This window comes from Canis lupus, chromosome 7 (assembly GCF_003254725.2).
Source record: "Canis lupus dingo isolate Sandy chromosome 7, ASM325472v2, whole genome shotgun sequence".
NCBI lineage: Eukaryota > Metazoa > Chordata > Mammalia > Carnivora > Canidae > Canis > Canis lupus.
The window spans coordinates 58,640,861-58,712,949 of record NC_064249.1 but is presented as its reverse complement, the minus strand read 5'-3'; positions in this window follow the sequence as shown (position 1 = coordinate 58,712,949).

The window sequence follows — 72,089 nt, the reverse complement described above, 5'->3', positions numbered from 1 at the left end:
CAATGAAACACTGGGACACCTGCACCCCAAGGTTTATAGCAGCAATGTCCACAATAGCCAAACTGTGGAAGGAGCCTCGGTGTCCATTGAAAGATGAATGGATAAAGAAGATGTGGTTTATGTATACAATGGAATATTACTCAGCCATTAGAAACGACAAATACCCACCATTTGCTTCAACGTGGATGGAACTGGAAGGCATTATGCTGAGTGAAGTAAGTCAATTGGAGAAGGACAAACATTATATGTTCTCATTCATTTGAGGAATATAAATAATAGTGAAAGGGAATATAAGGGAAGGGACAAGAAATGTGTGGGAAATAAAAGAAAGGGAGACAGAACATAAGGACTCCTAACTCTGGGAAACGAACTAGGGATGGTGGAAGGGGAGGAGGGCGGTGGGTGGGGGTGAATGTGTGATGGGCGCTGAGGCAGGCACTTGACGGGATGAGCACTGGGTGTTATTCTGTATGTTGGCAAATTGAACACCAATAAAAAATAAATTTATTAAAAAATAAAATAAAAATTACATTTCCTTTAAAAAAATAAAAATAAATAAATTTTTAATCAAAAAAATAGATCATTAATCACATCAACAAAGGCTCTTTTTTCATCTGAGGTAACATTTTCACAGTTCTCCGGGATTAACACATAGACAACAGGCCAACCAAAAGAAAGAAGAAGAGGAGGAAGAAGACGAAGACGAAGACGAAGACGAAGACGAAGACGAAGAAGAAGAAGAAGGAGAAGAAGTTTTGAGAAATGTTAAAATAGCTTGTTTAAAAATAAAGTAAATGAAATGAGACTGATTCCCTTTATTACTTATAATTTCCCTCAGTTTGACTATGTAGAGACCCAGGAGTGCAATTACATTTGTATTTGTAATGAAAATTTTATACTGAGAGATTAATAGTAGATTTTTGTAATTAATAATAACAAATAAGCAAGCAAATTAAACACAAAATATAACATAAACCTTTTTCATATAGCTAAAATATAAAAATACAATAAAAGAAGTGAAGACAAATTTGTCTCTAAAGGAGTTTCAATGGAAAAAAATTGAAAATACTTGTGAAGATGTTCTGATTAATACAATGAAACCCAATTTAAATGTTATAAAATTGACTTGGTATAAAATCTTAAAACATTTTGGATTCAAGTTCATTGGGGAATTTGCTCTTCATATGATATCTCAACAAACAGAAAAGTGTGTGGTAAAAGGATTATAACAGTGTGTTTTTTACACCTGTTGTATGGTCAGAAATATTGTGTGAAAAGGATAGATCTGGAGAAAGAAAAATGTATTTGAGTATAATCTGAGCTTTGTGAATGATGAGTTTATGCTTAAGCACTGTGTTCTTGGCAATTGTTTTTGAATACCCTCCTCAGTTTAGGTCTAAAAATAAGGTAACCTTAGGTGTGACTACCTTTACTTCTTTCAAAGCTTGAATTGAAACACTCTCACTCTGCCTGATTTTACTTTTTTCTCTCCTCAACATCCTTATTCTATTTAAAATGATTTTTCTTGGACTGCCTATATGCATACTAAGCCTCAGTTCACCTGGTAGCCAAACATTATGTGGACATAAATTGATATATAATAAATATAGCAGAAGAAGAACATGTAACTGAGGAAGTTTGATGGTTTATAAAATGTATCATATAAAAGAAAGAAAGTGTTACTTATTCTGCTTATATAAGAAATTAAGGAGAGCTTGATAGAGATGGTTGCACAGCCTTGAGAAAGCAGAGAGGGATAGCAAAGAAGGAGGAGGATATTTCAGGGAAGAAAAGGAAATCCAATGTTAAGGGGACAAGAAAGAACATGGTACCAGGACAAGAAGCAATTTGGTAGGTCTAGAGCAGAGGGTCAAGAGAGCAACAGATGGGAAATTTTTATAAAGGCAAATAAGGGAAACATTGGAGGAACGTGTCTGAAATGCTATGGAGCTTGGGTGTAGTCTGTAGAGGACAGAAATAATAACAGCAGAAGTAGTCTGGAGGATCAATTAGAAGAAGAAATTTGCAGGCTTGGACTGAAGCTAATCACTTGAGGGACTCTTGGTATTGCAGTGGGGATATGAAGTAGGAAATAAGAAGATAATGTTTTTACAATATAATCATAAATTTAATTTAATTTGGGAGGCTACTAACAGAAAGAATGGCATTCGGGATAATGGCCAGATTCCTATCTTCCGCGAGTGGTGATTACACTTACTGTATAAGCAAATACTAAAAGAAATAGATTTTGGGGGTGGGTTAATGTTAGGCTGTATTTGAGATTTATTGAAAATGAGATACTTTGAGAACTTCCAACTGAAAATGCTGAATTCCCCAAGTATTAGAAGTCTAAACTGGTCATAATTAGGATTTATCAATGTACGTTAAAATAATGTACATGCATAACATGGTCTAGGAAAAAGTGTGCAAGGATAATATTAAGAATACAATTTCAAAGACATCACTATGGAAAAGAAGTCATTGGCAACACAGTAATTATAGTTGCAGCAAAACTATAGTCCAAGAAATACTATATTTTTTTGCTTCTTTTTTGTAATCTGTTTTAGAACTCCATTGTACAATTTAATAACCAACCTTCTAGAATTAAGCAAACCAAAATTGTAAAGCACTTTGAAATCTCTGTAAGTGCAAATGTGAACATATGCAGTTATACAAATATTGAATATAACCATAAAACATCTACCAAAAGTATACAAAATTTTTATGCTTTCAACAACATCCTTGCTTGGCGCAATTCAAGACTAACTCTATTTTCTTTGCAAAGAAGCATTATCTGTGTTCACAGTAAGTATCTAATATTTTTCACAAAATAAAAAACCTGAAGTGGTTAATTTCTCCCTCAGTAATTTCTTCCTTTACAGCTGATGTTTGTGTATCACCTGAAATGCCGCTGACGGGTATGAATTAGGAACATTTTGTTCTTTTCTTCTAGGTTATATTTTCCAGGAATTTATTTTTGTCCAATTTTGGCTTAAGAAATACAGCCTTACATGTGGCAATGGCTTGTCTATTCCTATTAATGTATTATTATTTTTTAAATTATACTCTTCTTTATCCATTAGAACATGCTTATAGCTCTCTTTCTAAGTCCTATCTTGAAATATCTGACTATTGACACTAGTAATGAAAACTTTAGAGATGATGAGTTAGCCACTGCCCTCAAAGCTGTTGTTGTTAAGATCTATTTATTTATTTATTTGAGACAGAGAGAGAGAGAGAGAAAGAGTGCAAGAATGAGCAGGGGGCAGAGGAGAGCATCGTTAAGCAGACTCCATGCTGAGCATTGAGCACAGAGACAGAGACCAATGGCAGCTTGATCTCATAACCCAAGAGCACCATCAGAGCCAAACCAAAAGTCAGACAATCCACCCACTGAGACACCTAGACACCCCACCCATAAGTTTTAATCTACATTATTCAGAGTTTATTTTAAAAGTTATTATTACTTGTGGTTTCACTATGTTATCAAGAAATATTCTTTTTTTAATGCAAATAGTCTATTGTGCTGAATAGAAAGTTCATTTTGAAAAATGGTGTTACTATTTTGACTTACAAATTTTAAAAAATTTTCAAGTTTTTAAAAAATTCATTGAGAATATCATTCTGGCCAAGTATTTTAAAGAAATATTAAGTAAATAGTCCAGTGAACATATAAAGGGAGATGTACAATGTGAGTAAAGGGTAAGGATTTCTGTATCAGTTAGTTTCATTATGTTGATTGGATTGACCAGACCCTCTATGTTTTAAAATTTATGTATTCTTATATGGAGTGAAATGATGATGTGTTAAAATATGCCAGTAAAATTGGAAATCTCATCTTTAAATGGCTAAGAGTTGTTTTTAATTTCATGTCTATTCTTTGGTGCATAAAAGATCAAAATTTTGTTTTAAGATTTATTTATTTATTCATTCATAGAGAGAGAGAGAGAGAGAGAGAGAGAGAGAGCAGAGACACAGGTAGAGGGAGAAGCGGGCTCCACGCAGGGAGCCCGACGCGGGACTCGATACCCAGTCTCCAGGATCATGCCCTGGGCTGCAGGTGGCGCTAAACCGCTGCGCCACCGGGGCTGCCCTCAAATTTGTTTTGTGTTCATCATGATGGTGCTTCTCTTCTATTTTTTTCTGACTGGTGTAGTCATCTTTTCATTAATGGAGTACAGATTTCCATAATATAGCTCTTTGGCTTTAAGCTCTTTAACATCATTTTGTTTTAGTCTAATTCTTTAGAATTAGATAACCATATATTTTCCCATTTTTGTGTTTTGATATAATTCCAAATGTTTGTTTTCTATAAACAGAATGTAAACCATAACATTTTGTCATATCTAGTTTTTTAAACTTTTTTGCTGTAAAAGTAATTCTGAAATAATTTGGAATATGTGTATCCTTGTTTTTAATCTGAAGTAAATCTAGCTAAAAAACAGTTTTCCAAATTGTTTTTTAGGCATACATTTATCTAATTATAAATCCTGAAACAATAACTTTTGACTTTTCAAAAGTTACTTGCTTAATTTGCTTTGTTTTCTAGTTATCTTTTTATTTTTTAAAAAAGTCTATTTACCTTTCATTTTCTCATTAAAAGAATATCTTCTCTTTAAATTTCTTGTGTCTTTATTTCTTCTATATATTTTCCTGTTTCTACCTTCTTCAGTTGGTTTAATTATTCATGACCACTTTTTACTATGACTTTTGCAATTATAATATTTCTATATTAATTTCTCATAGATTTAGGTGCATTTTTTAGTGAGTTTTTAAATGTCTGGGTAATATGTTTTCTCAAAATTTGAAAATTTGAGAATAACTTTTGATTATCTTAAGCAGTGAAATACACCTGACTCTGACACTCTTGAATGACAACCTTGATGTTACTCTAGGATTTTCTCCCTTTATTTTCTGCTTTTGTTGTTTTGCTATTGTTTTGATGTTTTTTTCCATATTTTATCTTGCCTAATTTTTTAATCTAGACATTGGTTATTAATATTTCTGAACTATGCTTTGAAGGTAAGGTATTTGTCCAGCTTAGGGCAGTTTCTCATAGATTCGATGTTTGCTTCTGCCATTTTTTTCTAGTTTCAGGAATAAATAACTTCTACATATTGGATATTCTAATTTCTTCTATACATTTTTTGTCTTCTCATAATTTTCCACACTTTATACAATTTTGCTATATTGTCACATTTATCTTCATCACAAGTTTATTTCTGTAGTGCCAAGATTTTAGTTATTTATGTATTTATTTATCTGAGAGAGAGAGAGAGCATAAGCATGGAGTGGGGAAGGGAGAAGCAGCTCCCCACTGATCAGGGAGCCCGATGCAGAGCTTGATCCCAGAACCCTGGAATCATATCCAGATGCTTAACCAACTGAGCCACCAAGGCACCCCTTAAAATGTTTTTAAAACATAATATATATGCAGAAAAATGAAGTTATCAAATGCATAATTTAAAGAATTTTCACAGTGAACACAAGCCTCTCAATGCAGATTTTAATTTTATTATTTACTTTTAATCATTTGTAGTATTTTTTATACTGGTATATATATATATATATATATAAAGGTAGAGAAAACATATATAAGATATAGATATACCATATTATATATAATATACAATATCTCTTGATGCAAATTGTTAGTGGCTCATGTTATATCATGAGGTATAGTTTTCTGAGTAGGCAGCCAAAAATGAGTTGATAGGCTTTGCCACGTACTCTCAGGGCACTGTGTACTTTCATAATTTATCATACTTCTCACACTTACTCAAATTTTTAATGTACTGCTCGACCAGACATTAAGCTTCATAATGGTAAGTAGGAAGACTTTATTATTTATTGCTATATTCCTGGTGTTCTTCAGACTGCCTTGAACATAGTAGGCACTTGATGAATATTTCATGAACACAAGGATGATTGAATAAGGGGGGGGGGAATGAATGAAAAAAATAAAGAGAATTTTCCTGCTGAAAGTGGGCATTAATTTACTATTTTTCTGGATGTATCAGGCTTGGAACTACCAGTGCCAAGGCACAGTATAGTGTGAATAAACTCACAACTAACCTTCTTTCTTGCCAAACATGCTAATTCATTTCAAAACATACAGCAAGTTGTATTTCTAGCCATGCTTCATTCTTATGGCATGAAGCAGAGAAATTTGCCAAACGTTTGCATATTTTTAATCATTATCATCATGGTCTGTTATCTTTGTTTATTTTACCCAAGCATCTTCATAGGTTTTCACAAAGGAAATGGGGGGAAAAAGTTTAGGTATTTATAGTCTGCAACCATATTAACAAAGAAAACAACTTATATCTCCTAAGGAATAGATATTTTTTTTGCAAGTTGTTTTGGTTGCACAAAGTAGCTATTTAATGAGAAGAGTTTCCTTCCAATTCCTTAGAAGTTTCTTTTTCCTCTACTATGATTTTTTTCATGAGCCCTTAAACCATGAAAAATATATTTCAGTCAAGTGTAGAACAATAAAAAAGATGAATTTTCCCATTTTTTCCCAATGATGTCTGAAGTTAAAAGACACAAAGAGGTATGTGTGAAATGCCTCGCTCAGTTTTCCAGATACAGCCATCAATCAACAATTCAAGATGATGTGACAGTTTACCGCTCATAGTTGGAACTACTCAGATCAATTTTCCTCCACCCTGATTGGAGAAACCTTTCCTGGTCCAACCTGCGCCCTGCTGACATACAAATGAATTTCCCAACTAGTCTTTATTTTTTGAACTCCATTTTTACAGGAACGTATTTTAACTTCTGTTTCCATAATTGAACTCTTAGCCATACCTTGTGCTTTTAGATTAGAATGAAACCAAAAGGGCATAAGTTAGATGCATTTTTCTTTGACAACATGAGTTTACCGACTTTGCTACTGAATAATATAAAAACATTAAAATATGTCTAAAATTGGATGTAAATATTTTGAATGGATTTTATTTCAAATGATTTCAAATCCTTGAGCTATCTAACATACACATCATTTTTCACTCCCAGATTTGCTGCTTTTAAGAAGTCGATTAGTCACAATTGCACTGTGGTGCCCTCACTCAAATTCAAAAGACTAAAACATTATAAAATCACTCTCTCCCCAAATCCACTATTCCTAAAATTAATCACATTCAAGTGTATTTTATTTTATTCTTTTTAAAAGGAGATTGTATTGTATTTACTGTTGTATTGCAACTGTTTTCATTCCAGGATCATGAATATTGTTGCAAATCTCTTTTGTTATTTGTGTAATTTGCTTAGTTTTATACTTCAGAAAAGAGCCATCATAATGTGGTATAGGTTTTTATTCTTCAACAAAATTTAAATCACTAGTTATCCTCTAATACTATAATTGTCAATGATAATGTCTTCTATGTAAACCTGGCAATTTTCACTTAATTGCTTCCGTGTTTATAAAAGACATAACATGATTAATGCCTGGCCTACTGTGGACCAGGCTTTGGAAATTACTTAAATAACTTCAGTTAATACCTTAGGCCATAATCACTAATGGCTCATATAACTTGCAAATGATTCAAATCATTTTTCCTACAAATATTTAGCAAAATAGTAGCAAAAATGTGCCTCAGCTCAAAACTGTCATTTATTTATTGAAGGCACTGCATAACGTTAGCTAATTATGATCGTTAGTTTTAGATAAATGCATTACTAAGTTTCCTTTGACTTAAAATAAACGTTCATCAAATCAACTCACTATAGAAAACTTTAAATGATCCTATTCAAAAACATCAAAATAAAGAATACGCTTTTTAATTCTCAAATGTCATTTCTATTTACTCGTTGATTTACTCTATTTATAGTGAAAAATGGAATGGCATGATGTAACATAGGCATCAATGGTCAATGATATGAAATTTAATTCAAAACCTGTGACTTAATTTTAGAAGCACTTGCTATGAAGATACTGTAACTTTTTTTTTAATTTTTATTTATTTATGATAGTCACAGAGAGAGAGAGAGAGAGGCAGAGACACAGGCAGAGGGAGAAGCAGGCTCCATGCACCGGGAGCCCGACGTGGGACTCGATCCCCGGTCTCCAGGGTCGCGCCCTGGGCCAAAGGCAGGCGCCAAACCACTGCGCCACCCAGGGATCCCAGATACTGTAACTTTTAACACTTAAAACTTGAAGGAATAATTCAAATGAAGGAATAATTAAGCCACTGACTTTGCTATAAACCAAAAACATATGATTAATATCAACTTTTTACCTTGCTAGGTTACATCTAGATGCTCAACTATTAGGTGTCATAGGATTCATGGTGAAGGCTGTTCTGTAATTAAAAAAAAAAAAAAAGGAAAGTAGAGAGATTGAGGATTCTGAAAGTGGTATAAGTAACAGTGTCATGTGCAGATCACATTTGCTTCTCTTGAGTTTTTATTACTTTTCGATACAGGCCAAAGATACCTTCTGTATTTTGCCAGAAAAGTTACATCACCAGTATCAAATGCACAGTCTTGAAAAGATAGGATATATGATTTTTGTTGAACTGACAATACACTTAAAAATTTTAATTACTGAAAGGTAACCTCCTTAGCCTACTCCTACCAGAGAAAACGTAATATGATAAACTAATAAACTAATTTTTATTATATTTACAGAGTTTAAATGATGATGTTAAGGAAATCACCAGGTCTGAATTAGGTGCCTTCCTTAATACTTCTATGTTAAATAGTTCTTTATCATAGTATTATTAAAATGCATTGAATGCACTATCATGTCCTGATTGCATACATGCATCTAATATTAGATGCTGAACTTTGGGAGCTATGTCCTTTATCAATCATGTTAGCTTAGCACCCAAAATAATTATTGCTGCAAAATAATTGCTATAATATACTGTTTTATTGTATCACAAAAATAGTGAGTATAATATAAAACTTTACATTGCTTTTTAAATTAATGGTTTATAATAAATCATTAAACAAAACATAAAATATATGATTGTGTTATAATCTGAAGGACTAAGACTTTAATTTTGTATTATAAGAATGGTTAAAAAATCAGATAGCTCTGGAATGATCCTTTAAAGGATAGGATAACTATAAACTTAAGAAAACATCTTCTAAGCTATAAGATGTAACAATATTATGTTCCTTGTTAATATCACTAAGAAATAGCTAACTTTGAGGACTACCTTATATTGTATTTTTCTCAGTTACATATTGAAATCGATATTTAATGGTAGGAATCGTTACCAATTTGGATTTGGATACATGACCTCCATAATAATAAAATAATATTTGGCTCTTGTTTCATCTAAAAACAACTATACTGCCTAATTATTGCTTGGAAAATAATAATGTTACATTAATTATATTTAAAAATGAGAATAGTTGAATTTTATAGTTATTCTTCAAAATTTAAAATAATAATTTAAAATGAGTCCAACAGGTAAGTTCATTTAAAAATTGAGGTATGGAGCAGCTGGGTGGCTCAGTGATTGAGCGTCTGCCTTCGGCTCAGGTCATGATCCCAGGGTCCTGGGAAGTCCGGGCAGGGAGCCTGCTTTTCCCTCTATGTGTCTGCCTCTCTCTCTGTGTCTCTCATGAATAAATAAATAAAATCTTTAAAAATTTAATTTAATTTAAAAATTAAAACTGAGGTGTGTGTGCATGATGTGGTTACCATCTTAGAAGCCCATAAGTGTTTAAAATTTGCATTTTTCAATGGGTTGTTTGAGACACCTGAGATCTGAGTGAGACAATTTAGTGTGTATGTCAGCTATTGATCAATCTAAATCATTTAAACCACGTATAGAATTAGCAAAAGCAATGTATCTGGACCACAAGAACTTGTTTCTCTAGAGAAATGTCTTTATTAATTTAAAATTTAATGTTATGTCCAATTTTATGTAGAACAGTAAGTTTGAATTTTTAATTCTTTCTAGGCATTAGGACTTTGGATATTTCACTTATTTTTTAATACTTTTTGTTTCTGTAAAATGGAGATGTTAATAATTAAATAGCTTTTATGGCTGCTAAACAGAATCCACTTAATATGTGATAATCACTAATATAATCATAATTTTAATTATCGGTCATAATGTCCATAACAGCAGTATATTCATGTTTGCCACACCCCAATGAAGCAAAGATGAAGTCCATAAAAATCATCTTCATTACAAAGAAAGGTTTGGTTGGAGAACACAGCTAAAGTATATAGGAGCAATGTATTTCCTACCGATGAACCACAGATTTTTCTATAATTAGTTATGGACAATACGGGAATGGGACAGTGCTGCTGTACTCACCCCACACTCCACGCTGAGCAGATTGGGAGTTGGGGGAGCATTTGCTTCCAAAGCTCTTTACTGTCAAGTTAAAAAAAGAGAGAAAAGAATAAGGTGCATCACTTTCTTTTTCTTATTATTACAGAAATTATTCTACCCCCAAAAGAACAAAATGAATAAAAGGGTAGAGAGAAGACAAAAATGATACTTATGAGGCTTCTTTCCTATGGAACTACATGTCAAGGTTGAGGGAGAAGCACGTTAAGTAAAGATATAATCTATTAAATTATCCTGAAAATTTTTTATTAATAGACCCTTTTAATAGATTTATTTTTTTAATTTCTAGATCACATGTATATATATGTATATATGTATATATATGTGTGTGTGTGTTTATAAATATATAAAGAAACAAGAAGGCTGTGTGAAAGAATAACAAGGATGTAAATCCAAGATCAATGTAAATGTTTCTACACTTGTAGCCAAAGGATAACTCAGAATTAGTGTTTATTTTTTTAATTTTATTTAAATTTAATTTGCCAACATATAGTAAATTAGTGCTTATAGTGCTAATGTATGTCACTTAGATGATCTCTTCTATCAGATTTATTTATTTATTTGAGAGAGAGAGAGCGAGCACATGCGGAAGGAGCAGAGGGAGAAAGAAAACATCAAGCAGACTCCACGCTAAGCATAAAGCTCGACAGGGGCTCCATCTCAGGACCCAGAGATCACGACCTGAGACAAAACCAAGAGTCGGGTGTTTACCTGACTGTGCCACCCAGGCGCCCCAGTAACTCAGGTGATCTTAAAAACTATTAAGTTTGCTTGGAAAATGGAGTACTTAGAAATGTCTTTATTAATTTAAAATTTAATGTTATGTCCAATTTTATGTAGAAGAACAGTAAGTTTGAATTTTTAATTCTTTCTAGGCATTAGGACTTTGGATATTTCACTTATTTTTTAATACTTTTTGTTTCTGTAAAATGGAGATGTTAATAATTAAATAGCTTTTATGGCTGCTAAACAGAATCCACTTACTATGTGATAATCATTAATATAATCATAGTTTTAATTATTAGTCATAATTAATGTCCATAACAGCAGTATATTCATTTTTGCATTTTTATTTTGCATTTTTGTATTTATTTATTAAGCTTTATACTATACTCAAAGCACTGCACACACGCACATACATACATTCGCACATGGGAAAGAAATCCAAAATCAGTACTGAAATTTTTAAATCTCATCCTCTTGCCTCAGCCTGGCTTTCCCAGAACACAGATACTGAAGTAAAAATATGTATCATTTAATAAAGAATACAAGCCCTGGGGGATGGATGGAGAAGAAAGGAGAAAGGAAGCATTAGAATGTTGACACTGTTGAGGCTCCTGCTAAGTGCTGGTGATGACTTGGTCATTAGGAACTCTGCTGAGAAAATAAGAAACTACATTTTAAGACAATCAATCCAGTGATGTTAAAACAATTAAAAATAAAAAAGGATTTATTTGCTGGCCTCAGTGCCCCTCAGGGCAAAGGTTCTTCCCATGGAATGTTAAATCCCTTGTCCTCATGGGTGCTGCATACATAGGTACCAAAGTAAATCATGTATTCCCCTGAACCTCCTCATCTGCCGTAGGAACCCTGAATGAGAGACAAGAGCACACGGGCCACTCATGAGGTGAGGTGAAGAGCTGTGAGGCCACACCTGCATGAAGTTACCAAGGCTAGACCCAAATGGTCAGCAGTGGGATCAGAGATTACTTACTTAAACCGGTGCATGAGAAGTGTCCACTACAATCCAGATCAAAGTTGCAGTTTAACAGTTGCTAATTCTTTTAAAAACTGCATTGGAACTGGAGGGTATTATGCTGAGTGAAATAAGTCAATCGGAGAAGGACAAACATTATATGGTCTCATTCATTTGGGGAATATTAAAAAATAGTGAAAGGGAATAAAGGGGAGAGGAGAAAAAATGAGTGGGAAATAACAGAAAGGGAGACAGACCATGAGAGACTCCCAACTCTGAGAAATGAACAAGGGGTGGTGGAAAGGGAGGTGGGCGGGGGATGGGGTGACTGGGTGACGGGCACTGAGGGGGGCACTTGATGGGATGAGCTTTGGGTGTTATGCTATATGTTGGCAAATTGAACTCCAGTTAAAAATATATATGTAAAAAATAAATAAATAAAAAGAAAAATTTTTTTAAAAACTGCATTAGATCCCACTAACTGCAAGGTGTTCTTTAGCTTTATAGAATTTTATAGAGCATACATTAAAATATCATTAATCTATCAACTGAAAAATATGCATTGACAAAGTTCTGTGTGCCTTAGGTTCCCAAGTAGACAGATGTCATTCCCTTTAACAAACCAGGACATAATTGGGAAGACAACACATGCTGTGTTCTTAACTCATATATATTTTTAAAAATTAGTTGTGCTATTTTTTCCGAATAGGAGTTTCAAAATTCTATTCTTTTCTTTAGTTACTCTTAAGATAGTGAAGTTCTTCTTCACTTCTTGTGTCCAGTTGTTAGATGTTGATTGATTTTTTCCTTTTCTAACGCCAGCGCTGAGTGGGATTTTCCCCTCCCAATTCAAGAAGCCAAACCTAACTGCTCATATTATTTAGACTGTGGCAAAAGAAGAAATTAAGTCAAAGATGCCACAGAGTGCACTAAAACCCACTAGAGTTCTACAGAAACCTGAGATCAGAGCCCCCGTCACAACATACCCAGCACAGCCCTTAGGATATTCTTCCTTCTGTTCAGTTTGACTAGTTCCTCAATTCTCCGATTCTCACAACCCTGCCTGAAGTGAGTGAAAATGCTTTTCAGTAGATACATGGCTTCAAGTGTTCAAGTCTTCCCTAGAGAGTCTCTTCACAATTTCACAATAGGCTTTGGAAAACAAGCTCCCAGAAACAGAAACATTTTAGGTTTTTCTCAGCAGTTGTTAACAGCTTCACAAAACTGATGCCACTACTTGACAGACGTGTCTTTGCTTGAATTGATGGTGACCTGATGGTAGTAAATATGAGAGAAAGAGTCATGTCCATATTTATGGATAGCAGCACTGGCAATGTTTCCATTTGTCAGTTGGACAGGTGGGCTTGAGACTGGCACCCACTCTCTTCGTTTATCTAGGAAACAAATGGTTTCTTCTCTTCCACCCACATCATCCCCTCCCTTCTAAACCTTTGTAAAAAATAAATAATAAATAAATAAATAAATAAATAAACCTTTGTAAATTTCCCCCATAATTAGAAAAATTGGTAAGCACCTTCCAGCAGAAGAAGCAGGACAGAAAGATGGAAGGTGTGAGGGAGGAAGAGGTGAGCATGAAAAGGGAAAGGGAAGAAAGGCTGATGGTGATGTGCTGTGTCTGTAAAGTTCTTTGTGTTTCTCCGTACACTTGACCAATTCAAGTCAAGTTAGAATATGCCCATTGTAATGCAGATAGGCACCGGTTTGGGAGAAATTTTATTCTTTGTGGATTTTCAACTCATCCATTTTCTTTGAGAAGATGCATATATATTTCCTGGTATGTTTCATGAGTAAAGTAATGATACAATCTTACCAGGAATTGCTAAAATCTGTTGCATTTTTTAAAAAAGATTTTATTTATTTATCGACTGATTGATTTAGGCAGATGTCTAACCAACTGAGCCACCCAGGAGCCCCAGTATCTATTGCATTTTTGAAAGCTTTAGCATGGGTAACTTCCCAATTACTTTCATCCTTAAAAACAGGTTCTCTACAAGATTTAAAAGTGCCTCACTTGGGGCACCTGGGTGCCTCAGTTAAGTGTATGCCTTGGCTCAGGACATGATCTCAGGGTCCTGAGATCAAGACCAGCATTGGGCTTCCTGTTCAGCAAGGAGTCTTCTTCCCCCTCTCCCTCTGCCCCTTAACCCCTAGCTTGTGCGTCTCTCGTGCGTGCTCAAATAAATAAATTAATAAAAACTTTTAATTAAATAGATGAATAAACAATAATATCCCACTTGAGGCACCTGAGTGGCTTAGTTGGTTAAGAATTTGACTCTTGACTTCAGCTCAGGTCATGATCTCAGTGTCCTGAGATCAAGCCCCACATGGGAATTTAGGCTCAGTGGGGAGTCTGCTTAAGATTCTCCTTCTCCCTCTGCCCCTCCTCTCTCTCTCTCTCTCTCTCTCTCTCTCTCTCTCTCTCAAATAAACAAATGAAATCTTTAAAGAAAATATCCCACTTACCTGAATAAGGAAAAAAGATGTATATTATCGGATCCATTGGACTGGTAGCATATCTGTCAGTCTAGAGTATATATTTAATCTTTGCCCTAGACATATGGATATAATTTTCCTCTGAAACCAGGAAGTGTGAATTAAGATTGAAAAAAATTAAGTACAGTTTTATTCGGAGGGCCTTTCCTACAATCTTGCCTCCATGATCCCTTACAAAACAAAACTATCAGGAAAACAGGAAAATGTTTTCATACAAATATAATATTCAAATTATGTTGAAGATAACAATTTTTAGTTTTATAAATTTAAAATGAGAGAGTCATATTATATTATTAAGGTTTTAAAATAGATAAATATAATTTTATATATATCCTATTGTTAAAGATTTGCTAGTAAAGTTTTTTTATGAGTAGATGACTTTTTGTACATTTGAGGCAAAATTGGAATAAAACCTTTGATGTAGAAGAGGTGTAAGTGTTCAGTACATGCTGTAAACATGTCTGCTGTGGATATTAGAAGACAGGTAGATGAAGTAATAAATGTAGCTAACTATTGACTACCACTTCTCTACTGGAAGATAGTCCATCCAGCCAGGCATTACCAAAGATATTCTTTGAATTAGCTTACTTCTAGGATTATGGAGAATAAGAATACAAAATCCAAATGGTGCAAAATGTCATAAACGAAACTTTGTGGCTGAAATAATGTGTTTATAAGATTCGATTAAAAATATCATCAAGTTGTTACAGAATATCAATTGTTCTTTACAATTCAGAACTTTTGTTATTGAATAGATGTAAAAAAAAGTAAATAAAATCAATTAGTAAAATATTATTTTTAACGAAGTAAAAATAAATATGTATATATTTCTGGGATTTCATCAATAGATTGGGAAACGTTTTCACATTTTAAAAAATATTTTATTTATTTATTTATTTATTTATTTATTTATTTATTTATGAGAGACACAGAGAGAGCTGCAGAGACATAGGCAGAGGGAGAAGAAAGCTCCCTGCAGGGAGTCCGATACAGGACTCAATCACAGGACCCTGGGATCATGACCTGAGCTGAAGGCAGATGTTCAATCATTGAGCTACCCAGGCTTCCCAGGTTTTCACATTTTTAAGAGCACAAAATCTTGGGCAGCCCAGGTGGCTCAGTGGTTCAGCGCCACCTTCAGCCCAGGGTGTGATCCTGGAGTCCTGGGATGGAGTCCTGGGATTGAGTCCCACTTCAGGCTCCCTTCATGGGGCCTGCTTCTCCCTCGGCCTGTGTCTCTGCCTCTCTCTGTCTTTCTCTGTGTCTCTCATAAATAAATAAATAAAATATTAAAAAAATAAAAACACAAAAGCTTTAATCCAAGGAATATGATTTTGTAAAAACTTTGCTAAATAATTTTAAAACAATTGTAAATGCCCAGTGTCTAAGCTATCGATTAAGTAAATAGGTCACCAAAGGGCTCTCAGCAAGCCCCCTACTATTCTTGACCTGTATATTGATAGAGCATCTCCTTTGATAGAGCATCTTTTTTCATTCTGTTTGGAGGGTACAAGTTATGAAGAAGCTAGTATGTGCCCTTTTGCATATGATCATACAAGTATGTCCAAGCCCTTTCCTCCAAATCCACAGTTAATTATGTGACTGTTATAGTTCTTATTTTTATGTTTACATTAATATCAAGGTAAGAATAATAAATGCTCATATAAAAATTTGGATATGCACTTAATAAGTATGTTAATAGAACTTGTTAAATTAAAATAATGACTAGTGAATCTAACAAAAGGCAATTATAGTAGATCTAAATATTCTACAAATGGTCATGCATTAAGAATCTCAAAAGTACCTGGAAATTATTTTTTGGCATAAAGTAAGAAATCTGTGATTTTTTGCTGTTTGTAGTATATATGTATCACTTGCTTTACTTTGCAATTCATATCATTTGTTACAAAATAGATGGAAAAATCATGTAGAATACATAAGGAGATGTCATTTTAACAAAATTTAAATTGTTAAGAACCTAAAATCGCAGAGCTAGGAAATGGTATAGCCAGGTTTAAACCCAGAAAATCAGAGTTCTGAATCTTGCCTCTTAATATACTGGACTGCAGAGGGGGTTATTTTGTGGAGCAAAAAGTGAAGTCTCTTTTCGCCTTCTCACAGCTTCCTCACTTCCAATAGTCGCTTAATTTCAAATCTAGGGAACTAGAGCTCCATGTTACATTCTAAATATCCCCCACCTGCACACATTTTAAACCCAGCGCTGCTTATCAATGCACTTTGCTAAACAAAGACCATGACAAGTCTTAAGAATAGGGATCACGTGAACCCCTTGGAGGTAGAAGAAGAGGCCACCATTTCCCCCTGTCCTCTGATATTTAGAAATACTCTGGCTTCATCAGACATTCAAAATCTCAATTTAATCGGTAGAACTGATCATTATGTAGACAGATCTACTCATATATAAACCTGTGACATTTCTTCTCTGACATCCACTAGAGAGGTGGTGGAGTGCAGCAAATCATGTTTTAGCATTCTGCAGACTAAATTGATGTTAACAGCTACAGAAAAATACTGTAGATGGCATGACTTCAAAAAAATCTGTTTTAAGGTAGAATGCAGATAATATTCCAAATGGTTGCAATTCTTTAGACTTGATGTTAGAGTAAATAATACATTATTAACTGCAGTTAAATACCTTTTGAACACAGTGGGAAATTATATGTTCTAAATTTAGAACAAGAACCTACTAGACCTGAATTTTACTTTTCTCTTTAAACACATGAATTAAGAATAACTCTTTTTTTCCCTGTCATTCTAAATTATATCTGAAATACTAAAAGGTATGATTTTCAAAGGCAGAAGCATGGCAGTTTTATAAAAATGATTTCCATCCAGTTAGAATGGTAACTAGTATGTTTATTTGAAAGTTTAAATGTTGAAGACAAAGTAATTTATGAAACTTAAAATATTTTTTTAATTAAGGACTCCAAGTTTATTGTTAGGAAAGACTTACAGTAGTGATCTGATAAGAAACACACATTATAGCCATTAAAGAAAGGAAGAAAAGGACTTGTATATTATAACATAATGCATGTTTATAATTCTAAGCTTGTGAAATTGTGTTTGTTGGTGCTTCTTTTTATTATTTTCTCCAGTGGTAATTCATAAATTTCCCTAGCTTCAATCTTTGTATTTACTAAATGGTGATGATGACCTTAAATATTGCTTGAGCTCTCTGAGATCTGTTTTCTTCATCTATAAAATCGGAAGTTTATAAGTTCTACTTTTGAGAGTTGGTATGGCATTGGTATTGAAAATATATATGCGAATTTCTCTTGGCATGTGAATAAAACCTTTGTTGAATCATAAATCAGTCCTCTCAAGGAACTATTGCTCCTCCTGAAAGTGAAAACTGATTGAATATCTTTAACCATCTTTTTCCTTCACCACTTATCATTGCTTTCCACTTCCTTGTTTTTACCTTAGAAACAAAGAATTTTTGGGACGCCTGGGTGGCTCCGCAGTTGAGCATATGCCTTCAGCTCACGTCTTGATCCCACGGTCCAGGGATCAAGTCCCACATGGAGCTTCCTGCATGGACCTGCTTCTCCATCTGCCTCTGTCTCTGCCTTACTCTCTCTCTGTCTCTCATGAATAAATAAATAAAATCTTTTTTAAAAAAGAAACAAGAATTATTAGAGGGTAAAGGCTTTATAAATGACTGCGCAGGGTGTACAAATTCTATATCTAATCCTGGTCTGATTTTCCTTAACTCAGGATATTTTTTTTTTCATTAAAAAGCTGCTAACTCAATTAAACTTTCCCCTCCATCTAGATAAGATATTAAAAATAAGGATACTTCATAAATTCTAACTTACTAGAAACATGAAAAAATCAAGCAATTCTTTCTGAGGCCTAGTAGATATTAACAAAATTCACCAGCCGCTGACTAAGCTCTTTATCGTCTATGAAAATAAGATTTATTTTATCTGCATAATATGCCAGGTACTTTTAAAAGTGCTTAAGTACATTTATCCAATTATTAACTCTACTTCTCAGATGAGAAAACTGAAATACAGGTAGGTAAGTTGTACAAGTTCCTAATACTACTAAAAGGTAGAATCAATAACTGAACACAACAATTTGACTTTAAAACCATGCCATTAAGCACCATTCTCTTCTACATATCTAATGATCTGTATTTCCATTTAAGTCACTAGGAAGTACTTAAATATTATTTCAAATAAGACATAATGATAACATATATATTCATATTTGTGTATTATTATTCTCACATATGGAAGACAGAGTTTTTAGGAGTTTTCCAAATAAGAACTCACCAAACACTTGTATCAACTTATGCCATAAACTGCACCTGCTATAGTGGGGAGCTAGAATATATCAGCATTTTTTTTTCTTTTTTACTCATCAGATTTGTCTCCTTACATTCAAAGCCACATACTTTCCAGTTTAATTCTCTGTATAACAGTATTACAGAAATATAATTCATGGAGTTTCCACAGAAACCTCTACACACTGTGTTTAGAATAGCCCAAAAGCCATATTTTCCATCCTCTGTATTTTCTAAGAGAAAAATAGGTTTTAGTGTCACAAAATAAAAATTATTTAATTGTATGTATAATCAATGCATGCATTTATTGTTCTCTATAAATGCACTCATTCTAAATCAAATATGTATGATACAGTTTTCAAACACTCAAAACTGTATTTAAACAATATGTTACTAAAGCTTTTCAACAAATATGTATTAAAAAAAAAAGCACGTTGCCAGAAGCCAGAAGTTACTTTATTCCTGTGGAAAAAAAAATCTCTTTTTATGTGGATGCAAAAAGACATAGGTTTTTCTAGAGTAATTACCATCCACACAAGAAAAGAGAAAAAAAGAGGCCAGTTTAAAATAATGATGTTTAAAATAATGATGAACTGGAGAGCTTTTTAAAAAGAAAAACATATCCACTTATATGTTAAATTCATGCTTAAGTTGCTTTGCATTTTCTAAAGGCCACAGGATATCTTGATTGAAATCTACTTTCCAGAATGTGTTCTGAAAATCCAGGATAATAAAGCTTCAGCATTAAGATTTGTATTTCTTAGAATAATTAAAGCAAAACAAAACAAAATAGCCCCTAAAAGAGCTTCCTGCCAACTTAAAATTATGTTAGGCATTAATTTATTCTAGTACTTGAGAAAGGATGCACCACATAAAATCTTGTTGTCATTACTTCTTATCACTCTTTGTCATTTATCTAGGCATATCTCAGTTGCAATAGCACACTGCAGTTAGTAATCTGTTCTCTCCAATTTTTGCATATTTGTTTTTTTTCCTTTTCTTTCCCTTTTATTCTCTTATATCTAACCAAGTTAAGTTATCTGCAAAATTATGTTTCCTCTTGAAATATTAGAATCTACCTAAGGTGCCATTTGGAAGTTCAGTTACAAATTTTCACTATTCCTAAAGATAAATATAATCATCTTAATAACTGAAATGGTAAAAAAAAAAAAAAAAAACTGAAATGGTAGGAAAAATGGGAAGCTTATGAATATAATTTAATAATTATTTAAAATTATAAACGTACAAGCTTTTGCAACAAAACAGAGCAATGATACTCATAGCTTTAGGTAAAACTCACCTGCTATTATTAGTGATTGAAAATGCTCTTATTTACTACTATAAAAGTTTATTTAGTACACTGTATTTCTGAAATTCTATAGTTTATCTCCTAAAACAATAAAAGTATTTTATTTTGTACTAGTTTCTCCCTTCTATTTCAAGAATTTGGCCTTTTACAGGTGAAATGTTCTGAATTTGATACATAAAGCTGTTACTATTTTTTTGCAATGTACTAATGCAAAAATGTGATATTTGATATATGGAAGACAATACAAAATTAAAAAGTAGTGTTTTTGTTTTGAAACTATCTCATTTTCTGAGTAAAAATACATTGGCTTTTTCTCTAAGTACAATTTTGAATCTGGTTACTTGGAAGATAAAAACAAAAGCAACAATTAATTCATTCAATTTTAAAGTTTCAGGAAGACATATGAGAAATTTCAGCTAGGTGACTTGGTTATATTTGTGTCCTGAAAGGCCACAGTAATAAATATATAAAGGAAAAACTGAGCTTTTGAACAAAAGCAATAACAATAGTATGTAACACGAATAGGGTCTGGCTTGAGGAAAAAAAAACTGTATTTTTATTATTGACAAGATTTATGATTGTTAAATGTAAGCTAGGAAGGAATAGCAAGTTGCAAGAAGTACTCCCAGTTCTTTGAAGTGACTTGGAATATTGCAGTATCATCAGTTTAAAAAAGAAGAAAAAAATGGAGAAAAAGTAATTGAGGTAAAGATGATCAGTAAATATTTTGGTACGGCGAATCTGATCTGCCAACTGGTAATGATGCATACAGAAAACACACACTTGGAGATAGAAACCTTTAGATATTAAGAACATGGACACTGGAGTACAGTCGGGTTAAATTCTTACCTCTTTTTCCACTTCCATGACCTTGGCAGATTTTTTAATCATTTGGGGCCTTAGGTTTATCATCTGTAAAATATGAGTACTGACTGTACATCCCTTAAGGAACTGTTCTTCAGAAAAAAATGAGATAATCCACATAAAGCACTTCATCCAGTATCTAAACCTAGTAAGTGCTTAATGGTCATTACCTAATGAAGCTACCATGAGGAGTATAAAATTGAAATACACATTCTGGAAATTCAGCACAGAAGTTGCAGTTATAACCAGGAGGCTAGATGAGATAATCTAGGGAAAATGCATAAAATAGGAAATGGAGGGCCCTTAGATAGCTCAGTTCATTAAGTGTCTGCCTTGGGCTCAGGTCATGATCCCAGGTTGGGCTCCCTGCTAAGTGGGAAATTTGTTTCTCCCTCCTCCTCACAACCCCCTTCCCCCCACCCTACTCATATATTTTTTTTCTCTTTCTCAAATAAATAAATAAAATCTTAAAAGAAAAAAGAAATGGAGATGACTTTGCACCTTTTAGTTATTTTTTCTCTTTTTAAAGAATAATTTTAATTAAGAACTCAGCCAATGAGACATTTAAAAAGAGACTCATATATAAACACTCTGGTTAACTTTTCGCAAGCTAATGTGTAAATTTAGCCTATCAAGCATATTATAAAAGTTTATTTGAATGATAAATAGTTGAAATACAAGTGTATTTTGAAAAAATGAGAAAATTAGTAGGGACTGGACTACAAATGTTAATATAAGATATAAAATTTCAAAGAAAAGGATTGGAACTTACATAAGAATAGACAGCCTAGCCAAAGAAACCCAGAGAATCAGATACTTTCAAATCAGTGAGAAAGATGGTGCAAGGAAAATAAGTTAAACATTTGAATTAAGAGGAATGTAGCTGATGAATCACTAAATTCTACCCCTGTAACCCTAGTAATACAATGTATTAAAATACACACATATACATAATACAGTGAATTTAAATAAAGAATTAAAATACACACATATACATAAATTAAGTCCTTATAGCAACATACACACATCCAGGCATGCACATGCACACACACACACACACACACACAGCTAATTTCTAGACAGGTTACAGCATTATTATTTATGAAGAAATAATGAAAAAAGTAGAATGTCAGTAACTTTCCGATGTTGGTTTTGAGAGATCTCTTTTAGTAGGAAATTATTCCAAAGGAAGAAAACATAAAGAAAAATATGAATAAATTTGGCCACATAAACATTTTAGGAACATTAAGAACAGAATTGAAATAGAAATATTGGAAATAAGTGACAAGTATCAGTTTTTAATATACATATTACCTATAAGAAATAATCAGAAAAGTATTTTGAGAAGACCAAGGACACAAACAAGCAATTCACAAATACAAATACAAAAAAAAAGATTTTATTCATTTATTCATGAGAGACACAGAAAGAGAGAGGCAGAGACACAGGCAGAGGGAGAAGCAGGCTCCATGCAGGGAGCCCCACGCAGGACTCAATCCCGGGTCTCTGGGATCAGGCCCTAGACCCAAGGCTGCGCTAAACCACTGACCCACCTGGACTTCCCATAAATAAAATCTTAAAAAAAGAAAGAAAGAAAGAAAGAAAGAAAGAAAGAAAGAAAGAAAGAAAGAAAGAAAGAAAGGAAACTTTGTCCAGATATATTATTTATCCCTGGCTAAAATAGTATTGGGTTTTCAGAAGATGGCCATAAGAGTGATAGTGTCAAACTGCTACTCTACAGTGGTACAAGACCTGGCACTATCTCTGTGAGGGCCAATTGTGACATCCTATGTAAATTTTAAAATTCTTTTCCAGCAATTAACATTTAAGAAGTTATCTTAAATAAATAATGATGGATCCATGAAATATATATATATATATATATGTATATATATATATAATTTATTTATGATAGTCACAGAGAGAGAGAGAGCGAGAGAGAGGCAGAGACACAGGCAGAGGGAGAAGCAGGCTCCATGCACTGGGAGCCCGACGTGGGACTCGGTCCCGGGTCTCTAGGATCGCGCCCTGGGCCAAAGGCAGGCGCCAAACCGCTGCGCCACCCCGGGATCCCCTCCATGAAATATTTTAACCACATCCACATAATTGTTTTATACAATTATTTACGGATATATATATATATATATATATAGTTTTATTTTATTTTTAGTTTTATTTATTTATTTGAGAGAGAGAGCATGAAGGCAAGGGGAGGAGCAGAGGGAGAAGGACAAGCAGACTCCCTGGTGAGCACAGAGCCCTACGCAGGACTATATTCCACCACCCTGAGATCATGAGCTGAGCAGAAATCATGAGTCAAATGTTTAACCAACTAAACCACCAAGTGCCCCAATATATATATATATATGATTTTAGGGTAGAAATGTGTGTGTGTGTGTATTAATGGTAGGCCATCCTGTGAGTATTAATAATAGGCTATAGGTTTAGTAAAGGATAACAGGCCATTAAATTGTAATTGTAATATTAAGCTATCAGGAAAAAAATCATGTATTAGACAATTTAACGGCACTAAAAATGTTCATAACCACCTAATGAAAAAAACACTTCATAATATATTGCATATATATTATTATTCTAATTTGTGACATGTATTTTGAATATATGTATATAAATAAGCCCTATTTTTCCTATATATCTATATTTGTATCTAGTTATAATTGTCAAGAGCTGCTGATACACACATATACAAACACATGCACTAACGTATATATTGTGTTTAAAGTAGTAGTATAAAGTACCATTTAGATTTAGTTGTCTAAAGTACTTGTCTCTTAATAGTGAGCTTGTGGGTATTTTAATTTCCTAATTTTATATATATATATATAAATTATATTATAAATTATATTATATATATATAATATATATAATATTCAAACCAGATACAATGAAATAGATGACTTAGAAACATTAATGAAGGTGTGCTATAATGATCTATTATAAGAAGAAATGTATTATGTATTATGTTCAATTTCCTTTTTGGATTTCATAAAATGTTAGGGATATCTATCACCGTTCAGATTAATTTATAAGTATATATATATATTTAAATATTTTATTTATTTACTTATCAGAGACACACAGAGAGAGGCAAAGACACAGGCAAAGGAAGAAGCAGGCTCGGAATCCCTGGGTGGCGCAGCAGTTTGGCGCCTGCCTTTGGCCCAGGGCGCGATCCTGAAGACTAGGGATCGAGTCCCATGTCGGGCTCCCGGTGCATGGAGCCTGCTTGTCCCTCTGCCTGTGTCTCTGCCTCTCTCTCTCTCTCTCTCTGTGTGACTATCATAAAAAAAAAAAAAAAAAAGAGAGAGAGAAGCAGGTTCCTGTAGGGAGCCTGATGCGGGACTCGATCCCAAGACCCTGGGGTCATGGCTTTAGCCAAAGGCAGATGCTCAAGCACTGAGCCACTCAGGTGCCCTATTTATATTTTTATATACATACATGATAGCAATAAAAAATTAAAATCTTACATTAAAATTATTTGCAAATGTTTTTCTTCTCTATCCTCTTAGAAAGATGTAGGCTTCATATTTTCCAGGTCAGCTTCTTAGTCACTTCTGTTAGGTAAAATCTGAATTATGAGGGACAAGAAAATTGAAGTATGTCAGATAAATAAATTACTATGTATAGCAAAGGGATGAAAGAAAATGTAGGAAAGAAAAAGATAAACGGATGATCTGTGAGGGTATTTTATGAGTTTGGCGTGGAAAGGACTACTTTGGGTCAACTCATGTTATTAATATTTGCAGTGCAAGAGATGTATAAAGATTTTTAAAAACTTTTATAATGCATATGAATGTATTTCTTTGTGATTTGGCATGAGCTCTATGGAAGGTTAATTAGCTGGGTGTCTGAATCTTGTTTCATTAAATGCAATCCTCTCTTGAGATAACCAAAATAAAAATGAACAATGAGCATTACATAAATGTGGCATACTGTTTGCTGATATCTAATATGTATTTCCTCTTCTTATAAAACTCTGACCTGGATCCAGTGTCTGAGTCACCTCCCCTCCAAACAACCCCCCAAAAAACAAAACAAAACAAAACAGAAACATGTGCATCTAAAAATATTGACGTTGCTCCAGCTCTGCCAGCTCCAGAGGTATGAATGATTGATCTAAAGATAAGATCGTTCGCATGCAAATGAATGATTCAAAAATGGTTATGTAACCTAATTTTAGCCTATAAAATACCTGGGAAAATTTACAGAGGTTTTCTGGAGAAGTATTACATCTGCCAATAGAGACCATAGAAGAAGTTGTATTCTTTCTTCTTTCTCTTGGGTTGTCATCTTTTATCACAAACTCTGAAAGAGTACACACACCACAGCAAACCTGGGGGCAAAGGGAGCACTGACAGTAGCAGAGACAAGGAATTGAAAGATTCAGAGGATTTGTAGGGCCCTGCTGGGTGCTAAATAACCAGATTTAAAATCAGCACTACCTCTAGATTTCCTAAAAATGTCTTTACTGTTTAAATCAGTGTGAATAAATGTCCTCATTAGTTGTAGCCCAAAGCTTCCTGATTGAATCTGTAGTTTACATTCGGGGAGCTATCATTTAGTGTTTTGGCAAAGAATGGCAAGCCAAATTGCCATTTTAGAATTATAATCCAAAAGAGCACAATTTCACTGAACATTGTAAAATTTGGATGATTGTTCAACATCTCCTCACTTCTTCTCCTCTCCCACTGTAGGTGGAGTGTGCTATTCTACTTCATTGATTTGGGCTTGGCATACTAATGGTTATGGCCAGTGACATGTGCATTTGTTATAGGTTGTGGTATCAAGAAGCGATATTATTTCCTTTCTTCTTTTTTTTCTTTTTTTGCTTTCTTGAACTTTCACAATCACCTTGAGGACATGTCATGGTAGCCTTTGATCGCAAAAGAATGAATGTCATGTGGAACAGATATAGACCAAGTTAGTTGGAACTCAACCTAGAGCAGCCAGTGAGTCATCACCCACAATACAGACATGTAAATGAAACATAAGTGCTTATTATGTTGCGTGCTAGATTCTGGAGGTGTATGTTATGAAACATTCATCTTTAGCTAACTGACATAACATGAACTCTGTTGGCTGTAGAATAATACCATAAAATTAAAAGACAATGATGGAAATCGCTCTGAGATCAATATTATAATTTTGGACTCATTGTGCCAAATGCAATAGGATATAGTTTTCTGAGAACCAAATGCACCTCTCTTAGTTAATGAAAAAGCCTAAAAATTATCTTAAATGATACTGAGATTTAGAATAAGTTTTAACACAGTCTCCACAGATTCTTCAGAAACTAGTCTTTCTGGACAATGTGGACAATGATGTTAGACATTCATGTATTAAAGGAGACTTTTGTCCAAATTCTATGGGGACCTGGCTCTTCATATAACACATGCAATTCAAAGTCTTTGGGACATGTTACCAAGAAAGACAAAAACAAAACTGAAAATCGTCAAGATTTACTCTTCTATAGCCTGATGGATGGAGAACCATATTTAGAACACATTATAAAAACTGAGGTGGATAACATACTTCAAATGCAGAGAAATGCCACCAGCCATGTAAGGTTCAGCAAGGCTGTGCCATAGACATTTTTCATGTACACAAAACCACAGGAAACCCCATTGCCTACTGACCTAGAAGAGACATGCAGAAGGGCAAAACATTTTTAAGATTCATATGAAGAGTAAAATATTCAGGTTCAGTAACTTGTGCAACCATTTCCCTTCCAACAAGTGGTTGTGTGTGTTTGTAGTTTTGAGCCAAGATGGAAGGGGATAAGGAAAATTGAATAAAGTAGAATGAATTAAGTTGATCTGTGTGAAAAAGAGTTAAGCTAAGGTATTTGAGGCAAGAGGTAAGAGAATTCCCTTAGTGTTCTTTCTGCATGATTTGTTGGACATTGGCATGCAGGTGAGGGACAAATGAAGGAGGACAAAACATTTTTTTCTTAAATTTTACAAAGCTCTCTGTGTATTACAAATGTACTCCTCCTTGGTATTATAGGAAAATATACTTTATTCTATATTATTTTTTTTTAATTTTTATTTATTTATGATAGTCACACAGAGAGAGAGAGAGAGGGGCAGAGACACAGGCAGAGGGAGAAGCAGGCTCCATGCACCGGGAGCCCGACGTGGGATTCGATCCCGGGTCTCCAGGATCACGCCCTGGGCCAAAGGCAGGCGCTAAACCGCTGCGCCACCCAGGGATCCCTATTCTATATTATTTTTAATGCTGAATTGCTATTTGTGTGATTTTGATGAGTTAGAAGTCCATGGCAATTGGGCTTCATAGAGACTACTTTTTAATAAATAAAACTATTTCATATTTTGCATTGTAATATATAATTTCAGTTAAAAGAACAAGATGGTTAAAATATCACCAGTGTGTTGAAAATAGGATTTTTTATACTACAAGTAAGGTTATAATTAATTTGCAAAGGGGAACATAGGAAATTTCCTTCCCTCTATTTCCTTTCCAGTTTAATTTCTAGTCTGAATCAGATGCTCTATTACAATCCATATTTTATCCTTTCTTCATCCATTTTATTCTAGATTTATCCTCAACACTTTCATATTCTCTAGGTAGTATAAGAATAAATTCAGAACAAATAGTTAGAACTGCAATTCACTCAAGATGTTAGAAACCCTTCTCATAGTGGTGGCCTAGAAATGACAATCAGTACACTGGCGGTTCTTAAATGTTGAACTCAGAAGTAAACAAAAAATATCCTCTTCTAAAGTATTGAATTGTCATAAAAAAATTCTGAGATCTAGTGTTGTATTTGTTAATATATAATATGTACATAAATCACCATGTCAGAAATTAATGTTGCAAATAATAAGATATAAGAAAAAAATAAGGCAGAGATTGAGCTGAGAAGCAAGAAGATCTGGGGAAGAGGAGAACAAATATGATCAGTAGAGGAAGCAAGCAATGCAGACAGCATTGAAGGACCCCTTGAGATCCCTAGAACTCTTAGGTCGTGATCTTCTTAGAGTGCTGATAAACATTTTTATCAGCATAATAAAGAAGAAACACAGGAGGCTAGAAATTTGAGGAACTCCAGTTATGTGTTGATTAAGCAAAAACAGTTATTTTGTTAATTAAGTAATTTGATTGCAAAATGGAGAATCAGGGTCAACATACTGTGTAACATTGTCTACATTGAGAAAGAAAGATTTTTAGTTTGAACAACAGCTTGAAAATCTTTTTTTTTTTCAGATTAAAAAAACCAAACCAAACCACTTTCACTTGTTAAAATTTAAAAAAAGCCTTTTGATTTAGTTTTCACTCTATCTTGGCATCTTTGGTCTTTGATCCTAAGGGAGTTATCTTCTGAACTCTGGTCTGTCATACTTTATAAGTCTGTAAGTATTTGTTCCAAGGGATCTTAATGAAATTATCCAGAGACCTAGCCAAGTTTCTTTTTCTCCCTATTACCCGATGTTTTGTCCATCTGCAGTTCTGCTCGGAGACTTTCACTGAGTCATATTTGTACCTAGTCCCATAAATGATTCTCTTTAGATATTAGCTTACCTAAAGTCCACTTGAAATTATGAATATTTTTCTGTGAAATAGGATTAATTCATGCACAATATTTTCTTGATAGAATTGTTGCTTATTACAGAAAATTTAAAAAAAAAAGAGTTATCTTGACAGGTTATTGAAACTAGACTACATTGACATTGAAAAAAATCATACCAAAACCCAGATGACCATAAAAAAGACATTTTTATTAAATTATATAATGCTAGATCATTTCTTTATCAATTCTAAGAATAAATGAATGCATATTAGTATTATATTACATAGAACATACTAAGTTGAACTTAAGAAAATTTGAGGTGTAAAAATGCTACAGATATTTTAGACATTACTCCTCAAACTATTGTATATAGTATACATCTATGACAGCAATACTATATACACAAAGATGCAAAAAGCATAAAATTATTCATTTGGTTCTGCTTAGGTATGGATATTATACCAAAACAACAGATGTACACTAAACACTACTAATTATAAAACTGTGTTGGTACAGGTATCAATCACAGAAGATATAAAACTTCTTTGGTTCAAATACTCAAAATATTATGGAAGTTTTGGAAATGTATGATGAATCTATAATTTTAAAATTTTAAGTATTTAGTGTGTTGAAAGTACTGATTAATTAAAGATCATAGTTTCAGTGACATATATAGATTATTTTTCTATATTCTATAGCTACATTGAAATCTTAAGATTAGTCAGATACTCACAAATGCATAATGCATAAAGGAAAAAATGCAAGACTGAAAACCGTGGGAAGGCAGGGCCAGTAATATCACTTTGGCGTTATACTTCCATGTGTACCACAACATCTAGCACAGACAAGCACTTGTTAATGATAGATGAAGAAAGAAAATGTTAATCAAAAATTGACTCAATATACACATATAAACATGACTAGAAAACAAATAGAAACTTACTTAGGTCAAGAAATCTTCACTCATGAAAGAGCATAAATATCTATGCTCATACTAAACTAGTTTTGGACAAATATCTTTGGTATTTCTAATACCTAACTGTAGAGGCAATATTACCAATAATATAAAATACATATTTTAAAGATAAAGCATTAGTTAATAATACTGCTCAAATCCTATATCCTTAAACAGTTAATTTCAAGTAAAATTTGTTTTTTAAAGCTATGAACAGTGATACACTCAATAATTTAAATTAGGAATCTAAAATTCTATATGCTGTACATAGTTTATTGGCAAACATTTAAAATGTAAAGCTGCATAAAATCGATACATTACAAGGGATATTGCGATATAAATCTAATAAATTCTTAGGCACATCAGGTTTAATTGAATCTTCTCCTATATGAGATGCATTTATTTGTTTAATTCAATAACCAACATAGTGCTTAATACTGTAATTCTAATTTCCACATGAGAATAGACTTCCCACAAATAATCTGAGTTTCTTACTATGACAGAAATATAGGTCAAAGTTTTAGAATATCTTAACATATTGTAATTTTGAAACACATTGTGCATTATATTTTAGGGATAACTTTTTTCTGATTTCACTTAAATGCATAATTGAAAGAAATCTTAATAATGTGTACCTTTAAGAAAAATTTGTATCATCTATAATGCAATAAAATGTGTAAAGATGTGTGTCATGGCACTGATTCTTTCAGAAGCTGTAACACAGAGTTCTTGCTGATCCAGGCTTGTTTGAAACCCATTTGATCATGATTTTCCTGAGGCAACTTATGAGAGTGGTTTCACTTGCAGCTTGTGAACAATTCATAATTCTGTCCTTGTTAATCTTTGGGATGAATTTTTTCTGCATCTGTTTTGAGGTTACCTCCTCATTGAATGATAACAGGAATCAATTAGCTTCACTCCATAAACTTACACAAATTAATTAATATATTTTATGCTTAAGAGGAAAAAAGAATCAAAGGTATAAACTATGAAAAATATTCACTAAAATTATGCTTTTAGAAACAACTAAACTTTAGATGTAGAAATTGGTGATATATCAAGGTTTTTGCATACTTAAGATCAATGATTGCCACTTGACATTTTACAAGACAATTTGACAAATTAAATGCTGCTGTTAGTCTGATGATCTGGGAAAATTTGTAGATCTTTGCATGCTATATACACTTTGCTGTTTTAAAGGGAAAATAATAACAGTGGCAAAGCTGATCAGACCTAAATGCAATGGATGTGTTTTTAAATATGGCATCAATTACTCAAAATATTTATATTTGCTAATTCTTACTAGATAATTTGATCTTTAAAGAGAAAAAAGCAGAATCGACTGTGCATTAAAGTTAGTACCATTCTGCTGATTATGTGTATTAAAATTCCATCCAAAACTTAGATACCAATCGCTATCAAAATACATATGATAGAAATGGAATATGTACAACATTCAAGGGGCTACTGTAGACTTCTCAAACATCCTATGCCTCCTCAAATTCCAGATCATTAGCAACTTACTTTGCCTCAGTTGCATCTGTAGCTACTTCGTTCCAAAGTCATGCTTTCAAATTTACCACTTCAGCTAACTGGGCACTTGCTCAAGAAGATTCATCCTTGGTCCTGCTGCTCCTGAAACCCACTTGTTATATACCTTGACTTTCTGCCATTTCTGATCACTTCCAGGTATGGAAGAAGCCCAACACCTCAGGCTGTGAGTTGCACTTCTAGAGAAGTGACCAAAGGGAAAGGACCAAGAAAGAAACTCTGAAGAAGCTTGGTTCTTAATTCTTTACAGGATATATTCTGACCAAAAAGAAACTGTAAAAAGAACAACAAAACTTACTGTTCTGTGACATTTTCTATCAACTGCCTGTCTGATGATAGGCTGTGGTCTCCTTGCGGAGTGACTGCATCTGTTATACTACCTGGTGTGAAGTGGTGGCCCACGGAGTAACACATCACCTTGCATTGTTTTCCATTCTGCCCTCTTCCTTTCCTTTTTCCTTCACCTTGTTGCCCTGGGAGGTCATCTACCAGGTAACCTCTTGGCACTTAACTCTTGCCTCAAAATTTGTTTTAAGGAAGTGTAGGATAAGATCGTAGATTGTCTGTGAAATTGCCTATGCTATTTCTGCCAGGGAAAGTACAATTAAATTGACCATGATAAATAATGCACTTATATGGGATTTTCTTTAGAAATACTTTCATAAATGCACAACTATTTTTTAAAGATTTTATTTATTTATTTGAGAGAGGTGGAGAGAGACTGTGTTCCTGAGTATGGGCAAGGGGCAGAGGGAGAGGGAGAAGCAGATCCTCGCTGAGCAGAGAGCCCAATGTGGGGACTCTATCCCAGGATCTGAGATCATGACCTGAGCTGAAGGCAGACACTTAACCAGCTGAGCTACCCAGGTGCCCCTGCACAATTTTTGTTTTAGTTTCCAGTTGGTCTTACTAGTTCAACATAACAAAAACTATCTTAATTAATTATGTCAATAACATTCAAAGAAGCTGAAACCTTGTGCTGTGCAGATATATACATATGCATCAATAAAACATGATTAATGAAAGTGAATGTATATTTTAGAAGCAACAAAGAAAATAGTGGGGAAAACACCTCAATGGTTAAAAATAGATTCATCTATATACTTTGCAGTAACCAAGATGTAGTTCATGACATTTTATTTATTTATTTATTTTATTTATTTTATTGGGGTTCAATTTGCCAACATTTAGCATAACACCCAATGCTCATCACGCCAAGTGCCCTCCTTAGTGCCCATCACCCAGTTACCCCAACCTCCTGCCCACCTCCCCTTCCATTATCCCTTGTTCGTTTCCCAGAGTTAGGTGTCTCTCATGTTTTGCCACCCTCACTGATATTTTCACTCATCCTTTCTCCTTTCCCTTTATTCCCTTTCACTAATTTTTATATTCCCCAAATGAATGAGACCATATAATGTTTGTCCTTTTCCGATTGACTTATTTCACTCAGCATAACACCCTCCAGTTCCATCCACGTTGAAGCAAATGGTGGGTATTTGTCGTTTCTAATGACTAATATTCCATTGTGTACATATACCACATCTTCTTTATCCATTCATCTTTTGATGGACACCAAGGCTTCCATGACATTTTAGATGTGTGCTGAAATGAGAGGTATGTCAGCCAATTCTTGATATTCTCATATGCTCTGACAATGAATTCCTTCAACTTTTATTACAAAAAGTTTACTTAGTCCATGGTGTCATTCATTAAGATGACATCACACAATGTCATACACATCTTTTACCATATTTTCAAATCTTTATTTTCAATTTGTTGAATTTTATTTATTTATTTATTTATTTATTTATTTATTTATTTATTCAATTTGTTGAATTTCAGATAGAATTATTTCACAAATTGAATAAGTAGAGTTTGTAGAAAATTTACTTAGGAGTACTGAGTTTGGTGGAGTTTCTCTTCCTTCAGGTGCCCTGAGAAGCTATGCCCTTACGTTGTTAGAGAGGATTCAACTCATTGCAAAAGGAAACTAAACACAGCCAGGAAGATTCCACATTTTAGAAAATTAAATTATTTATATTATAATTTGATTAGCAAAACTATGTTGATAATCTGAAATTTCAATCAAGATCATTTAAAAGATTAATATTAACTTTATCATAGCATATAGTTAAGTGTAGTATCATATAAGTAAATGATATGCCTTAATAATCTTTCTATTTTGAGAGTAAATCTCTAGGGAAAGAAATGAAAATAAGTTGTCTATTGATTACCACCTTCATTCATCAATGTAAGACCATTACATTTTATTTTGTATTTTTTTTTCCTTCTTCCTAGATACCTATGTCTTTTCCCCTCTGTTACAGTTGGAAAGTATCATAGAGATCATATCTTCCAATAACGTCATCAAAAGCACAGAGATGGACATGATCAACAACACATGCTAGTTTAGCAGATTTGAAAGTAAAACTCAAATCACCTGAGGTGGTCTTCCTTCCATGGAGGATGTTGAAAGGTACAGTGGTGCAGTGTTTAGAGCAGAGAAACATGTTTTATGCATAACTTTTCACCAACACTCATGTAACTCTTCTAGTCTCACAGTTTTCATTTGTAATATTAAGAAAGCTAAATTAGATAAAATACAATGCTCTCTCAACCTTAAAATTATATGAAACTGTAAATACATTTCTACATTAGTGGCAGTTAGAATGACAAAAGAGAAAAATCAAAATTTATTTTATTTGTTTTCATTCATTTCTTTTCTAAAATGCTACATCAGTTCCAATTTTCCATTAGGATAGTCCCTCTCTAAATTGTCTAGGTAGCCACATCCTATATCAATCAAGTAATTTTTTTCCCAGTAGATCAGGTAAGAGTAGACTTACCATAACTTTTTATGTCATAAGCATAAAATGTTCCTCAATATCAATTATCAGTGATTTAAAGCACTGCAAAAAAGTCTTTACTATGAACTTCCTTTATATTTAGTTTGTGCATAAGAGAGGATGTATTTGCATAAAAATCTGAAGAGTAAATCTCAATATTAACATTGAATTGAATACTCATAATTAAAATTTTAATCCTGCAAAGTAATTAAATTTTCTTCTGAAATAATTTTCACTTGACTCTTTCTGTTACCACATTGAGAAAATGCTTAGAAAGTCTTAAAGCTCAAAAAAATTAAGTACATCTCCAAGAAAGCTTGTCAATTTCTTAGGCTATGCAGAGTCTAAGCAGGAGATGCACATTGCTTTAGTAATTTGCTCCGCTTTCCACATAAATGATAAGCATTAAAAATGTCTCCCAAATACCTTAAAAAAAAAAAAAAAGAGATGATGTGATGGTTAATTTAATGTGTCAACTGGATTGACCACTGGATGCCTGGATAATATGTCAAACATTATTCTGGGTGTGTCTGTGAGGGTATTTTTGGATATGATTAACATTTTAGTCAGTGGACTGAGTGAAGCAGATTGCCCACCCAAATATGGGTTGTCTTCATCCAATCAGTTGAAGGCCTTAACAGAGCAAAAAGGCTAACCCACATGCGGGTAAGAAGGGACTCCTTGTGCCTGACTCCTTTGTCCTGGGACATCAGTATCTTCCTGCCTTTGAATTTAAACTGAAACATCAGCTGGTCTTGGATCTTAAATCTTCAGAGAATTTACACCATTGGCTCTTGTGAGCCTCAGGACTCAACTGCAGACCTTGTGACATCTCAGCCTCCATAATCACATGAGTCTTTCTTTCTTTCTTTCTTTCTTTCTTTCTTTCTTTCTTCTTTCTTTCTTTCTTTCTTTCTTTCTTTCTTTTTTCTTTCTTTCTTTCTTTTTCTTCTTTCTTTCTTTCTTTCTTTCTTTCTTTCTTTCTTTCTTTCTTTCTTTCTTCTTTCCTCCTTTCACCTAGATATAATATTCATTCATATTCATATCAATTAATATATAAATATATATTTGTATTGATTGAATACAAATTGATTCTGTATTGATTCTGTTTCTTAGAGACTAATACAGATGATATATGTAAATCTTCTTGTGTTTATAAATTAATTTTGTTCTTTCTATAAAGAAGAAAGTAAAAAGAGGCTTAGTAAATCACCTAAAATCTTTAAGGAAAATAGCTGATAATGCCTTAAGGAAGATTTGAAGAGAAATGGAAAGTTGGTAAGAATGCAATCAAAAGAACAAAGGACTAAGACTTAGAAAATCAGAGTTAGAGGGATCCCTGGGTGGCGCAGTGGTTTGGCGCCTGCCTTTGGCCCAGGGTGCGATCCTGGAGACCCGGGATCGAGTCCCACATCGGGCTCCCGGTGCATGGAGCCTGCTTCTCCCTCTGCCTGTGTCTCTGCCTCTCTCTCTCTCTCTCTGTGACTATCATAAATAAATAAAAAAAAAAATTAAAAAAAAAGAAAATCAGAGTTAGAGTCATGGCTTTGGGGGTTTTGCTAAAACTATAACCTATTAAAATCATTTTTTATACACTAAAGCATACAGGATCACTTCACCTACTCTAGACATATCATTAATTCATTTACTCATTCAATGAAGCAGATGAATGTGCATTTTAAACCCAAGCTGTGATGCAAAAATGTGTGCTTTGATGGAACTGATAATGATAATGCAAATAAAGATAATTAAGGAAAAAGAAGGGAATATGAAAATCTGATTTCTTTATAAATTAGAATGATGACATACATACGTCAAAGGGACAAGTATAGGGAGAAGCTATAGAAAAAGTGAGTATTCTCTATGCTTTTCAGAAAGAGTATTGTGAGATTTACTTACCCTGAGATTTGGATATTGAAAGAGACCATGCAAATTCATAAATATTTAAGTTGTGGCTATTTGTCAATCAATTATATTTTTTTCAATATCTTGTTATTTTTAAGAGCATATTTAACATCTGATAATGTCTAGTTAGTGTACTCTTCACCCCAATTTAGGTATTTCCTGTCATTCTATTAGATGCCACTTACTTTCTTATTACAATATACATTTGAAGATACTGGCAATAAAATACCTGCTTTAATGAATTAGCCTAATAGTGATAAAAGTCACCAAAAAGTATAAAGACACAAATTTGCACCCAAGCCAAATAATAAATATTCCAAAAATAAAAATCATGACTATTATTAAGTAGTGAACAATTAAGTAGCAATGACAGTAGGCAATAATAGAAGAATTTTTATAAAGGAAACATGAATCTAAAACTCTAAATAAAAGAGGACAATAGGAAGATGTTTACTATTTGAGTAGAAAAAAGCAAATGATAAGAGTTTGCAATTGCATTTCTCATCTTGTTCTCTATTTTTAAAATGTAATGTTCATCATGTAAGAAAGCAAAAAAGAAACCAGTCTGATTAGAAGGGAATGAGAAGAGAACTAATATTTATTGAGCACCTTTCATGTAATAAATGTTGACATATTTTACTCTTTTTAATCCTCTTGACAGTCTCATACTTGATCACTATTTTATGGACTAGGAAAGTGAGTCTATATAACTTGTCTAGTCACAGTGCTTTAAAAAAAAAAGTAGCTGGATTAAAATCCAGATATAATTTCGCTCTGAAAGTTAACTTTACCCTGAAGTCTAGGAAAGCAAAATCAAGTACTACTTATAAAAATGACTGAAGATTCTGAGTTCACGACGCACATAACAACCTTAAAGTATTCATTATTTTTTATTTTAAAACCCTGAAATATTATTTATTTATTTATTAAAGATTTATTTATTTATTCATGATAGACATAGAGAGAGAGAGAGAGAGAGAGAGAGGCAGAGACACAGGAGGAGGGAGAAGCAGGCTCCATGCAGGGAGCCCGAGGTGGGACTCGATCCCGAGACTCCAGGATCGCGCCCTGGACCAAAGGCAGACGCTAAACCGCTGAGCCACCCAGGGATCCCCCTGAAATATTATTTAATTAAAATGTATAGAGACAAAAAAAAAAAAGACCCCAACCTTGAAGAACATTGATAAATTCTCCTAGTAAAGAAAAGCAAATTTGAATTCAGGAAGTAGTTTTAAAATAGATAATGTTCTGAGAACATCGTCGTAAAATTAATGGGTCTACAAAATTTAGAGTGAGGTTAGTGTAGTTTAGATGCATTTAACAATAAGTGGAGTAAAGGGGTAAGGTCCATGACTAGTAGCAGTTTAAAATTTTGCCGAAGTACCTGTTTGAATTACCCATATTGATGTGTTGAATGATTCACTTAGCTTTATAAATTATTTTAGTAATGCATTTATAGAATCATTAAAAATCCAAAGGGGTCACTTAAGAGCTTCATGTTTTACTGAATTTTATGACAGAAATTACATTCTATAATAGTATTGGGGGTTTTAAAGATTCATGAAATTATCAGTACAGGTCCCTTGAGGAGAATGTCAGTGATCTAGTATAAATGAAATGTCACTTTTTAGGACTGGTGCCCTGAGCCCTCTCAATAGCAAGGAAATCAGGCCAGATTGCATTCTGAAGATAGCAGCCCAACATTATGATTCTGCAAAACAGACCATTTAGATGATGAACAATAGCTGGAAAAACTATCAGGAAGAAACAGGACCCATTCTTATAGTCTTACAGAGTATTGGTGAATTTGCACTTAATACTGGGTACTCAAAGAGTCTTTGAATATCACTTCTCACTAGAGAACACCTAACATAGGAACTCCTCATATGTTACTTATGTTATGTCATTTAATCCCTATGGCAATCCTATTAGACAGGTATTAATTTTATTATAATTGCTATTTAAAAGTAAGGAAACTGAAGTTCAGGGAAGTGAAGTAATTTACTGAAAATCATATGATATAAGAAATACACAAGCCTGGGCTTGAGTGCCTCTTTATGTTCTAGCCTTCTGTGATGCAGTCAATCTTTGTCATAGCAGGCAATGTGAAGAAGAAGAAGGAAAAGGAAGAAAGAAGATGAAAAGAGGCCTTAAAATATAAAAGTTGAAATGTCAGCATGATTATTTGTATTAATCCTGAATACTGTGGAAAATATCAACATGAAATTACTAAAAGCCATTTTTTTCCTGATAGAGATAACATTTATAAAAACATAATTTTTTTGTTTTTAGAGTAGATAGCAAGTCAGGGCAAACCATACTCCTGATGTGCTATGTAAAGACATTATAGAAATTATTAGAGAAAATATTGGGAAACACCTATTTACACAGCATGCCTCCTTTCTTGAGGGTGACGTAAATAAAACATGGACATTGTCTTAGAAGATAATTTTTATTTATTTTATTTTTTTTGAATTTTTATTATCACTCAGAGATAGAAGGTAATATGTTTGTAAAGGATTACCAAACAGTATCCTGGTAATCAGGAAATTTGATGACACTAAAATTATAGTGTAAAGAGATCCACCTGCATTTTGAATTCATGGAAATTCATTTCTTTATCCAACAATCATTTCTTAGGTTTCCTACTACATGTTGGCTACTATAAGAGATGCTCGCATAAGAATGTTAAAAAAGACACAATACCTTCTACTTTTTAAATGTCTATTGTGGGAAAAAAAAAAAAGTCCTAACGCATTTTCAGTAACAGAATGCACTCAGAAAAGTGTAAGATTGGCATAGAACTGAATCTTGGATGAGTAGTAATAATGATAAAACTTCATGAAGAAGCTGTTTCTAAGCTTATACCTTCATGCATTTGTTAAACAAATATTGGTTGGCAGCCTACTATGTAACAGTCACTATTCTAAGAACCAGCAGTAAATTACAGAACAAGTTATTTTTTAAATCTCTTCTACTATTGCAAAATCCATATGGAGAAGAATAAAGGAATTAATGAAATAAGGATAGAAATCAGTAAAATGGAAACTAAACATTAATGAGAAAGATAACAAACCAATAGCTGGTTCTATGAAAAGACTGTTAAGTTAGAAAAAATTGGCAAGACTGACCAAAGGTGGGGGTGGAGGGGAAGGAAGGCAGAAAAATGCACTATGAAAAAGGAGAGATATCTATAGACACAATATTACAAATTCAATACAAGAATATTATGAAAACATATATATGCCAAAAATGTGAAAATCTAAATAAAATGGATAAATGGATTCTATAAGGAATGCCATAACAGACCTTTATTATTCATTTTGGCTAAATAGTATCTGAATTCCCTTCCCTTTGTTCAAAATAATCCTCACCTTATTGGTAGAAAGGGCAAAAGTGCATGGAGAGAAGCTCTGATAAGAAGAAAACAACATGTGCAAAGACCCAGAGGCAAGATAGAATTATCAGGATTGTGTAGAGAGTATAAATAGCGTGACTAGAGAACTGAATGTAGAAACAAAGGTCCCAAATCATCAAGAGTACCATAAGCTATTTTAAAGAGTTTGGATTTTTTCCTGGCATCAACAGAAAGTCACTCTCTGTTTGGGGAAATTGGATCATGATGATAATGATGGTCTTGATAACTTCTAACATTGTTTAGGCCTTTTCATATGCCAAAGCCAGGATACTCAGTGCTTTATGTTAACTATTTCAGTTAACTCTCATAGGAAATCAGCAAGATCAATATTCCTATTATGTGAATTTTAAAACTAAAAAACAGGTTAGCAACCTTACCAAGTTTAAGAAAAGAATATATAAGTAAAAACAAAAACAATAGCTTCTTTCAAAATACCTGAAAGATATTTGGGTTCAAACATTACAAATGGACATATATACAAAAAAAGAGGGACCCTTCATCCATTGCCCAGTACTAGTAGAAGCTTCAGCATCTCAAACCTGCTTCTCAATTATGGCAGGTGTCCAATGGATACCGACTAAGCAGCACACAAGATTGGATTTATTAATGGAAATATGTCAAACAGTCTGGGGAATCCATGAGACAAACATGAGTTATATGGGAGGAGTGACACAGAAAGACTTAGAAAATTCGGATTTTAGATAAAATGCCAAGCGTCGTGGAAGAATTAGTTGAGATTGGGGCCCATGAATTTTTAGTGACCCTTGTCTGCAATATTTCTGTTTGATTCTCTCCAACAATGCAAAGCAACCTGAGTTTATTTATTTTTTTTTATTTTTATTTTTTTAATTTTTTATTTATTTATGATAGGCACACAGTGAGAGAGAGAGAGGCAGAGACACAGGCAGAGGGAGAAGCAGGCTCCATGCACCGGGAGCCTGACGTGGGATTCGATCCCGGATCTCCAGGATCGCGCCCTGGGCCAAAGGCAGGCGCTAAACCGCTGCGTCACCCAGGGATCCCAGCAACCTGAGTTTAAAAGCAAGGAAAGCAATGCACATAGATTTTCAATGTAGTCTTCATGTTTGGTTTAGTTAAGTTTTTCAAGAAAGTGAGATAGCCTTGTGAACCAGTTACCTGTTTTTATTTCATAGTTTCTACTCAAGATCAAGTAGTAAGTGGTAAAAAGGTGTCAGGAGGAGACTTAAATATTCATCCTTAACAGAAATAAAATAAAATAAAATAAAATAAGGTACTAATTCTACAGATGGTAGATCAGCATCATCCTGATAAAAAAGGTAGAACTTATTAGAGTTACACATAGACACAGATCATTTACACTTACCATGTCTTAAAATCTTTTCACATTCTTTCTTGATTTAGATTTTTTTTTTTTTGGTAAGAGAAAGTTTTCTAAAGTCTTTCATTTATTTCTAATACCTACATATCTATCACATTAGTTAGTGCAAGATCTAAATTGAATTAAAATGCTTTCAACAAAAAATTATGAATTTGGACGAAAAATCACATATTTATGGATTATAACACAATCCGTTTATAAGGCAAAATAATTATGTTGGGGACATAATTAGATCTCTTAACCCTAGGACTTTAACATAAACTATGTGAGCTACAAAATGCCAACTGACGTGCTAAATTAATCAATAAATGACAATATTGTCTATGAAGTTAATAAATATAATAAGCACATTGTAATAGTCTATATGTGATACTCGATTTCATAAAAACTAATATTTCTTCTGAGCATTTAACATTCAAATACACCTTCAAAATAAAGAATCCCTTATATCTAACTCATACTTGTTAGTCACCATCCATCAGGAAACTGAAAATAAATCTTATTTTTCAAAAGAGTCCAGTAATTATTAAAAGCAAAAAAAAAAAAATGCTTACATGTAAATAGCATAAAAATGTCAATATTTATGTCAAATAAAAATAAAAGCTATTTGTTTGCAAATTTCCATATTTGGTTTGCTCTATTACCCAAGGAGAACTTATTGAATGTTTATTCGACTAGGGAGTAAAAGCAGAAGATATAATCATCAGACCAAACTATCAAACTCAGTTTTGAAAAATGAGTGCAGTCATATAAAACTGCTTTTATCCATGTTCTTTTCTGTAAAAGTACAGAGACATCATTTAGCAAAACAATACTAAATTACATAAGCATTCAAATCATTTTTAAAATAGCTATTAGAATTTTTAAAACTCCAGAGAAGCAGTTATCTGTTGATCCAAGACATGTGGTTTAGTACTTCTTATCAACCTAAGTGAGTATGGAAAAAAAGATTTGGTGTGTATGACAATTATTAAAAGAAGAATTAATGAAATCATCTTCCCTTTCTTTTATCTATATACCACTCCTTACAAAGCAAGTACATGTAATTTTTCTCACATATGTCAATTTTTATTAATGTATTCAAGGCTTGAAGTAGTTCAATACTTTGGAAATTTTAAAATACATCCATTACCTTTCAGAAGCAGGGCTGTTTTTGTCTGGCCCCATCTGTATGATGACATATATTTAAAAGCGTAGTGTTTTATTGTTATTCATATGCTAAAACTTGTATATTAAAAAAATCCATAATATGACAGAAGTAGAGTGGCCAGGGCAATCAGGCTATATCCTTCTACTGATGTGCTAAACCTGAGCTGCTCTTGGTTTATATTAGTTTTTTATTTATTTTTTGAAGATTTCATTTATTTGCTTTACAGAGAGCACACACAAGCAGGGGGGCAGGAGAGGGAGATGCAGTTTCCCCGATGAGCAGGGAGTCTGATGTAGCTCCATCCCAGGACCTCAAGAGAGATCATGACCTGAGCAAAGGCACATGCCTAACCAACTGAGCCACCCCGCACCCTTACATTAGTTTTATAGCTGGGGGCATTAAGACCATAAATTGCTAACTTTCCTTAGAGCTTCCTTTAGTATTTGCCTCTTCTAGTACTTACTCAATACCAAAATAAGTTATTGAATCCTAGAGTAATAGAATCTGAGACTTTGGACATTTAAGGCCTTCTCTAATGGGCCAAATGGTGGCCCCCCAAAGTATATGGGCCCGTCCTAAATTTGTACCTGTGAATATTACCTTATTTGGCAAAAGAGAAGCTTAAGAGTCTTGAGGGGAAGATCTTAAACTGAATTATGTGGATGGGCCCTAAATCATAAGTGTCCTTATAAGAGAGAGACAGAGAAGTTCTGAGACAAATTACTGAGGATAAGGCCATGTGAAGTGAGGTTAGATGTTAGCAATGCACATCATCCAGTGCTGAGGACTAAGAGAGAGGCATGGAATGTATCTTCCCCAGGATCCTCTGGAGAAAGTGCAGCCCATCTGACACCTTGATTTCAGACTTCCGTTTTCCAGAACTGTAAGGGAATCAATTTATTTTTTTGAGCCACCAAATTTGGGGGCATTTGTTACAGCAACTATGTGAAACTAATACATCATCTACTGCAGCCTGATATATCTTCAGGGGAGAGGTTTATTTGACAAGTGGATGTCTGGTTTCCCCTTGACTGGTTCAAGTATAAGCTGACCTCTAGGTAGCTGAAGAGGATTTTCTAGTACTACCTGGCTTATCAGCACATGCTCCTTTACACCAAGCTGAAATCTGCTTCCTGACAGTTCCCGTCCCCCTCCCAGACTCAACACATTTAACAGGTGACACATTAGTTCCCCACCATAAGATAGATCAACTATCTTACATAAAATCCTTTGCATATTTGAGGACCATATTAACCACCTTTTAACCTTCCTTGCATAACTTGAAATGGTACATATCTCCCCTATCCTAGCTAAAAGCTGTCGTGTGAACATCTCTCATCTTTGCACTTTTCCCACTGGGAGTGAAGGATATTTGATTGTGACTTTTATGCCCCTAAGGGTACCTAGCACAGGAAGATACATGCAAACATGAAAATACAATGTCTTGAAGTATCTGAAGGTTGCAATGTGTGAAAATGGCAGAAAAGTAATTTTAGGAATAAGAAAGTGCAGAAACAGAGATAGAACTAGGGATATATAGGTAGAGAGAGATAGAAATAACAGAGTGATAGAACGATAGAGACATAAGTCAGCTGGTAGAGCCATCAGTTTCTCATTTGTGCAGAATCACTGGATCATAATGAATAGGAATGGAGAGAGCTGGAATTGCAAAGCAAATTTGCTAAGGAAGGATTATTAAGGAACTTTGGATAACACTGATGTATATTCACTAAGTGTTTATCAAGTATATAAACCCAGCACTGTGCAAAAAAACTGTAAATGTAATACCTCCATTATTATCAGAGTAAATTAAAGTGGTATTTGATTTTAATATATAAAATTAAAGGCTAAGACACTATTTGCTAGTATTATAAATTAAAAATGAAAAAGGCACTTAAATTATTCACTGAAATTATGCTCACAGTAAATTGTGAAGCTGGGATCTGAACTCCAAGCTCTCTGGTTGCTAAGATGACTTCTTAAGCTTTCTGATAATGCTGCCTCTCTTGATGCAAATGACCATGTATCTTCCTATTATTACTATTGAACTGTCTTCATTACTATTTCCTCATCATCATCCTCTCTTTCTGTCCCCATGCCTTCTCTCCTCTGAACACTAGACTAAGGTCTGCAAAGTTTATTTGAAAGCCAGAAGGGAGTCCTTGAAATGTGATTATCAGAGGACTTCAGTCACCAGACCAAAGCTAACATTGAGCACAATATATGAAACAGGTTATGTACCCTATTTATGTTCATCTATATCATACCTGAAATGTGTTTCTAGAAAACACCACAGCACAATCTTGCCACATGTTATTGTGTGATGTGTATCTGGAAATAGTTTTTTTTTTTTTAATTAATACTGCAGTTTTCCTTACCTAAAGCTCCGTTCACTGCCATTTTCCTATAACCTCTTTCATTTAAATAAGATAGAGTCTATTTTCTATATCTTTGTTTAGAGGCTATGGATATTATTACCCTTAATTACTTCCCTATGTGGCTTTAAATTGAAATTACCTCCATGATTACTTTCCCCTGAAATTTCTATGGTGAAGTTCAGCAACTAAATGTTGGATTCCAAATGAAGACATTTGGTCTGTGCTGTAATGATCAAGCAGGTAAAAAGATTTTATTTAGTTTTAGAAAGTTGAAACATTTCAAGTAGTCCTGTCATCTCTTTTTACTCATTTATTTATGATTCAAGAAATTAATCCTAACAAAGTAATTTGATTTTGTGTGGTATGTTACTGCCATAGCAATTCTGTTGGTTTTTAATAATTGATATAAAGTTTTAAATGAAGTGTTTGCAGATAGTTTCCTGAGCCATAAATAGACAACTCTTAAAGTCTTCTTTCATTATCGTTGACATTAAGTAATCAACTTGTGCATTCTCATTGAAATGAGGCAGAAGGAGCTTGGTGCCAGCCAGGTCATCACAACTCAAAAAGAAGATGTGAATATTTTGGGTCGCCATGAGTCACAGAGGGCAGATAGAACCTTGCATACAGCCTTACCATGGCAATGTATCGAATAATTATTTTTCTCAGAATCTGCTCAAATTCAAAAGACTGCACTGATCTCTACATAGAAATCTAATTATTCTTCCCACTCATAAAAATAGGCCACTCTTGCTGTTTCTCTTGTCACTTGCAGGTCATGTACATGAAAATAGGATTTAAGTAACTCCATGCCATTTGTTATGTGATGTCTGGAAAGAAATTGTTTTTCTTTAAAAAGTGAACTCTTACAAAGTTCTCTATACCTGTTTTACTAACCCCAGAAAGTTGTTTGTCATTTGATGAATGAGATGAGGTTTATAAGAAATGTAATATTTTTATTTTAATCATTATTGCATGAGTCACAGTTTTCCTAAAAATCTGCCTATAGTTTTAGTAGAATGGCAAAGCTATATATTTGAAAATGACTGATTTTTCATGTTTAGAATCTTAATACTTTTACTAAAAGATGAGTGTGTTATTCATCAAATAGAAAACAAATTTTCATAGGAAGGCATAAGAGGCAGTGCAATATCAGTTTATTTTAAAAACACTGTTTCATTTAGTACCATTATTTGAAATAAGGAAGAATTAAAAGAATATATTTCAGTAGGAAGAATTAGGTGATAAAATGGACAGTGGAGAAGTTAGGCACTTTCTTCTTGATTGTTAATACAAAAAATTGCAAACCTTTAAAACTCTATGCATTTATATGGAAAGTTGAAGCCTGTGTTTCTAAAATGCAACAAATGCAAAATTACTTACAGAACATGATTGTATCCAATTTCCTGTACCCTGGAAAATGGGCTCAATTTATATTTTACTATCTAAAGGACAAACTCGGAACCATGAATATTTCATAATATTTGACTCTGAGACCATTGAAGCAGTAAGGAATCTCATTTGTTCTGAATATATTCGGAGCACTCACCTAGTACTAGAGATGTTAATGCTCTAAAGTGTTAAATATTATAAAGCAACATGATTCCATATAAATATTTCCCAGAAACATATCTGGTGCTACCAGGTATAGCGATGCTTTAATCATGATTTACAAATAATAATAGTAAGCTCTTGTATGACAAATTTTTTATAAAAGTAATGGTGATTTTTATGTAACTCAGCATCAGGCCTTTCAATAGACAGACTGTTAAGATTACCATGATGGTCATAGTCGATAGCCTCTGGCATGTAACGATAAAAGAGTACTCAAGTCCTATCCTGGGACTAGTCTGATCTGTCCCAATATACTGCCTATTCTGGATGAAATGGTTTTTCTATATGGACACTCACATGTATTCCAACATAATGAAATAAATTTAGTAAGCAGAGTCTGAAGAATAAGGAGCTAATTGTATATTTATTAAAATATACTTCTGAACTCTAGGAAATACTACCTACGACAAATAAAAGTAAACTATGAGCATGTCAAGAGATCAGATGATTTCTTAACTTAAGAAATAATCTTAGTTTCATTGTTCAATTTTAAAAAATATAATTTATACAAATTTACCCAGTTTACTTAGAAGGACTAGACACAATGAACTTGCATGACTACATTATCAAATTAACATAAATAATAGATATTATTCTGAGTAAAAGAATCTTTATATAAACAAACATTTCTAGGCAGTCTGTAAGTAGTCTGCAACTGGAAATCTCAATCAAACTCAATTATTTAGAATTCATTAGTGAATTCTAATGATAAATAACAAAATCCATAACTGGAAATATATAGGAGGAATATGTTTTTGTCATGGCCTCTGGACAAGATCATAACTTTCTATTCTAATCCACTTGTAATATAAATAATTGCTTAATTTACTGAAGATTGTCCTATTAGCATTCTATGTATTTGATGATATTTTGTAATAATTCTTATTCTTCTCTTTCTTATGAATGGTATGCTACCATAATATTCTATGACAAACATCTTTTTTCCTTTGGGAAGGTTTAACATTGCATAGCTGGCTACATGTGAAATACTTTGAGGACCAGGTACACTGTGATAGATGATTTACAAATCAGAATGTGAATTACAGTTATTGGAGTAACACATCACAACTCTCCTTCTTTGAAATTTATGTCCACTAATTCAAACCATTTTAATGATAGTTATTGAGCCAATGTGATATTCAGGAAAACGACTCATAGCAAATGATCACTGACCATGTTTTCATGTGGTCCTTAACTGTGGGAATTTTTGCCTCTGAGAAGACTGGGGCACAGATTATTCCACCATAACATCAAATTCAGAGTAGAATCAGACTCAGTGTAAGACAGATTATTTCATCTTACACCCAGAAAGAACAATATTGCACCTATTGACTTATTAACTTCATCTGTATCAACATTCTAGAGCTGCTTATCATTTTGCATATATTTTCATAGTGATATGGCCGTAGGAAATAAAATAACCCAAATAAATAAATAAAATTGACTAACAAATCTTAATTCTTAGGCAACATCATTTTTTCTTCCGTAGTTAAATGCTTATAGGAATACTGAAGGGAAAATAACAAGCAATATTGCCATCCAATGGTGAGATTGTAACATTTAAAGTATATTAAAATTCAAGATAAAATTATAGGACAATACCTCAAAATTAGTAGATATATCTTTCTTTTAATTGCCTGTGTTTTCTGGGAAATATAAATGGAATACTTGGATGTTATCAATATAGTGAGTGCTAAAACAAAATAAGAAAAACTGGGGAGCCTGAGCGACTCAGTCAGTTAAGCATCTGTCTTGGCTCGTCATGATCTCATGGTCCTGGGATTGAGCCTTGCATCAGGCTCTCTGCTCAGCAGGGAGTCTGCTTCTCCCTACTACTCTCCCTCTGTGCTCTCTCTCAAGTAAATCGATAAAATCTTTAAAAAGAAAAGAAAAGAAGCGAAAAATTCCCTAAAGGTGATTTTTCACCTCTTTCTAGCACAGAATAAGAGAAGCTCTAATTCCTATCATTTAATTATCAAAAAGGTAGCAGACTGGAGCTTGCAAAACTTATTAGTATCATTATTTTAAATATTATTTTACATTATGCTTAACAAATATTTTCCCCTCACAGTCAATTAGGGACCTGCCTGAACTTTGTCATCTCCTAAAAGACTTCAGAATTCATTGTTCTCTTTCTCAAAAACCCAGGCATGTTGTGCCTATACTGTTTTTATAATTGCTTGATTTACCTTAGAATCATTGACATATTCATTGGCACATGTCTTTAACACAGAAAGGAGAAATTATGTCTTATTTATCTGTAACATCTATAACCGTTTCTGCCTAACAGGTCAACAATAAAAAAAATGTTGATATATTGGAAGTGTCTTAAAATTTGAATGACTCTGGATATATAGATTTGTAGTTCATACTGAAATGCTGTATCTCACTAGTGAGGTGGATTTTATCTCACTTGTAAAATTTAAAGAGCCACTTCAAAATTCCCAATATGTGGACATCTTTGTTATGTTCAATGGCAAGAGAAGATTTAAGTAACTAAATATTGCTTTGTTATAACTGATAAATAATAAGTGCTTGTAAAATACATATGGTTATGCCAATTATACAGAATATACTCAGTAAATAGTAGTAGGTAAAATTGCGTTCTTGCCGTAATGACAATGATTATTCAGGCTGCTATAGCTAGACTTTATTAACTTGATATTCTAGAAATGTAAATTTAGAAAAAAGAAGTATATTTTTTATATCTCAGAATTTAATTGCCACAGCAATCAATCTATGTATGTTTTATTATTAACTTACATATTTTTTGCTCGGCTATTCAAGAAATATTTAAAGAATATCTAGTTTCTTGCTGCTCATCCTGTTAGGTACTAGGAATGCAGGAGTAAACCAGATAGATGCAGTTTCTGCTCAAATGAAAATAGTCTCATGAATAAATGGATATTGAATATGTAATTACAATTATGATAAGTGCTATGAACATAGTAATTGGATGGAAATAAGGAAATAGTCTACCCTAGAGTGAGACACCCAGGGAATGTCATCTGAAAGAAGCTAAGGTCCAAGGATGAATAGTAGTTAACTAGGTGACAAAGTCAGGCAGTGGAGGGGGAGTTTCAGCGATAAGAAACTACAGAAACGACAGTTTGAAGATGAGACAAACCTGGAACTAAGACTAAGAGTTTCATTTGATTTGAGAGAGATAGAATGCAAAGTGAAAGTGAAAACCTAGGCAGGGCCTTTTAAACCAGGTCAAGGGTTTTAGATTTATCTTAAAGGTTGGAGATTCCTAGGCAGCACACAGAAGCAAGAAAAATCCCCAAGCATTCTGAGTAGAAGAAGTATTTTCATCTACAAATGACAAATGTCTATATAAACAATCATGATAAATCTACAAAAAAAACTCCAGAACTAATACATGAATTGAGCTGGATGGCAGGATTCAAGGTCAATTTTAAAAAGCCAGTGATAGTTCCATATACAAAATTTACATGGAAAGACTAAGGAATCAGAGTCAAAATTCTAAATAACAGCATTGGTGAAGGATTCACATTACCTGATTTTAAGGCTTATTATAAAGTTACAATAATTCTGTTGAAACTGGATTCCCCAATGTCACTTCGGAGATCATGCCACTTCTATTCTCTCTGTGTGGCTCAGATTGGTTGACCCCATTCCTGCTGTAGTAAGGCCTTACTTACTATTTGGATACATAGACCCTGTGCTAACTAAGATACTCCAGAATACAATCCTGTGTCAGGGTCTTATAAGTTATTTATTATGAAGCACTGTCATGAAGGTTGTTAATAGGATGGGGAAAGGAGGACACAAAGAACTAATTCAGTCAAAGTCCTGAGAATGGTACCTTCTGAGTGTTCCTGCTGTCCGGCCACAGATTATTCCTATTGAGACCAGTAAGCTGGGCTTTTTCTCAGTTTGTCATTGGGCTTCATTGAGAATTTGGCTGGGCATCCAATATAGACTCTTGTTCTTCCTTTAGTGACTGATTTGAAGCTTAGAGAATGCCAGCTTGCCTTAAACATCTATGAGCATAGTGGAGATATTGAGAAGTCAATCATTAAAGCAGAAGGTAGAGCCAAGAGATACAAAGAAGGAAGCAACTATATGACCTTATTTAATCCTGAATGCAGCTCTGCCTAAAACTAGATTCTTTTCGAGTGCTTCAGTTACTCCAAGTTATAGGAATTGACAAATTCTTTTCCTATCTTCTATTTTCTTTGCTCAAGCCAGTTGAATTGGGATTCTGGCCATTTCACAAAATAGTGCAAACTGATACAGGAATCAAAAGAAGTCTTCTAATAAGAATTGATTCCCCTAGAGAAGAATTTGGAATTATAGACAGGACTTAACTGAATGGTTTGCTCTGAATTCTATTGGTTCTTAAGACTGTGATTAGGAATTGCAAAAAGTGAAGAGATATAATTTTAACAGCCTTACCATGAAGGAGTTTAAGTATTCATTTATTTTGATGTTTAAAACACAAATCCATGGAGAAAAGCTGATATATATCCATTTACCCATCTGCCAAAATTACTAGGTGTTACTATTTTGTCAATATGAGTTATTAGAAATACTTGAAATATGCTTCATTCTATTTTTCAGTCAAATACTCAAACCTCTCCCACAAAATCATCATGACATAAATTTATGTACCTTTCCCCTTCATGAGTTTATAGTTATTACATGCCACAAAGTATATTGTGTACATATTAACAGAAAGTACACACAACAAAAAATACATATGTAATATAATAAAATCATCTTGTTTTATGCTATATTTTAATTAATATTAGTTTTTTTAAAGATTTTATTCATTTATTCATGAGAGACATGGAGAGAGAGGCAGAGACATAGGCAGAGGGAAAAGCAGGCTCCTTGCGAGGGAGGGAGTCCCCGATGTGGGACTTGATCCCCAGACCCCAGGATCATACCCTGAGCTAAAGGCTTAACCACTGAGCCACCCAGATGTTTCTAACATTAAGTTTTAATAGACCCATTTACGTAATATTAAATGCTATAGAAATTCAACATAATTACCTCTAACTTATTTACATTTAACAAATATATCTTTTTAAATTCTTTTATCTTCCAGCTTAATGCATTATTTTACAAAGTATATCACTTATAATCAGTGAAAACTTGAATTATTAAAAATCTACTCTGTCTTTTTATTCTAACAGAAGTAAATTTTATTTAAAAATAAATTGGTTTCTGATACCTTAGGGTTTATTATTGCCATTTTATTTTAGAATTTACAAATATTACATTTTTTCCTGTTTTCTTCTTTCCTGACTGCTTTTTGATTGATTAGCTTTTCTCTATTTCTTTACTTTCCTCTCCTTAATAACCTTCTATTTCTATTATTCTAATAAATTATATCTAAGTTTTAATATTTCTGTCTCTTTCTTCCCTGCCAAAAAACAAGTATTACGGAGCATAAACTGTAATTTTAGGAAGTTTATTCTTATGAGGCTGGAGCATCTAAAATATTCCTACTCTGCCTGCATAAGAAAGTGATCTCTCTTCTTTACATTGTCTTTTATAAGGGGATCTGGGCACTTTTATAAGGGGATTTTTATAAGGGAACCTGGGCACTTAAATAGGAAAACTAATAGAAAAACAGTTGTTAATATGATATGTATGTGTATGTGATGTGTGTGTGTGTGTGTGTGTGTGTGTGTGTGTGTGTGTTGGGTGTGCAGATTTAGGATAGACTTCCACATACGGAGTTGCAGTGTCAAATGAACATTTTAAGAGTGATTAAATTTCCAAAAGATTTTTAATGCCTAAAATAGTGGACACATTAGGAATACTCTTTAGTATCAACTCAGCTTATCATTCTAGCCTACCCTCTGAAGCTCCCCACAGGGAAAAAATGTTCCTTATCCTCTTTCCATGCCTTTATTATTTTTTACCATAAACAGACAGAATTATATCTATAAAAGGAGTTTAGAAAACCTGTGTGGGAATAATATGGTGAAGACAAAATATCATGTATTTTAGAAATAGATATAGTTACAATGAAGATCATCCTCTGGAGAAAGGTAAGTTCCCACCTGTTTGGTCCCAAATCACAAACACATGTGTTATAAAATACAAATGTAAAGTATTAGGGGACTCTTTGCCACTGAAACAGCTTTCTGGGACTCTAATATATAGCACTTGTAGGATTCTTTGAACTTATTTTACCCTTGAATGTTTGTGTGTAGAAGAGTCACACTCTTAGTATTAAGCAGGTGCCTGAATAAAAGCCACCTTACATCTACTTGGCATCAATTACAGTGTGTTTTTATGAAGAAGATTGGTCTTTCCACTGCAGACATCCTGTAACCCATGCTTCCTACTTAGTGCAAAACTGTTGCCTCAGAAATATGTGCTTTTTATGGCTTTTAAAAGAGTAAAGGGAAGAGAGAGCTGGCAGGACATAAAAGTGCACTCTAAGATCAGATTTGCTTTGTGTGTGCATTTGCTTATTTGTTAGGTATGTTAGCAAAAACAAAGAAGTCAATAAGGGTTCTACTTTGCCCAGTGGAGATAGGTCATAATTCTGGGGAAAACCATTGAAAAGGTCTAGCTTTGTCAGAAATGTTGACACAAGGGCCCCAGATATGATGAGTCCAGAAAGAAAATATCAAAAGGATATTGACTGGATGAATTAAGGTGTGTCTTCAGTGAGCTTTTTAGGGGCATTTAGCAATGGAGAGCATTAGGAACTCATACCATCGTGGAAGTTTGTGGAAAGAACCACAGTGATCATTGCCTTTTCCTGGATGGTGTGTCAAAGCATGAGGAAGGAAAGAACACTCAGTTCTCTTATGCAAAGACAAAAGACTTCCATTTGAATCATACAACTGTTAAATCTTTATTTTCTTTTAAAGATATAATTTGTAAATAGCCAAGATATGGAAGTGATTTAGCATCCATCAATAGACAAATTGGTAAGGAAAATATGGCATACATGCAAAAACACATGCACAATGGAATACTATGCAGCCCTTAAAAGAATGCGATTTTGCCATTTGAGACAAGAGGGATGGACGTAAAAGGTATTGTGCTAAGTGAAAAAAGTCAGATTGAGAAAGAAAAATACCTTATGATTTCACTCATATGTAGAATCTAAACAAAACAAAATAAAGGAATGAGCCAACAAAGAGCAGAATCAGACCTATAAATACAGAGAACCAACTGAGAGTTGTCAGAGGGGTATGGGGTCAGGCAACATGAGTAAAGGGGAGTGGGACATACAGGTTTCTAATTATGGAATGAATAAATCACAGGAATAAAAGTCACAGCAGAAAGAGTAGTCAATGATACTGTGGTGGAAGGGGACATGTAGATGGTAGCTACACTTGTGAACATTTATAATATATAAACTTGTCTAATTACTATGTTGCATACCCAAAACTAATGTAACATTGTGTGTAAAATATACTCAAAATAAAGAATATACATATATATATAATTTGTATATACACATGTATACAATTAATTCATTCAATGAATATTTATTGAGTGCCTACTATGCACTGGGCACTGTGGTAAGATTTTGGGCTGCATCAGTTAAAATAACTAAAAAGGTAAAAAAAAAACTTATCTTTGTAGAACTCATACTCAAGTCAGATAAGTCACATAGTAAGCAATATATTAAAAAACTAGGAAATTATAAAACAAAAACTTGAATAAGAAAAACACACTGCATGTCATAAGCTGGCACATGTTGAGAAATATAGATCATGGTCACCTTGTTCCCAAATAATTTTTTACCTCATTATCCATAATTAATTAATTAATTAATTAAAAAAAAAGTAAAGCCCACACCCTCAATATTGCAAATATGTAAAAGCTACTGGCTATTTTTCCCTCCCTTATTTTTTTCATTTTATTGATTTGGATGTTTCAGTGAAGAGCATCAATCCAAGGCTGGTAGGTGGACCCTCCTACTACTGCTGAATTCAGATATACACACTGATGTAACTGTCATCCCAATATTACCTGGTCATACTTATGGTGTTGGAACATACTAATTATTTCCATATTTTATGAAAATATTTTTTTATCAACCTAGAAATCTAACTTACCTTGCTGTTTATTTCAAGCTGGTAGAAGACACTCTTAACTGGGAAATGATTAAAATTAAGAGTGTGGCATATATTCTCCCACCAGAAACCAAAACCAATATATTCTGGACTTTGGAAAATGTTAATGTCAATGATTTGTTTCCAGTCTAATGTCAATGAGAAGATTTATAAAGGATCTGATCAAATCCAACATAAGCTGTGTAGATGTGATTCATGCTTACTAACAGAAGGTGTACTTATAGTTAATGATAGAACAATAAACCCCGAAACAAGTCATGTAGATAATAGAGGTTTAATGACGAAATACAAATTTGCATTAAAATATACTAATAGGTCAGTTACAAATGTCCTAACAATTCCCTAAAATTATGACAAATGTGGTTTAATCTAATAGTTAATCAAATAATATTTATAACAATTTGATCGTAGGTGATAAAATGAATCTATTTTACTCCTTTTATAAGTAGAATAATACATGGGTAACAAAATAGATAGATTACATAATATCCTGACCACTAAACTTTAATATGAGTTTAAAGGATTCAATTTTCTCTAAGATTCATATAATAAATACTGTTACACATGCGTCTTATTTTGCCTTTGTTAAACAATCTAAATCTTGTTGGCATTTTCATAATAAAATTATGTAAGATGTGCTATTTTTAAAAGACCTTTTTTTTTGGTTTTGAGAATATGGAAAATGTCAACAGAGTAATTATAAAATATAAAGAGTTGATTTCTGATAACATCAGGAAAAAAATAAGTATTGTGATTGTAAGTCACCCAGAATTTTACATTGATAAATTAAAATGTCAATCCAGTATTTGAAAAAATATGAATAATAACTACAATTTCAGGAATATTTACTCCTGAAAAACTAACAATGGTCATAACCTGTCAGTTTGTTATGGAGTAAAAGATTGCTAGTATGAAGTTAACTTATTCTTCTTGCTTCTAAAAAATTATTTCTCAATGTGGGGAAAAAAAACCCTCAACACTTCACAGCCTAAAGACATGCCGTTTGAAATTACCTCGTGGGAAGAAGAGAACTGCAAAGGTGTTTTCTGAATAGATTTTAATCTCTGCAAGGATATGAACTATAATGGTCAGAGGGCATTCTAAAATGCTTCAAAAGTTGTTAAACCAAGGAATAACTCAACCTGGACACGCTTTATCTTTTCAAGATTGAATGCTAGCGAACAAGAGCTGTAGGTTGCCACAGCAATAATAGTATTCGAAGTATAAGATGAGATATTAAGTAACTGGACATTCTTTCAGCATAGTGTTAAGCTATTATATAATTTTCAAGGTTTAACACATAGCCCATGCCTATGTACAGCTGTACCCTCATACGTTATAATTAGGCAAGATCAAATTTTTATCACTTGACTCAGGTCTATAGTTCCATATCAAAAAAACCATAGTTCTGAAAAAGACGGTACAGTTTGTTTTCTAAATGAAACAGAGTTCTAAATATTATTGTAAATATGTATCTTATATAATTTGTTAATTTTTATCATCATTTTTGCATAAGTAACAGAGATAAAATGGTACTATGTACCATTTAACTTTTTAAAAGACAGAATAACATCCTACAAAGAGAATGTTTCCAATTTAAAAGATTTAAAAATAATGCACACTACATAGAAGGATTCAGAAAACTGGATTTAGCTATTTCTTTCCCCGTTCCTCATAGTGTAAAATATATTTTCCATGTATTTTGCAAGTCCCCGTTCTGTGTTACCTTTCTTCATGCACCAAAATGTTGGATAAAACCATATATAGGAGATACATTTTAATAATTGGAATACATTTTATTTTCTGTTTAAGGATATTTACTCACTAATATGGTTTTGTGATGTTACATTTTTACTAGAAATAATTGCTTTGAGTAGTAATTATCTAAGTCAGCTCCCTTACATATGGAGTACAGTTGGTTCCTTAGGATTACTGTTTGTATCTATTTTCCCCCAAAAGTGATTGGAGCTTTGTCACCTGGGAATAAAAGTTAAAATGGCAGCAATATATTGGCAGTCTTTTAACCAAGGTAACAGCAAGTGCTGGCACTATTCAGTCAACACTTTAGCTAAATATGTTCTTTGCAAATTTTTATTTCTTCGCTTTTCTTAAAGCAGAGATTCATTCCAAACACTTGTCTTAAAAACAAGACTTTGACTTCCAGTCACACTCTATGAGCTATGTGATCTTGAAAAACAAAACAAAACAAAAGAAAACAAACAAACAAACAAACAAAGAAAACCCAACCTTGATGGGCATAAGGAAGACACTTGATGTAATGAGCACTGGATGTTTTATGCAATTGATGAATCACTAAATTTCTACCCCTGAAACTAACAATACAGTATAGGTAAATTATATTGAATTTAAATTAAAAAAATGAACTGTCATAGGGTTTTCTGCCTCACTTTCTTCATCAGGGAAAGACGGCATTTTGATAAGTGATTTCCGAAGTCTCTGTCAATGCAATGAATAAGTTCAAATATGCATATTATTCTCTCAGGGCATATTTATCTTCTTGCTGAAAAAATAACTAGATTCCAGGTTTGAATTTTTTTTGGTATATTTTTTATTGGAGTTCAATTTACCAACATATAGCATATCACCCAGTGCTCATCCCATCCAGTGCCCCCCTCAGTGCCCATCATCCAGTCACCCCATCCCCTGCCCACCTCCCTTTCCACCACCCCTTTTTCGTTTCCCACAGTTAGGAGTCTCTCATGTGCTGTCACCTTCACTGGTATTTCCTACTCATTTTCTCTCCTTTCCCCTTTATTCCCTTTCACCACTTTTTATATTTCCTGAATGAATGAGACCACATAATGCTTGTCCTTCTCTGATTGACTTACTTCACTCAGCATAATACCCTCCAGTTCCATCCACGTTGAAACAAATGGTGGGTATTTGTCATTTCTAATGGCTGAGTAATATTCCATTGTATACATAGACCACATCTTCTTTTTCCATTCATCTCCCGATGGACACCGAGGCTCCTTCCACAGTTTGGCTATTGTGGACATTGCTGCTCTAAACATTGGGGTGTAGGTGTCCCAATGTTTCACTGCATCTGTATCTTTGGGGTAAATCCCCAGCAGTTCAATTGCTGGGTCGTAGGGCAGGTCTATTTTTAACTCTTTGGGGAACCCTCCACACAGTATTCCAGAGTGGCTGCACGAGTTCACATTCCCACCAGCAGTGCAAGAGGGTTCCCTTTTCTCCACATCCTCTCCAACATTTGTTGTTTCCCGTCTTGTTAATTTTCCCCATTCTCACTGGTGTGAGGTGGTATCTCATTGTGGTTTTGATTTGTATTTACCTGATGGCAAGTGATGCAGACCATTTTCTCATATGCATGTTGGCCATGTCTATGTCTTCCTCTGAGAGATTTCTCCTTCATGTCTTTTGCCCATTTTATGATTGGATTGTTTGTTTCTTTGCTGCTGAGTTTAATAAGTTCTTTTTAGATCTGGGATACTAGCCCTTTCTCTGATATGTCATTTACAAATATCTTTTCCCATTCTGTAGGTTGTCTTTTAGTTTTGTTTACTGCTTCTTTTGCTGTGCAGAAGCTTTTTATCTTGATTAAGTCCCAATAATTCATTTTTGCTTTTGTTTCCCTTGCCTTCATAGATATATTTTGCAAGCTGTTGCTGTGGTCAAGTTCAAAAAGGGTGTTGCCTGTGTTCTCCTCTAGGATTTTGATGGATTCTTGTCTCACATTTAGATTTTTCAGCCATTTTGAGTTTATCTTTGTGTCTGGTGTAAGAGAATGTTCCATTTTCATTCTTCTGCATGTGGATGTCCAATTTTCCCAGCACCATTTATTGAAGAGACTGTCCTTTTTCCAGTGGATAGTCTTTCCTGCTTTATTGAATATTAGTTGACTATAGAGTTGATTCCACAGAGTTGAGGGCCCCATTTCTGGGTTCTGTATTCTGTTCCATTGATCTATGTGTCTGTTTTTGTGCCAGTACCACGCTGTCTTGATGATCACAGCTTTGCAGTACAACCTGAAATCTGACATTGTAATGCCCCGGCTCTGGTTTTCTTTCTCAATATTCCCCCTGGCTATTTGGGGTCTTTTCTGATTCCACACAAATCTTAAGACAATTTGTTTCAACTCTTTGAAGAAAGTCCATGGTATTTTGTTGGAGAAAAGAAGAATGAATTAAAAGGCAAGCAGAATGTGTAAATTGCCCTGGGTAACATTGACATTTTCACAATATTAATTCTGCCAATCCATGAGCATGGAATATTTTTCCATCTCTTTGTGTCTTCCTCAGTTTCTTTCAGAAGTTTTCTGTACTTTTTAGGGTATAGATCCTTTGCCTCTTTGGTTAGGTTTATTCCTAAGTATCTGATGCTTTTGGGTGCAGTTGTAAATGGGATTGACTCCTTAATTTCTCTTTCTTCAGTCTCATTGTTAGTGTATAGAAATGCCACTGATTTCTGGGCATTGATTCTGTATCCTGCCACACTGCTGAATTGCTGTATGAGTTCTAGCAATCTTGGGGTGAAGTCTTTTGGATTTTCTATGTATAGTATCATGTCATCTGCAAAGAGGGAGAGTTTGACTTCTTCTTTGCCAATTTGAATGCCTTTTATTTCTTTTTGTTGCCTGATTGCTGAGGCTAGGACTTCCAGTACTATGTTGAATAGCAGTGGTGAGAGTGGACATCCCTACCGTGTTCCTGATCTTAGGGGAACTTAGGGGAAAGGCTCCCAGTGTTTCCCCCTTGAGAATGATATTTGCTGTGGGATTTTCATAGATGGCTTTTAAGATGCTGAGGAATGTTCCCTCTATCCCTACACTCTGAAGAGTTTTGATCAGGAATGGATGCTGTATTTCATCAAATGCTTTCTCTGCATCTATTGAGAGGATCATATGTTTCTTGTTTTTTTCTTTTGTTGATATGATCTATCACGTTGATTGTTTTATGAGTGTTGAGCCAGCCTTGCATCCCGGGGATAAATCCCACTTGGTCATGGTAAATAATTTTCTTAATGTATTGTTGGATCCTATTGGCTAGTATCTTGTTGAGAATTTTTGCATCTGTGTTCATCAGGGATATTGGTCTATAATTCTTTTTGGTGGGGTCTTTGGTTTTGGAATTAAGGTGATGCTGGCCTCATAGAACGAGTCAGGAAGTATTCCATCCCATTCTATCTTTCGGAACAGCTTTAGTAGAATAGGCATAATTTCTTCTTTAAATGTTTGATAGAAAAAAAAATAAATGTTTGATAGAATTCCCCTGGGAAGCCATTGGCCCTGGACTTTTGTGTTTTGAGAGGTTTTTGATGACTGCTTCAGTTTCCTCCCTGGTTATTGGCCTGTTCAGGTTTTCTATTTCTTCCTGTTCCAGTTTTGGTAGTTTGTGGTTTTCCAGAAATGCGTTCATTTCTTCTAGATTGCCTAATTTATTAGTGTATAGCTGCTCATAATATGTTTTTAAAATCTTTTGTATTTCCTTGGTATTGGTTGTGATCTCTGCTTTTTCATTTGTGATTTTATTAATTTGAGTCTTTTCTTTTCTGTTTTTAATAAGGCTGGCTAATGGTTTATCTATCTTATTAATTCTTTCAAAGAACCAATTCCTGGTTTTGTTGATCTGTTCTATAGTTCTTCTGGTCTCTATTTCATTGAGTTCTGCTCAAATCTTTATTATTTCTCTTCTGCTTTTGTAAGTTTTATTTGCTGTTCTTCTCCAGTTACTTTAGGTGCAAGGTTAGCTTGTGTATTTGAGTTTTTTTTTCCAATTTTTTGAGGGATGCTTGTATTGCGATGTATTTCCCTCTCAGGACTGCTTTTGCTGTATCCCAAAGATTTTGAATGGTTGTATCTTCATTCTCTTTAGTTTCCATGAATCTTTTTAATTCTTCTCTGATTTCCTGGTTGACCCTTTCATCTTTTAGCAGGATGCTCTTTAACCTTCATGTGTTCAAATTTCTTCCAAATTTCTTCTTGTGATTGAGTTCAAGTTTCAAAGAATTATGGTCTGAAAATATGCAGGGGACAACCCCAATCTTTTGGTATTGGTTAAGACCTGATTTGTGACCCAGTATGTGGTCTATTCTGGAGAAAGTTCCATGTGCACTTGAGAAGAATGTGTATTCAGTTGCGTTTGGATGTAAAGTTTTGTAAATATCTATGAAATCCATCTGGTCCAGTGTATCACTTAAAGCTCTTGTTTCTTTGGAGATATTGTGGTTAGAAGATCTTTCATTTGCCGAAAGCACCATGTTGAAGTATAAGTGTATTATTATCTAAGTATGTCTTAACTTTGGATATTAATTGATTGATATACTTGGCAGTTCCCACATTAGGGGTATAAATATTCATGATTGTTAAGTCCTCTTGTTGAATAGATCCTTTAAGTATGATATAGTGTTTCCATTTTCTGTTACTACAGTCTTTGGGATAAACTGTAATTTATCTGATAGGAGGATTGCTACCCCTGCTTTCTTTTGAGGACCATTTGAATGGTAGTTTTCCAGCCTTTTATCCTCAGGCTGTAGGTGTTCTTAGGTCTAAAATGAGTCTCTTGTAGACAGCAAATAGATGGGTCTTGCTTTTTTATCCAGTCTGAAACCCTGGGCCTTTTGATGGAATCATTACGCCCATTCATATTCAGAGTTACTATTGAAAGATATGCATTTAGTGTCATCATAATACTATTCAGTCCCTGTTTTTGTGGATTATTTCTTTGGGCTTCCTCTTTCTTTTACAGAGTCCTCCTTAATATTTCTTGCAGAGCCGGTTTGGTGGTTACATATTCTTTCAGTTTCTGCCTATCTTGGAAGCTCTTTATCTCTCCTTCTATTCTGAATGGGGCCTTGCTGGATAGAGTATTCTTGGCTGCATGTTCTTCTCATTTAGGACCCTGAATATATCCTGCCAGCCCTTTCTGGCCTGCCAGGTCTCTGTGGAGAGGTCTGCTTGTTAATATAATATTTCTCCCCAGATAAGTTAGGGATCTCTTGTCTCTTGCTGCTTTAAGGATTTTCTCTTTATCTTTGGAATTTGCAAATTTCACTATTAAATGTTGAGGTGTTGCATGGTTTTTATTGATTTTAGGGGGGAATTTCTCTCTCTCTCCTGGATCTGAACACCTGTTTCCCTCCCCAAGTTAGAGAAGTTCTCAGCTATAATTTGTTCAAATATGCTTTCTGGTCCTCTGTCCCTTTTGGCACCCTCTGGAACCCCAATTAAACATAGATTTTTCCTTCTGAGGCTGTCTTTTATTTCCCTTAACCTTTCCTCATGGTCTTTTCATTGTTTTTCTCTTTTTTCCTCAGCTTCCTTCCTTGCTATCAACTTGTATTCTATGTCACTCACTCGTTCTTCTACTTCATTAACTCTCATCATTAGGACCTCCTGTTTGGATTGCATCTTATTTAATTGATTTTTAATTTCGGCCCGATTAGATCTAAATTCTGCAGTCATAAAGTCTCTTGAATCCTTTATGCTTTTTTTCCAGAGCCACTAGTAGCTTTATCATTGTGCTTCTGAATTGGTTTTCTGACATTGAATTGTAATCCAAATTCTGTAACTCTGTGGTAGAGAGTACTGTTTCTGATTCTTTCTTTTGTGGTGAATTCTTCTTTCTAGTCATTTTGCTCAGTGCAGAGTGGCTAAAAATGAGTTGTACTGGAAAAAGGAAGAAAAAAAGAAAAAAAATAAGAAAAAACAAAACAAACAAAACAAAAAGCAGGGAGGGGTACCCTCTGGTTCTATATACTGTAAATCCCTTGACTTCCCCTGGATCTTTCCAGTGCTACTCAGTCAAGAACGTGCTCTTCCCCTGTCTTTCCTCTGGTCTTCTGGGGGAGGGGCCTGCTGTGCTGATTCTGAGTGTGTGCACCTGGGGGAGCTGCCCCACTCCTGCCAGGTGTGGGCTCAATGGGCACTGTTTATCCCATGAGGCCTGTGTCCCCTGGAAGCCTGGCCCCTCCCAGGCACAGGGTTTCACCAGGAGGAGCAACCCCACTGGTGGCGGCCAGCTCTCCAGCCCTGGAGTCAGTGCCGGCAGTAACTCTCGTAGCTCCCAGTCCACACTGGCCTGGATGCTCCAGGGGCGGAGGGCGCTAACCTGCACAGCTTGGGGCACCCGGGGGCAGGAGCGTCCTTGCTGCCCTGGGCCCTCCCCGCCTCTGCCTGTCCGGGGTGGGGGGAGCATAGGATCCTGGGTTGTGTTCCCCGGTGCCCTGGGTTCCAGGGCCTGTGCCACTGGAATTGCTCCCAAGGCTGCACAGCCCCCTCTGCCTGGAGCCACCACCGAGCTGCTCCTGGGGCCACCGGGCATGGGCTCCAGCCCTTTACCGAGATCGGCTTGCAGGGTGTGGGGCACTTTCCCTCCAAGCGTACCTCCTCTGTTAGTGACCCCAGGAACCTGGGGGCTCCACTGCCCTTCCTGGGATCCTGCCCCAGTTCCCTGCATGCACCTTTCCATCCAGGAAGAATCTGGTGCAGATTTTTAAAGTTCCAGCTTCTCCGGGCTGGGCTTTCCTGTCCTGGAGGTTCTGGCCACCCCCCTTAGCCCAGCTCCTCTGGAGGACCCCTACCCCACTAGATTCTTTTTAATTTTTTTTTCCACCTTCTTACCTTGTTAGAAGTGAAAACCCTTCTCTCTGTAGTATTCTGGCTGTTCTCTCTTTAAATCTCAGGCTGAATTTGTAGGTTTTCAAGATGATTGAAAGTTATCTAGGTAAATTGGTGGGGCCAGGTGACTTGGGGACCCTACTCTTCTGACATCTTGCCCCGTCCCACAGGTTTGAATTCTATGTTTCTATATATCAAAAATCTGTACAGTCACAGAAACTTGTGGACAAACTAAAAAATCAGAACTGTTAGATGACAGGTAATCCTAAAACAACAACAACAACAACAAAACCAAAAACTTGAAAGGTGTTTGGTATCTTAGAATCTACATAGTATATAATCATCATTGTTATAATTATTTTATTCTCAAAATGAATTGAACATGTCATGTATTACAGACACCATGCAAAGATGTTTGAAATTCTGTTTTATTATTGTCTAAAAAAAAAAAAGATTTACTACAATCTGAAATTTATTTGTAGTTTTACATTTTTACAATATATTTGAACTAAGCTTAAACTATACAAATTATATTTTAAAATTCACATTTTAACTTTTGTTACTAGGTATTTATGAATTCTCTGGTCTCATTTTTATATTTTATTCATTTTCATGCTAATGAAATTCATTACAGTAAACATAAATAGCTTTGTGTGTGAGTTTATTTTACACATGGTCATTTAGGCCCTATGGCTTTAAGCATTCCTGAAAAGTTTAATAAATGAATATACCAATGAAAAAGCAATTGGTAAAGATTAATAATGTATAAAGATTTGTGAAATATTATATAGCCCTACTTTCTAGTAATTTTTGAAATTACCTGATACTTTTCTTCGCCTCTGCAGCACAAACCTGCATTACTACTTCATGTGTGTATTTTATTAATATTTTTTCAAGACTTCTGCCTCTGATTCTTTCCACTCCATTTCATTCGAAAAGTTTTAGAGAAAAACTTTATAAGGTACCATACTAAAACTACCTAATACTTAGGAGACTATTTTGCTTTACTCCACCTAAATTAGTTTTTATTTCCCTCCTTTACCCCACTGGTATCAGTTCTCTCTTTCGCATCACTGCCTCAGCAAAAAACATCTCCTGAAAAGGCACAATAACTATCTGTTTTCACAGTGCAAGGCCCTACCTTATCTTTCTCTATCCACCGATCACTTATTTACAAATAAATAGGTACCTTGGGCACCTGGGTGGCTCAGTTGGTTAAGCTTCTGCCGTCCTCTGAGGTCATGATCCTGGGGTCCCAGACTGAGTCCCACATCTGGCTCCCTGCTTAGCAGAGAATCTGCTTCTCCCTCTTCCCCTCCCCATTCGTGCACGTGAGCTCTCTCTCCCTCTCTCTTTCTCTCTCCCTAAAAAATAAATAACATATATTTTTAAGAACACCAAACTCCTCCCCAGAAACCCAAATGGATATACCTCAAACCCCACCTGTTGCAAGAAACCCTTTCCAAAGTTTCAGATGAAATTACCTGTACTAAACGCTCATCTCTAAATCTTTATATTAAGTCATATGTTATCAGGTAGCCATCTCTATTTGTTATCTATTTATAGCTCTAATATCCTGATAGACACATTTGACCTGACTACCCTTATTATTAGCATCTCTGGGATATAGGCTTTTATCTTCAAAACCATATAGGATAAAAGCTTAGAGCAGGAACAGCCCGACTCCTACAAATTCTGTCTTGCCACTGGCCAGACAGCCTTCACCCTCTGGATACCAGCTGAAGTGATCCTTCTCCCACCACTTTCCAGGTTTGCATACGTGCTGTCATACTGCCTGGTGTGTTTTTTCTCCTGCTTTGTCTTGTTAACTCCTAACTAAGGCTTAGATGTAAACTCAGGATCCTTTCGAGAGAAGCTTTCCCTGACTACCTTCTTGACGATTTTGCATCTCCATCTTCTACACTCTCTTAACACCAGGCATGTCTTCTTTGCAGGTGTCAACATGCTTGGAATTTTACATTTATGTGTTTGATTGTGTTTTTGTCTTCCTTCCCCATTCGATTAATAAACTTCCATGTCTGATGTCTCAGTGCAAAAACTAATGCCTGAAACATAGTAGGCAGCCAATACATATTTTTAAATTAAGCCTTAACTCTTCTAGGACTCATGGTATCCAGAAATATGACAGCTATGATACCCTACATGGAAAACTCTTCAACAAGGGACATGCATGCCTATTTGATAGGTCTACCATGCTTTAGCTCTTCACTTCAGCTCTCTTCAGTAGAAGAGGGTATCATTAAGAACATCACTTTAAAAAAAAAAGGCAAATAAAAAGTGCTAACTCTAAATTCTAACTGTACATCCAAAATTATTTCCATTACACAGTAACAAAGAATCTACTGTGAGCCTAGATATCCTCAACTTTAAAACCATCATAAAAAAATAAAAACCATAATAATATCTACCATTCTTTTTGTTAGAATTCAGTTTATATATATTTATAGAAAAATAAAATACAAATAAAAAATAAATATTTATATAAGTATATCTTTGCATATTTTAAATTGTATAACACATATGCTGTATATATGTAATAGTTTAAATGTAAAATACTATGAAATAAGTTAAATTATCCTAAAGTGGCATGAAACATTGTCTCAATATCCATGAAAACTTGAAAGTGTTTTTATCATTAACTGAGAATAATGTCAAAATTAAACTTCTTCAAAATGAATTCTGCTATGTAGTAAAAAGTGTTATAGTGAGTTTCTAGGATGCTTTTAGTATTAAAACAGAAACTGATATGGCATCAGGCTAAACATTAAGACAGAAGGGATTTTAAAGTCCATTAGATTATAATATCATTGACAGGAGGGAACAAGTATTTTATTCCCCTTTTAACCTTCTGCCTTTCACTATATAGGACAGGATTTTGCACAGAGCAAATGGTCAAGAAGTTATTGTTGTGGTGACTGCTAGATAATGAGTCATGAAGAATAGCTAAATTAGAGTCAGGAAAAATCCGCAGAGCTGTAGCAATCAGGTGTGTTGCAATGAACATCAAGAGACTAGTCAAAGGATGGCAGTGAGAATAAAATTTGTATACCTGGTAAAAGTGTTGCTGTGCAGCTATTCAGGAAGTAACAGACTGACTTAATGTGATGTAAGTGTGAATTCGGGAATATAAAGCAGTAAACTCATGATGTGTTATCACAAATTTCAAAGCAATAATTACAACTAGAAGAAAAGAAATCTCACTAGATACCTTTGAAATTATACCATCAAAGGACTTTGCTGTCTTCACCTTTGTATTCATACATTTTAAATAACATTTTTAGAGAGTTAAATTGAAATACCTCTTGCAGGGAAGAAATTGCAGGAAGTATTTATACACCCAAGTAAACATAGAATCGAGAAATATTTTCCTTCAAAGCCAAGAAACATAGTAACTGTGTCTGTATCCTTCAAACTCCAATGATGTTTTTCATTTTAATCTCATAGACATTCATGGTATGTGTGTGTGTGTGTGTGTGTGTGTGTGTATTTTTAACAGTAATGTCATCACTACATGTGAAATGGCAATTATTTGAAAATATTAATGTTCTTAATATATCAATTAAGGTGATCTTTAAGCATTCCTGTGCCTGTTTAGGCAATGGTGGAGGACTCTGGAAAGGGATCTAATTTTGGTGTTGCCAATCCATAAACCTGCAACTCAGTCAAGTAGTCATATCAAATTAAACTGGTTGGAACAGCATGGCAGGGGAAAAAGAAGCACTAAGTTATAAATACTTCTATTAGCCGGCTAAGGAAGTCTCTCAGCCAAAGTAGATAGTAAATTCTACCATCAGGTAGCTTTAGCCTTAAATGCAGGAAAGTAAATGATGCCCAGAGGACAGATACAGAGCTGAAAGGAGCAGAAGAGGCGATGATCCCATAGCAGTTCCTTTCCCCATTCAGCTAGATGACATATGGGAAGATGTGGAAAGAAAATGGAGAGTACAGTTCACTTACCTGGTTCCTTCTGGCAATAACTGAGAGTCCTAAAGAGAACATATCTAATTAAGTTATGTTGAAGTTAACAGAAAATAATTAGTTTTTCCCACTATCAAACAGCTAGGAGCTAATGAGGAAGACCAAAATTTTTTTCACAGCATAAAGCTGCTATAGACTGTCCACATCGGAACATTACACTTATATTCCTGCCTCCTCCCTTGAAACCTGAAATTCACTTGATATATACCATCATTCTGCGCAGACTAGAAAAATATTTGTAAAAATGTGTGTTTCCAAGTTAACTGGGCTATGAAGAAATAAAGAAGGTTCCAGAAAAATCTACAAAATGTTGATATCCTGGAAAAAGAAAAGAATAAACAAAACTAGAAAGCTTCCCACACTGATATCAAACAAATTATGTAAATAGAATGCCTGTGATTATGGGTAATTTTTCCAATTTTTTCTTTTATATTTTTCTTTTTTCATATTCTAAAAGGAATTCGTAATTATTATTTAAGAATTTGGGAAACCAAAAAAAAAAAAATAAAAATAAAAAAAAAGAATTTGGGAAACCAAGAAAGCAGCAGAAAAGGAATTAAAAGTATCCATAATACCAACACAGAATAACCATAAGCATATCTTTGCATTACAGTAGTTTCCAGTAAATATATAAGATTATATTGAATACATACTGATATTATTTTTATAATCTAAAAATTAACTATTATTAAAATATATTATTAAAATTATTAAAGTATCTAAAATTCCATATTTTAAAAAATTATTAAAATATCTAATATTCCATATTTTTAAAATGCATAACATTCTATTCTATGTATATAGCGTAATTAATTTATATATTCTCATAATTTGGACACAATACTCCGTTCTATGTCTGTAATATTCAGTGATGGCATTATCTCTTTGATAAAATACATACCCTTATAAGTGTGTTTTTTCCATACATCCCTGAACAAAACAAAATTGAGAAAATATTAAAGTGAAAAATTTTGTGTAGTTCAATAATTCAAACTTATATTCTCTTCATTTTGTTTACCAGCCATTTTCCTCCTCCAATTCACTTCCTACTTACTATTCAATTCTCAACTTGATAATTAAGTTTTGAATCTAAGTGCCAGTGGGCAGTTCTCTCTCTGCTACCACACTTGACTCAAAATGAGTCTTTCCCAAAATTGAACTAAAACATTATTTTTCTATTCTTCCTCCTGATAATATAGATATATTGACTCCTCAGATGCCCCAAATTTAGGAAAATCTGCAGAGACACTTGAGTCAATGGAATCATAGCATGAGTAGAGCAATTGGTAGTGAGGTCACTTGTTTAGGTATTCTGAGCTTCTCTCCATGTCTACTAATAATGCTCATTATATGGTTATGCATAATCTACCTTTGCATCAATTAATAATGTGTGTCCTTTTTATTCAGCCATATTTCACAGATTAAACTGTTAGAATCATATTATAACTTATGGAGCATTCCTTTTGATTTTTAATTAACTTAAGCACTTAGAATATGAAACTTCTCCACTGTTAAATGGAAAATTTTCCTGTACTTCTCACATGATGACTAGTAATGGAACTAAATGAGGGTATTTGTCAGGGATAGATTTCTAATATCTACTTCTGGCACAGGATACAAAAATATGGTTGCATGTTTTGGCATGGTTTATTATTTGTGTCTTAGAATTTTGTGACCAAACAAGCAGCCAGTCTCTTGGTATTCAGATAAATTGTTGAGAATTAGTTCTGTGTATTTTATGCTAATATTTAAGGTGGTATGGTCAAATATACCAGATAAGTTATCATTTACTGTTAATATTCTAAATACCATCTTTGGTGTATGCTTCTACATAGAGTTAGTTGCCATCATTAAATGTAATACGATTTTACAGGGTTTGATTTTGAGTATACCACAGTTAGGAATCCCACTTGATAACAGAATCTGCACAAAGACAATATTGCACTGAAAGTCAGTATTAAAAATACCAGCTGTAACTCATTCAGGTTTTCTATAATATCTAATGATGATTTATTCTAAAATGAATAAAGAACTTTTTTTGGCAATAGGGAGCAGAGGGAAAGAGAAATCAAATAGCCAGACTAAATGAAGTTCTATTATAAAAACAAACACTGTTTAGAATCATTCCATTCAAGTTTACTTTCTTTTTCTTTGTGTTTGTCAAAATTTATATTGCAATTAGTAAACAAAAAATAATTTAAAATAATTTATTATAGTCATATATATTATACTATATAGTATATTATATAGTATATTATATAGTATAGTATATTATATAGTATATTATATATATATACTATATATATATAGTATATTATATAGTATATTATATATAATATAGTATATTATATAGTATAGTATATTATATAGTATATAATATAGTCATATATTATACTATATAATTTATTATAGTTTTTTTTTTTTTTTTTTTTTTTAGTGTGAAAGTCTGTCCATTTTTTTTTCCTGGATCATCTCCCTTGCACCATGGCTTAGGGATCTCAGTGCATGGTGCTTGCGTTGGCCACTGCAATGGCCTCCTGAATTTCTCGTATCACCAGGATCCGAGTCATAGGAAAGCCAAGCTTTTTGGTAGTATTCTGACACACTGGGCAGTAAAAATGCAGAAAATACATTATAAACCACAACAACCTAAGAATCAAAAGCCCCTTGCCATATTTCCTTTTTCCACAGATATTTTCCATTGAGGAGGTCAGAAATTTTTAAGTATATCAGTGTTTTAGACTTTTTAAGCATTACAAATTATTTTGAGAAATGCTATTTATTGAATACCTATCACATGCTAGTCATAGACCACTGAAAAATAATGAAACTCATGCTCTATTGTGATATAAAATTAAAATCTTTACATATTTGCACCCTTTTACTTGAAAAATTCTTAGGTATTTCCATGATTATTTTCTGGATTTAAATCCAGCATCTCTACTAAATTCAATTTCAAGTAATTTAATTTTTGAACGAGAACCATAAGGAAATAATTATTCTGTTCTGAAAGGAATACAATTAAAAAATTACTCCTTCTCTATTTCCCTACATTTTGATAAATTATTAACAATGCAGTCATATAGTTAAGACAAATGTGAGCTCTTAATTCAGGCAAAAATACTCTTTCATAAAGAAATGACTTAAAGTAGTTTTGAACAGTGCCATATAAAATGGGGACATTTTGACAGATAATGTTCAGGAGAGTATGAGAGCATTCTGGGTAAAGATTGAGCATGAAGCAGTATGTGGTTTGATTTTATCTATTTATCTGTACATCTATAAATCTGCATATGCACATATCTGTATCTATCATCTATCTAATCCATCTATTCACCCATCTATCCATCTATCTATTGAGTTAAAGAGTGAAATAAATCTGAGATTAGAGGGAACTATGGAGAATATCCCATGCCACTGACAAGAGTTGATAAATCCATACATTTTAGGTAGAAAATAGGGTGTTATAGTATGCTTTTGAGCAGATTGATAATATAGGGACATTATATTTTAAGAGTGTAGTGTGGCTTTCCAAATTTTTGAACGTGATATTCATTAAGAAATATATTTCACACTGAATCCATTCCCCTTACTTATGAAAAAGTTATTTCATGAAACGTTTCTTATCCTATCTACAAAGCACTCTGATATTTTCTATTCTGTTCTCTTACATTTCTGTTTTATTTCATTGTAAAAATGTTAGTCTATTACATCTATTTCATAACGTGTCCCTGGAGTTTGAAAAATACTGCTGTAGCAATAGCAACTATTCGTGATATGTAGGAAAGATTCACTTGAAGAGAGGCTAACGTGGGAGGATTAGCTATGGAATAATAAACATATGAATTAAATTGTGGTGCGCTCTAATGTTATGAGGGAAATCATGAAATATAAGAAAAAACAAACATTAGGGAAGATATTTTTATCTAAAACACTGATGAAAGCTAATGGAAATAAATGGATTTGTGTGTGTGTGTGTGTGTGTGTGTCTATTTGTCTCTCCATCTGTCTCTTATCAGAATATAAGTTTTACTGCAACAGAGATCTTATGATCCTTGTTCACTGTTGTGTTCTCAGTCACTACAAAGCAATCAGGCACGTAGCAAGTGCTAAAATAGTATTTGTGGAATGAGCCAGACAACCAAGTAAAAGAATTAAAATATGAAAATAGTAAACATCATCAGCCTAAAACTCCCTTTCCATTCATCAAGCCAAAGTGTTTTATGTGTTTTTTCTGTTTTATGTATCTTTCTATTAAAAGTTGTGTAAAACATTGATTTCATTCTACTAAATAAATTTTATTCATTCCCAACTGTGATGAAAATATATTATGATATTTGAAAAACGAGCTGGTTTGTGATGACATAATCAACCTCAGGGACTCCACATATGATCATTCAGGTAATCAAGGGATTATCTTTAAAAAATTTAAAAAAATTTATAAAGAGGAGGAAACATTATCTTATTTATTTTAATATCCTCCAAACCTAGCAATGTGACTGGCACATAATAAGGGCTTAATAAGTGCTTCAAATACGCAAGACTAATCTTTTACTTATTTTTTTCTTATTGAACCTATCATATAATATTGTAAAGGATTAAAAAATACAAATTAGCAAGAAGAATAAAATGAGTATCACTTGGGATGCCTGGGTGGCTCAGCAGTCAAGCACATCTGCTTCCGCTCAGAGCATGATCCTGGAGACCTGGGATCGAGTCCCACATCAGGCTCCCTGCTGGAGCCTGCTTCTCCCTCTGCCTGTGTCTCTGCCTCTCTTTTTCTGTGTCTCTCAGGAATAAATAAATAAAGTCTTTTAAAATAATGAGTATCACTTTACCACCAAAGATAACTGCTAATACTGCTAACACATACACACATATGCTTATGTATTTTAGTTTTATTTAAAAAAATAGAAAAAATATTGTACATATTTTATAACCTTGTCTAAAGTCACTCAACCTGATCAATGTTACCCATTTCATAGGGCTTATTATGGGGAGAAAATGAGGAAAATGAATGTATAGGACTTAATACAGTGCCTAGCATATAAAAATAAATCAACAGATGTTAATAACTACTATTGAAATAATACTGTTTTATATTCACGTAATATATAATAAACATTTTTGTGCCATTAAATATTATTCTACAGTGTTATTTTAATAGCTTCAGCATATTCCATTATATATAATTATATTTTCACCCATCTTATTTTTGTTGGGCATTTAAGTTGTCCTTTTCACTGTTAAATCCATGTTTCAAAGAACATCCTAATAGATACATATTTGAATACATGAAGCTTATTTGCTTATATTTTAATTTAAAAGATAAGATATACATATTGCTTTAAAAGGCAAGTGGTATTGCAAGGTTTATATTCTGAGTAACAATTATTCTTATGGGATGCCTGAATGGCTCAGTGGTTGAGTGTCTGCCTTTGACTCAGGGTATGATCCTGGGAATCAAGTCCTGCATTGGGCTTCCTGCATGGAGCCTGCTTTTCCCTCTGCCTATGCCTCTGCCGCTCTTTCTCTCTCTGTGTCTCTCGTGAATAAATAAATATAATCTTTAAAAAATTATTCTTATTATTAGTAGTAATATAAGCAATATTTTTATTATAAATAACAAGTTTATGTCTTATTTTTGCCATTCTCAGTTCTGAG